Source organism: Ziziphus jujuba, chromosome 10 (genome assembly GCF_031755915.1).
Source record: "Ziziphus jujuba cultivar Dongzao chromosome 10, ASM3175591v1".
Classification (NCBI taxonomy): domain Eukaryota; kingdom Viridiplantae; phylum Streptophyta; class Magnoliopsida; order Rosales; family Rhamnaceae; genus Ziziphus; species Ziziphus jujuba.
Genome location: NC_083388.1, coordinates 2,124,632 through 2,195,707, shown reverse-complemented (window position 1 = coordinate 2,195,707; position 71,076 = coordinate 2,124,632). Strand labels below are relative to the sequence as shown.

Here is a 71,076-nt window from a genome sequence, read left to right as displayed (position 1 = left end):
TCTTCCCAAATCTTCCATAAGAGGATTTTTACCCCAAAAATAGGTAGTAATAATAATTCTCTATAAAAGGTAAAACAATAAAAATAAATAATTAAAATAAATGTGATATATATCTATATATAAATATATATTTGACTTCCAATGTGGAAAAAAATGACAAATTAGTTACAAGTCCATGAGAATTTTCTTTAATGGTGCAATTTCCATTGAGTACTCATTATGCATGCCACTCCCAGCCAAGAAGCACAGGTGAATGTCTAGAGGCATGTTTGCAAAACTACAATCTTGTGGACCATCCCGCATGGGTTTGGGCTTCAACTTTTCATTCTTGATTGGAGCTGAAATTGGGTTTTTCTTGTAATTTTTTATTTTGGAAGGTTTGATAAAATTTGGGCATCTCGTGAACTTGGTGACATAATGTTGTTGACATAAACATAAGAAAAATGTTACATAATCATTCAACTGTATAAGTGCTATATTGCCCCCCACCACCAAAATAATAATAATAATAATAATAATATGTATAAAACATATCTCCAATATTCAACCGAATTATTAAGGATAAAAAGCATATTTTTAATCAAATAATGAGCATTTTCAACAAAATATAAAAATAAAGAAAATTCTTTATTTGTATCATTTTCTATAAATCATTATGATTTTCTATATCATTTTTTTTTTTTTTTTACATAATTCCCACTTATTCTATTTGATTCTTCTCCCATTTGATTTGGACTTTGTATAATCGCATTGAAAGTTGTAAACGAATGAATGAAAATCTGCGCAATACTCTCTCTCTCTCTCTCTCTCATAAAAACAACAATTATCCAAACACAAAGTGAGTTTGGCTTGGTTCTTTATTTTAATACTTTAATTTACAGAGTTCAATTTAGTGGAAATGTTGTAAAGCAAAATGTAGTAAAAAAAAGTAATAAATAAAACCAACATAGATACCGATTTGATTTCTATTCAGAAAATGTTTAGGCTTTAAGCTTTAACATTTGATCCATAATATAAAATTGGAAGGAAAAAAAAAGAAAAAGAAAATTAGATATCTTGTAAAACATATCATGGGACTTTATATTTACACTATATTAAACTAGCTAGTTATAGCATCTCATTTTTTCACTAGTATCTTGAAACAAAAAGTTTTGTGGGTAAATTTGTGCTTAATTAGTCAGGGAAAATATATTCTGCAGATTTCTGTGGAAGCAAACAACCTAATATGGTAAAGTACGAATCATATATATAATTGTATGTAAACAAGTGCATAAATTAATTTCCAAAGGGGAAAAAAAAAGGAAAATCTTTTAGTAGACTTAAATATGCTTTTGTAATTGACTAATTATCAACACAGAAGCATTCAGCAGAGAGTAGAAATAGATATATAGAATATACCTTATAGCATCAAGCAATGAATTTCACTCTTGACCAGTTTTCCAACAATGAATTCTTTTTAGTTTTTTGAGCTGTGAAGATAAAGATTATAAAAAAATAAAAATTAAAAAAAAAAAAAAAAGATGAAGAGGAAATGGTAAACTTAATTTTGCACTTCTTGGTTATAAATGATTTAATCTATCACATATTTTAAATATTTGCTTTCATTGATCAAACTGAATTCTTTTTATGAATAGCATAAAGTTCGATGAAACTTTTCTATGCAATTAAGAATTTATCTTGGTATTTTTACGCTGTACCTTTTTCTCACATAATCTAGTAGCTGATGCATTTTCTAATAGCTGATGATGTACTACAATGCACGGTTCAGTTGAGAAGTTTCCTTTAACACAATTGGATCCAAACCGAGACGAACATCGGCCAGGTGGAAAAAATCCGATGTTGTAACCCCAAATTGCACACACATTAGGCTCATTTAAAGTAGTCCAATACTTAACTCTATCACCAAATTCTCTTAAGCATATATTTGCATAAGCAGTGAAATCTTTTCTGTATCCACAAATAAATTAATTGATCATATAGTTGTTGAAACCGTCTATTATTATGTAAACTCAATATTCATAGCTTGGTAAATTTTCTAAAAGCATAAATTATTGAGAACAATGGTGAACAAGTAATGTTCTCTATTTTTATTTCTCTTCATAGAGACTAGTTGCAGAAAATCAATTAAGATAAGCTAAGAATACGAAACATACACCATTTCTCAACTAACCCATCCTACATACTTGGTTCCAAGTACCTATGGGAAATCACAATGATGCAGTGTAATATGTGGTTGGATTCCTGCTTCTTTAGAAGTAGGAAATTACTAGCAGAACCAATAGAAAAGTATTATTCAATGGCAAAAAAAGGAAGTTATAATATATATATATATATATATATACATATATAATGAAGATATAGATATGGAAGAAAATGGTAGCACTACCCTTGAAGTGTGAAAGAGAAATAAGAAATAAGAATATACCAAGAAATTAGTAAATTTGTACAACATAGCTCACATCCGTGCAGATAATTAGAGGATGCTTTCGGTTCCACGGTTTTATTATATTTGTAGGAATTGGGTTAGTTTCACAAACCCACATACTCAGACAAAGGGTGATATTAATTTTGATATAAATTATAATATATATATAGAACGGAAAAGATAATTAGCAATATAAAATATGATTCAAATTAAGGTGTTGTGGATTGGATTATCAACTTTCTTTTATAAAGTTTGTAGTACGAATTTAAAATAAAAAAAGTGGAGCAAACATTTTTAGAAAGCAAAAAATAACATTTAATTAAATGAATACAAAGAAAAGTTATGATAAGCAAAATCCTTTTCATTGTTTGAAAAAAACAAAAAAAAAATTGTAATGTTTAATAAGTGTGTAAAATATCTTCGCATATGATAAAGGCTGGTCATGAGGGTGTGCAACATATGCAACGGCACAAAATTCCACAATTATAGAGGCACTATAGTCATAGCTATGTAATAGATATATACTTATGTATTTTTTTTTTCTTTTTTGGGAAAGAGTTTCTAGGAGGATTTTATTGTTGTTAAAATTAATAGCACAAATTTGGAGATAAAATGATCCAAAAATATATATAAAAATTAGTTGGATATGTATTTTTTAGATAAAAAGGGAACATATATTAACTAGCAAGATTTTTTTTTATTATTCTTGAAACTCATATCACAATTAAATATGATCAAATATAATTAAGACAACCTATATAATAATGCATAGTAAATGTCAAATATGCAAACGTAATTAATAAAAATATATTTATATCTTATTTCATGCAAAATTATTGGTTGAAAAAAGAAAAAAATATTTTTTCAGATTTAACTAGTTTAAAACCAAAATAAATAGCTCTTTGGAAATTTTTGTCTTGTTAAAAGAAATAGAAAAATATAAAACCCTTGTGTGACTTATATTTATTTTTATATGCTTTTTGTTTTTATCTATAAAGACACAACTATAAAATTTTTATCAATCTGCTTCTCTATATTTGTTTTACCATAAATCATATTCTATTTTTCCGATTTTCTATATTTACTTTTGTATTTATTTTATTTTGTTTTGTTTTCTTGTTATTTCTTTTATTTTTCTTTTTAGTCTTAAAAAAAATAAAATGAATCCTAAAAATGTGCTTTAATTGTACTTTTTACCTTTCATGTTATATGAAAAAAAAAATTGAAATGCTATATTTTTATTATGTAATAGTCTTTTATTCGATGATCATTATAATATCTTATTATTATTTATTTTATATTTGTGAGTGTAAATAAGTAGAATTTAGTTTTATATTTAAATCATTGCTTTGAAAAAAAAATGATAATTCAACTTAAATAAAATCATTGGTTTTAAGGTTAAAAACATGGACAAGTTATTTAATTTTGGGCTTGCATTTTATGTACGAAACCAAAATTTATAACTAATTAATTAGTCCGCATGTTAAAACGACTGGAATTTTGAAAACTTTTTATGATTACAATAACAAATTAGTAATTACCGCCAGTTTTTTTTTTTTTTTTTCTGGGCCCGTCAAAATTAAAATTACTAACAACTTGGACCGATGATTGCTACCTTTCGGCCTCATTACTTTTTCATTTTTTCGCTTTTGGTTTTTTGTTTTTGATTTTTCCTTGACGTGGATTAGGTGGCGTAACACGCATGTTCTATTTTGCATTTTTTTTACATGGGAATTTTAAAAGATATTTAATCTTTATTTGTTCTTAGTAAAGTTAAAAGATATTTATACTTTATTAAAGTTAAAAGACATTTATATTTTATTAAAGTTAAAAAACATTTATACTTTATTAAAGTTAAAAGATATTTAATCTTTATTTGTTCTTACTAAAGTTAAAAGATATGTATACTTTATTAAAGTTAAAAGATATTTATACTTTATTAAAGTTAAAAGACATTTATACTTCATAAAGTTAAAAGATATTTATTCTTTATTTGTTCTTGCAAAAGTTAAAAGATATTTATTCTTTATTTATAGGTTATATTTATTCTTTGTCGTTTACCTGCAACATAATTAGCAAGAGACACTCCATTACCTCCATAGCAAAATCCTTTTCTTGAAAACTTCGCACAATTTTTGGCTTTTTTCCGTTCTACCCCGTCCAACTGATTAACAAATTATGGAAGCAGTCGTCTCTAGCATTGCTGAAGGGACCGTTGGGAGATTGGGCTCTGAAGCTGTGCGAGAAATTGCATTGCTTTGGGGTGTAAATGAAGAGCTTGCAGGACTTGAAGAGACCATTTCAACCATCAAAGCTGTGCTTGCTGATGCAGAGAAGAAGCAGATCCATGACGATCAGGTCAAAACATGGCTTAGTAGACTTGAAGATGTTGTCTATGAAGCTGATGACTTGGTGGATGGAGTTTCAACTGAAGCTTTGCGACGCCAAGTGATGACCAGCAAGACTAACATACCCAAGCAGGTACGCACCTTCTTCTCGACCTCGAATCAACTTGTGGTTCGACACAAGATGAGTCACAAAATAGAGTCTCTTAAGAAGAAACTAGCTGGGATTAGAGATGATAGACAATTCCATTTGGAGGCCCACCAAGGAGAGGCTCAAGCAGTGTATAATAAAGCGGTGAGGGATACTCACTCGTTTGTCTCTCAAGGAGAAGTTGTTATTGGGAGGGATGGTGATAGAATGAATATCCTTCAACTTTTGTTGTATACGAAATCTGACCATGAGAATGTATCAGTTGTTAATATAGTGGGTCATGGTGGACTAGGAAAAACCACACTTGCTCGACTTGTGTTCAATGATGAAAAAGTCGAAAAACATTTTGATCTCAAAATGTGGGTGTGTGTCTCTGATGCGGATTTTGATGTTGGATTGCTTGTTCAGAAAATTATTAAATCTATATCTAATAATGACAACGTTGAAAATTGTGAGATGGAGTTATTGCAAAAGTCTCTTCGAGAAAAAATAAGTGGAAAACGATATCTCCTTGTTCTTGATGATTTATGGAATGAGAATCGCGAATTATGGTTGAAGTTGAAAGATTTATTGTTAAATGGCATAGATGGGAGCAGAATAATTGTAACTACTCGCAGTATGGTGGTTGCAAGGATTACAAAGACCACATTAGAACCATATCTCTTAGGAAATCTTGATGATGATGAGTCTTGGTCTTTGTTTAAGAAAATGGCATTTACGGAAGGACAAGAACCAAACAACTCCAACATCATCCAAATTGGAAAGGAGATTGTCAAAAAATGCAAAGGAATTCCTCTTGCCATAAGAACCATTGGAAGGATGCTGTACTCTAAAGATCGAGAAACCGAGTGGTTGTCCTTCCACAAAACTGAATTTTCGAAGATATCTCAAGATGATAGTGATATTTTACCCACATTAAAGCTTAGCTATGATTGTCTCACCTCCAATTTGAAACATTGTTTTTCCTATTGTAGCTTGTTTCCTAAAGATCATGTCATTGATGTAGACGATCTAATAAATCTTTGGATGGCTCAAGGATTTATTAAGTTATCTGATGCAACTCAATCTCTAGAGGATATGGGCCGTGAATATTTTATGGAATTATATTGGAGATCGTTTTTTCAAGATGTGGAAGAAGATAAGTTTGGTAATATATATTGTTGTAAAATGCACGATCTCATGCATGATTTGGCACTAAATGTAGCTGGAGCAAAGTGTGCTATGTTACCATCAGACAAAAAAGATATTGACAGAAGAGCTCGTCATTTGTCATTCAATTTTTCCTTAAAATCATCCCAACAGATTCCAACTTCTCTGTCTCAAACACCAAATAGGATCCGAACAGTTCTTTTGCCTGGCCAACAAAGGGAAGGTTATGCATTGAGAGAAAGTTTGCAGTTATGTGATGCATTTTTTTCAAATTTCAAGTCCTTACGTGCTTTGGATCTGCATGGCTCTGGATTAACGACATTATCAAATTCCATTGGAAAATTGAGGCATCTAAGATATCTCGATCTTTCTGGTACAAAAATCAAGGCATTGCCTAATTCCATTACCAAGTTACAGAACTTGCAGACTCTGAAGCTGTCCAGGTTGGGTGAATTCAAAGAATTTCCAAGAGATATGAAAAAATTAATAAGTCTCAGGCACCTTGAGTTTGATGGGGTTTGGGATTTGAGACATATGCCAAGTGGACTGGGACAGTTGACTAATCTTCAAACCTTATCATATTTTGTGTTGAGTAAAGGGACAAACTTGAGGCATGGTTGTGGTGATCATGTTGCTGAGCTAAAGGAACTAATGCCTTTAAATAGCTTAAGAAATCTCTGCATTATAAATTTGAGACACGGAAAAACAGATGGTAAGGCAGCAAATTTGAAGGCAAAACAATATCTTCAATCCTTAAGATTATATTGGTCTTCATCAAATGATAGAAAAGATCTTGGAGGCGCCATCGAAAGTACTAGCACTGACGAGTATGAAATGACATTGGAGAGCTTCCAGCCAGTCCCAAATCTGAAACGCTTGGAGTTACGTGGTTACGGGGGTGTGAGGTTGTCAAGTTGGGTTCCCTCTCTTAAACAGCTAGTAAGCTTTACTTTGTCAAACTGTATCAAATGCCAAACTCTGCCACCATTGGATCAGTTCCCTTCTCTCAAGGAACTTTGTTTGTCTAACATGCCTCTTATAGAATATATTTCAGATGACTTCTTCACTCCATCAAAAGCGGCATCATTGATGCCATCCTTGGAAATTCTGTTTCTTGAAGGTTTGTCTAATCTTAAAGGATGGTGGAGAGATACTGTGACAGATGGTACTTCTGAAAGTACAACAATGCCATCATCATCCATGTTCCTTTACTTTCCTCGTCTTTCTGATTCACATATTCAGGGTTGCCCCAAATTGAAGTTCTTGCCCTTCTCCCCATCTATCGCACACCTAACACTAGAAAGTTCAACTTGGATGCCATTCCATCGAACAATGATGAGCATTACAACAGAAGAAACATCATCATCATCATCGACTCCTTCATCTACACATCTTATGGCTTCCTCTTTCTCTCATTTGGTGTCCACTTTGAAAGATCTGTGGCTATGTAATATCAAAGATGATCTACACTCTCTTCCCAATTGGTTCAAAAGCCTTACATCTCTAGAGAGCCTGAGCTTTGATGGGTGCTCAAAGTTAAAGCATCTATCCCCCATCATTCAACATCTAGTCTCACTTCGAAATTTGGGTATTATGGGATGCAATGAGCTTGACATGTCCAGTGCTGAAGTGATTTCATGGAAAGCCTGTACAAGCCTTGTGTGTCTCTCATTCATGGATCTTCCACGACTGGAGACTCCTCCTGAAGGGCTTCAATACTTTACTACCTTACGGGGACTTGAATTTTTTAAGTGTAAGAATTTGAAGGCCATACCCGAGTGGTTTAGCAACCTCACATCACTTATAGAGTTTGTCCTAATCAGTTGCCCCAGTTTGACATCATTGCCTGAAGGATTACGCAGTATCACCTCTTTACAAACATTGAGGATTTTGGGATGTCCCATCTTATTGCGGAGATGTAAAAGGGAAAAAGGAGAGGATTGGCCTAAAATTGCTCACATTCCTCGTTTGAATTTGGGGGCCCCTGATGATTCGGAATCCCCTTCTTTCTCAGATACATTATACATAACTCAATTACTCGGTTGCCATATGCTGTAGGGTAATTTTGGGCCCACCAAAAGCCTACCACAGCAAATACAAATCCAACACACCAGTCCAAATCCATATTCACATTTCCCAAACCTATCACATGAGAGCAGCTAGGAAGAACCAGAAGCGTTTTGCATACAGAAGGGGAAGAAGTAAGTGGCAACCCTTCAAAACAAAGGACACAGGTGGGAACAAGCGGGGAAATCAAGGACTATGCGTACTGAAGAAGAAAAAGCGCGGGCAAGGTAAATCTTGTTTTTCCCCTCTCTCTCTCTCTCTCTCTCCTTCACCCTCTCACAGCAGTGTCTACAAAGAGGGAGAGCTCTTCTTCATCATCATCTTCAATTATTTCTGACATCATTGCTTGCTTTATAGTCTATAGGCACTCAGAAGGATTGGGATTGTTCCAAGTCACTGACCATCTGGTATTAGACAAAGGGGTGTGGGGCGGCTAGGAGAGAACATTTAGAAAAGCAATACGGCGTCGTTTTCCACCAGTTGGTTTTAGAAGCCAAATCTTGAAACGATGTCGTATGACTTTGCCATTTGTATTAAAAGCTAGTCCAGTTAATTGTTTTGTCTGATAGTTAGAATTGTTAAACGCTGCGTTTTAGTCTTTTAGCTTTTATCAAAGGAGCTTCTTGATCTTCTTGTTAATTTTCCATTTGTCTCAAACGGATGGCCATTGTTGTATTAATTTCTAAGCGTGAGAATATTATTGATCAACTAGCTCCAGAACCGTTTAGAGTATTCTCTCTGTTCCTTTTGAGAGCTTGGATTCATTCTATACAGACTATTGCGGCGTCATGAGATTAGAGTTACAATGATGCTGCAAAATCCTCAACCCTGTACGGTATTATTAATTTGCACAAATTGTACTACTTTGTTTTTGTGAATATGGAAAACTAGTTGATGAGTATATTTTGTCAATGAAACAAAGGGAACAAACTAATATTGTTCATTACCTATTTATTGAATGTTATTTATATATATATATACTAGGTGTGCACACATGCAATGCAGGAGACTTAATCTAAAATTAGGGTATCTAATAGTAGTTTGTTTAAGCTTTGAATAGTTCAAATTGAAATAATTTTTTAAATTACTATAATATAATAGTTTGATAAGTGTGTCAATGTATATTAACAATTAATAAATTTGTGAGATTTTGATTTAAAATATAAATTATCTACTTATTTTATATTAATTGTAAAGAGGAAATTTGAATAGAATTATCATATAAAATAATCTATGAATGCTGATTTTTTTTTTTTTTGATACAATATGAATGGTGATTTGTTTAGTAAAAATTGTCATATATTATTGCTGTTCTTTGTCATATAAATAACAAATTTACTCAACAAATTAATATTTTGATTTTATACATTCATATTTTGATTTTATATTTTTCTACAAATTGCATTCTTTTTAAGTTTGCTCTTAAGCCAAATAAACTTTCTCTTGCGGCTCTCATCAACTGTAGGAGAGGACTTTATAGTTCCTTTCAATGTGTTTTCGGTATCATTTGGTTGTGAAATGTCTAAATTGCTAGCCATATTTGCCTCACTTCTATGATTTCATCGTCATTGTTAACCCGATAAAATATTATTGATTCTAATTTTTTTTCATTTTCAGACATAGTAAATTCTGAAAGTTGTAATATAAATAACTAAACACACTAAATAAAAGTCTATCTAATTGTTTAAGGATTCCTAATTCAACAATATAGATCTTCATGTACTAAGTTGCTTTTATCAATTAAATATGGCACAAAAGTTAAATAATTACTTCTTAAAATGAGTTGAAACAAAATGATGTTAGATATAAATAGTATAATATTTTAAATATTAAATTCAATGTAATTCTATCCCCCAAAAAATTTAAATGTGTAAAAATATTAATAAATATTTCATCATTGTCAATTATATATAGAGTCATGCTTCTTATAAAAGGTCCTTTAACATTAGTAAATAATATAATTATAAAATAGAAAACCAAAAAGCCTACATAATGGTGCTCTTTCAAAGAAATGGTTTTTGAGGCTTATTTTGTATTTTTTTTTTTAATTTGAGGACGTATTTTTTAGACTTATTACCAAACAAGGCTAAAGTGACTCTTTTTCTTTGTTTTTTTGTTTTTTACTTTTTTCTTTTTCTTTGTTTTTTTCGTTTTTGTGTTGTTTTTTTTTTTTTGTTTTTTATTCTTTTCCATTTGAATATCAAACCTAGTAAAGCAAGAGACCAGACACTTTTTTCCTTTTTTGTTTTGTGTTTTGTTTTTTTGTTTTTTATACTTTTCCATTTGAATATCAGACCTAGTAAAGCAAAAGAGCAGACACTTCGACCGATACATTTTCATTTGAAAAAACTCTCATACCACTCATAACCCTGCTATAAATCTAATTCCAACTTTAGTAGTATATGAATTAAAAACCCATATACTTTTAATGTTAACAATGAAACAATTAAGCTCAGAGCAAAAAAAGAAAAAACAGAAAAGAAAAAAAACAATGAAACAATTGAGCGACGTAGATAGCAATCAAGATGGCAACAGCCATTCCTGCTAAATTCCCCACCACTGTCGAGGTTGGCAGTGGGCAGAAGGCAATAAATAAATAAATAATAATGAAACATTGAAGAAGTCAATTGTTTGACTCATTCCAAGAATCCAGTAACTACAAACTTCTTCCTTAGCAGATAAGGATGAATCTTAACATTGCATTCTATCCTATAATTGTAATCCATTGGAACAAACAAGAAAGAAAATACTCCCATTACCCAAAAAAAAAAAAAAAAAACAAAGGAAGAAAATACTCCATCCAATTTTCCTAATCACTCAAGAAAAGGATTTTAACTTCAAAATTTTCACTTTTTTCTCATCCTCCTAGTCCTCATACATGATTATATATATATATATATATATATATATATATATTGTTCTGGTTTTTAAATTTTTTCTTTCAAAAGCCGAGCATGAGAAGAATAGAAATTTGACAAACCACACAAAAATTTAGTAAATAGAAATTATAAAATAATATCACAATCATAAGCGAAAATTGACAGTTCCGCATCCCCTTTGTACTCCTCGCTAAATGAACATTAAAACTCAACATCATAATTTACACCCAAAATGCTAATTCCTTGACGAAGTAATGAGCCAACAGAAAAAAAAAAAAGAAAAAAAAAGAAAAAAAAAAAAAAGAGTAAATAAAAGCATATAGAACTGGGTTTCACTCACAGGCAAATATGAATACATCCACATGGGAAAATTCATAAAAGAAAAGAAAACAAACCAACTTGGACACATCAATTAGCAAGTTCCAGCAATGGTAGATTATCGGAAGTCCCATTAATGTCTTGATGCTGCTGCTGCTGGCAATGGCAACGTTTCTCCATCTACTTTATGAATCATACAAATATTTTTTGTAGATTTAAAAGATGTGCGAGCAATAGCAAAGAATTTTTGAGAGCAAGATGTTGTTGGTTTTCGATCTGTGAAGAAAAAGAAGAAAAACCTCAAATTTGATGTTAAAAGAAGGAAACCAATAGCGAAAAATCTTTTATGAAAAAAATTGCCTTAACCAGAGTCTCTAGTCTAGAGAAGAAAATGAAAAGTAATTTTTTTTTTTTTTTTGGGTTTAAGTGTGTGTGGAAAGAGCAGTTGGCACACAATCAATAACCATACTGCGCAATCCCGATGAAAAGATTTTTTTTTTATTTTCTTGTGTGTGTGTGTGCGCGTGTGTGACTACATGAAATTACCATATTTTATTGTTGGCATACCATCTTGGAAGGAAAATCACAAAAAGTGTAGAGCTGGGTACTTTTACTATAAATGGCATCATTTTAAAAGAAAATAAAATTTAAAAAAATCCAAAACAAAAGAAGATGCAAAACGCGGAAGGTGCAGTCATTTTTGAACCATTTGAACTGGAAAAAAAACCAAAATTCATCAGGACTTCTAGATAAAGGATATATATGTTTCTTCAATATTATCATAACTTTATTGTTTTATTTTATTTTGTTTATTTACCGTTTTTATCACCAATGAGGTTGATGAGGTAATGCATTTTGTTGTTAAAGTGATAAATAATTGTATCACATAAAGAAGGGAAATATTTGACACTCCATTCTAGAATAATATAATACTGAAAAGATACCAAAAATGGTACCCCCACAAAACACAAAGATGCAGTTGTATTTCTTTTCTATTTTTTGGTCATAATAAATCTCATTCACACTAAAAATTAAGATCGAAAACGAGAGGTAAAATATTAAACAAATAAGAACAATCCGCTAGTAAATATTTCTTAATTAGCAAATAAAGATTGCAAAGCTTTCCAATTTTGGATGCAAAAAATATTTCCTATCCTACAATTTTTGTTGCAGATGGAGAAATTTGAAAAAACTGATGCATCTGAGGAAATACAATATCTTTGTAGAATTCTATAAATATTCAAACAAAATAAAATTGTCTCTTTGATGTCTATTTTCACTACGACTATTGTTTCTTTCTTTTAACTAACTAGCTTGCTTTCTTCCCAAGAAACATCCTATATATATTTTTCTTGATAAACACTTTAGTTACTACTATTTTGCAGGCCTTAGACGTTTCCCGAATCAAGACTGGGGATGAACGCTGGCTATTAAACAAATTTTGCATTCACCTTGCTGTTTCGCCGAAGGAGAAAAATTTTATTCCCGAGCGTTCCAAACGAAGGAAAATAATATGTGAAATTAATTCCATCCATAATTTTTTGGAAAACCATAAGATTATAACAAACTTACAGACAAACAGCCATTGCACTAGAATTATCATCAAAAACTCTATGTTTTTCTTAAAGTCTATCGATGAAAGAAAAATAAACAAATAACTAAATATTTCAATGGAACTCTGCGTTTTATCAGTTGGAGATTTTTTTTCTTATATTCTCTTGCAAGCTTAAGTCAATTTATCTATTTTATTTAAAGGGTATAAATTGCAAACAGAAAGAAACTCAAATGGAAGTGCATGTGAAAAAGGAAAATACAAATAACTTCTAAAAATTTTACATTGTAAGGTAAAGTTTTTTGTAATAATCCCTTTGAATTTTTGATAATTTAACTAGTTTCTATTATTGATAAGGATACTTTAATTTACGATATAGCAGTAACATTAATTATATGGCAACCACTTCTCATTCCAATTTGAATAAAAATATTTTTTCACCGTCTGATATTAATTATATAGAAATTACATTGTGAAAAACCCGATACTACCTCGCTGACTTGAGACTTACATCTTACCTCAATCTTTACACTCTTAATTGCATTAAAAAAATTATAAAAAGCAACTACCCTTGAAATGGGACAAAGAAATAAATCATCATCTTAATTCTACAGCTTGTAATGAGAGGCTTGAAAATTATGAGATGCAGCCTTTCCAAAAATCTCTTGGACAAAAAAATAAGTGGAAAGCGTTATCTTCTTGTATTGGATGATGTGTGGAATGAAAACAACGAATTATGGTTGAGTTTAAAAAATTTATTGGTAAACGGCACAAATGGGAGTAAAATAATCATAATTACCCATAGTACGGTGGTTGCAAGAATTACAATGACCATAATGGAACCATATGTTTTAGGAAAGCTTGACGAAGATGAGGTCTTGGTCTGTATTCAAAAAAATGGCTTTCAGGGATGGACAAGAGCCAAACGGCGCCAACTTAACATTGTCGAGATTGGAAAGGAGATCGTGAAAAAATGTAGAGGAAATCCTCTTGTCATAAGGATCATAGGAAGGATGTTTTAATTCAAAGATCGAGAAACCGAGTGGTTGTTTTTCAACAAAACAGAATTTTCAAAACTATTAATTACATTTGAAAATGAAACATTAATACCTATCTCCTCTTCAAACAAAAGCTACTTTAACATGAACCCCTAACTTTTGGCCAATTAAATTTTTAGGATTGCAAGCTGCTATCAATTCAACCAGCACAATAAGTATTAGTTTTTATTATCAATATATTGATAAGTACGTAAATTATGATGCAGCAGTAACATTAATTATGTGGTAAGCACTTCTCATTTCAATTTGACTAAAAATATTTTTCAAACATCTTATATTGATTATATAAGATTTATATTATAAAAAACTAATAATGTCTTTTATTATCTTGAGACTTACACCTTTTCTCAATCTTTACACTTTAATTGCATTTTAAAACGCACAACATGATAAAAAGCTCCTACCCTAGGAATGGGAAAGAGAAAGAGGAATATGCAAAGAAAGAAATGAATCAATATGTACAATATAGTACACATCCATAAAGCACATAGTTAAAGGATGTTTTCAGTTCAAAATGGTTTTATGTGTGTAGGAATTGGATTAGCAATGGCTGCTTGCTATGAACAAATTTTGCATTCATTTTGCAAGAAGCACCATTTTTCTTGTGGTCAAATCAAGTGCGGCTGTTTTGGGCGAAAGAAAAGCTGTTTCCTAGCTTTTGAACGGAAAACTAGAACTTGTTATAAACGCTATTCTACCTGTTTAATTATTATTATTATTATTATTATTATTATTATTATTATTATTATTATTGGTGAAATGCCTGTTTAATTATTTGTGATATAAATATCTATAAACTTTTAGAATGCTTAGAGCATCTCCAAAGAGTTAAATATTTTTTAAGATCTTCTTAAAAAGACGTCCTTTTTATCATGGAAAGAAATGCTCTTACATCACTTTATGCTCTATAAGAAACGGCCGCACCCAAAAGGATTGTGCCATGTCACACGAAGGGGGTGTGTGTGAATTAGTCAGAGAAAAAAAATATTTATATATGTATATATATATTCAAGAACTCATTAAGAAAGTGGTTGGCAGCCTAGAGGTAGCTCGTGAGTCGGGATCATTGATCAAGAGCTCATTAAGTCAAGACAGCAAAGCAAGTCAGTTCATTACAACAATAGAGAAAATAGGGACAGATCATAGAATCGGGACCCACAAAATAAATGCAGACAGCGAAGCCAAGCGAAGGTATCAATGCTAAAAAGATGGCAACAAGAAGCTTTGCTTAAATAATAATGAAACATTGAAGAAGTCAATTGTTTGACTCATTCCAAGAATCCAGTAACTACAAACTTCTTCCTCAGCAGATAAGGATGAATCTTAACATTGCATTCTATCCTACAATTGTAATCTATTGGAACAAACAAGAAAGAAAATACTCCCATTACCCAAAAAAAAAAAAAAAAAACAAAAAAAAAAACAAAACAAAACAAAGGAAGAAAATACTCCATCCAATTTTCCCAATCACTCAAGAAAAGGATTTTAACTTCAAAATTTTCACTTTTTTCTCATCCTCCTAGTCCTCATACGTGATTATATATATATATATATTTTGTTCTGGTTTTTAATTTTTTTCTTTCAAAAGCCGGGCATGAGAAAAATAGAAATAGAAATTTGACAAACCACACAAAAATTTAGTAAATAGAAATTATAAAATAATATCACAATTGTAAGCGAAAATTGATAGTTCTGCATCCCCTTTGTACTCCTCCCTAAATGAACATTAAAACTCAACATCATAATTTACACCCAAAATGCTAATTCCTTGACGAAGTAATGAGGCAATAGAAGGAAAAAAAAAAAGAAAAAAAAAAGAAAAAAAAAAGAGAGAGAGAGTAAATAAAAGCAGATAGAACTGGGTTTCACTCACAGGCAAATATGAATACATCCACATGGGAAAATTCATAAAAGAAAAGAAAACAAACCAACTTGGACACATCAATTAGCAAGTTCCAGCAATGGCAGATTATCGGAAGTCCCATTAATGTCCTGATGTTACTGCTGCTGACAATGGCAACGTTTCTCCATCTACTTTATGAATCATATGAATTTTTTTGTAGATTTAAAATATGTGCAAGCATTAGCAAAGAATTTTTGAGGGCGAGATTTTGTTGGTTTTCGATCTGTAAAGAAAAAGAACAAAACCTCAAATTTGATGTTAAAAGAAGGAAACCAATAGCGAAAAATCTGTTATGAAAAAAATTGCCTTAGCCAGAGTCTCTAGTCTGGAGAAGAAAATGAAAAGTAATTTTTTATTTATTTATTTTTTTTGGTGTTTACGTGTGTGTGGAAAGAGCAGTTGGCGCACAATCAATAATCATACTGTGCAATCCCGATGAAAAGTTTTTTTTTTTTGTGTGTGTGTGTGTGTGTGTGTGAAAAGAGTTGTTGCCGCACAATCAGTAACCACACTATGCAATCCTGAAAATCTCGGACAAGGGATCCTTATCTGGTATACATGAAATTACTATTGTATTGTTGGCATACCATCGTGGAAGGAAAATCACAAAAAGGGTAGAGCTGGGTATTTTTACTATAAATGGCATCATTTTAAAAGAAAATAAAATTTTAAAAAAATCTAAAACAAAAGAAAATGCAAAACGCGGAAGGTGCAATCGTTTTTGAACCATTTGAACTGTAAAAAAAACCAAAATTCACCAGGACTTCTAGATAAAGGATATTTATGTTTCTTCAATATTATCATAACTTTATTGTTTTATTTTATTTTGTTTATTTACCGTTTTTATCACCAATGAGGTAATGCATTTTGTTGTTACAGTGATAAATAATTGGATCACATAAAGAAGGGAAAATTTGACACTCCATTCTAGAATAATATAATACTGAAAAGATACCAAAAATGGTACCCCCACAAAACACAAAGATGCAGTTGTATTTCTTTTCTATTTTTTGGTCATAATAAATCTCATTCACACTAAGAATTAAGATCGAAAACGAGAGGCAAAATATTAAACAAATAAGAACAATCCACTAGTAAATATTTCTTAATTAGCAAATAAAGATTGCAAAGCTTTCCAATTTTGGATGCGAAAAATATTTCCTATCCTACAATTTTTGTTGCAGATGGAGAAATTTGAAAAGACTGATGCATCTGAGGAAATACAATATCTTTGAAGAATTCTTTAAATATTCAAACAAAATAAAATTGTCTCTTTGATGCCTATTTTCACTACTACTATTGTTTCTTTCTTTTAACTAACTAGCTTGCTTTCTTCCCAAGAAACATCCTATATATATTTTCTTGATAAACACTTTAGTTACTACTATTTTGCAGGCCTTAGACGTTTCCCGAATCAAGAGTGGGGATGAACGCTAGCTATAAAACAAATTTTGCATTCACCTTGCTGTTTCGCCGAAGGAGAAAAATTTTATTCCCGAGCGTTCCAAACGAAGGAAAATAATATGTGAAATTAATTCCATCCATAATTTTTTGGAAAACCATAAGATTATAATAAACTTACAGACAAACAGCCATTGCACTAGAATTATCATTAAAAACTCTATGTTTTTCTTAAAGTCTATCGATGAAAGAAAAATAAACAAATAAATAAATCTTTCAATGGAACTCTGCGTTTTATCAGTTGGAGATTTTTTTTCTTATATTCTCTTGCAAGCTTAACTCAATTTGTCTATTTTATTTAAAGGGTATAAATTGCAAACAAAAAGAAACTCAAATGGAAGTGCATGTGAAAAAGGAAAACACAAATAACTTCTAAAAAGTTTACATTGTAAGGTAAAGTTTTTTGTAATAATCCCTTTGAATTTTTGATAATTTAACTAGTTTCTATTATTGATAAGGATACTTTAATTTACGATATAGCAGTAACATTAATTATATGGCAACCACTTCTCATTCCAACTTGAATAAAAATATTTTTTCACCGTCTGATATTAATTATATAGAAATTATATTGTGAAAAATCCGATACTACCTCGCTGACTTGAGACTTACATCTTACCTCAATCTTTACACTCTTAATTGCATTAAAAAATTATAAAAAGCAACTACCCTTGAAATGGGACAAAGAAATAAATCACCATCTTAATTCTACAGCTTGTAATGAGAGGCTTGAAAATTATGAGATGCAGCCTTTCCAAAAATCTCTTGGACAAAAAAATAAGTGGAAAGCGTTATCTTCTTGTATTGGATGATGTGTGGAATGAAAACCACGAATTATGGTTGAGTTTAAAAAATTTATTGGTAAAAGGCACAAATGGGAGTAAAATAATTACCCATAGTACGGTGGTTGCAAGAATTACAATGACCATAATGGAATCATATGTTTTAGGAAAGCTTGACGAAGATGAGGTCTTGGTCTTTATTCAAAAAAATGCTTTCAGGGATGGACAAGAGCCAAACGGCGCCAACTTAACATTGTCGAGATTGGAAAGGAGATCGTGAAAAAATGTAGAGGAAATCCTCTTGTCATAAGGACCATAGGAAGGATGTTTTAATTCAAAGATCGAGAAACCGAGTGGTTGTTTTTCAACAAAACAGAATTTTCAAAACTATTAATTACATTTGAAAATGAAACATTAATACCTATCTCCTCTTCAAACAAAAGCTGCTTTAACATGAACCCCTAACTTTTGGCCAATCAAATTTTTAGGATTGCAAGCTGCTATCAATTCAACCAGCACAATAAGTATTAGTTTTTATTATCAATATATTGTTAAGTACGTAGATTATGATGCAGCAGTAACATTAATTATGTGATAAGCACTTCTCATTTCAATTTGACTAAAAATATTTTTCAAACATCTTATATTGATTATATAAAATTTATATTATAAAAAACTAATAATGTCCTTTATTATCTTGAGACTTACACCATTCCTCAATCTTTACACTTTAATTGCATTTTAAAACGCACAACATGATAAAAAGCTACTACCCCAGGAATGGGAAAGAGAAAGAGGAATATACAAAGAAAGAAATGAATCAATATGTACAATATAGTACACATCCATAAAGCACAGAGTTAGAGGATGTTTTCAGTTCAACATGGTTTTATGTGTGTAGGAATTGGATTAGCAATGGCTGCTTGCTCTGAACAAATTTTGCATTCATTTTGCAAGAAGCACCATTTTTCTGTGATCAAATCAAGTGCGGCTGTTTTGGGCGAAAGAAAAGCTGTTTCCTAGCTTTTGAACGGAAAACTAGAACTTGTTATAAACGCTATTCTACCTGTTTAATTATTATTATTATTATTGGTGAAATGCCTGTTTAATTATTTGTGATATAAATATCTATAAACTTTTAGAATGCTTAGAGCATCTCCAAAGAGTTAAATATTTTTTAAGATCTTCTTAAAAAGACGTCCTTTTTATCATGGAAAGAAATGGTCTTACATCACTTTATGCTCTATAAGAAACGGCCGCACCCAAAAGGATTGTGCCATGTCACACGAAGGGGGTGTGAATTAGTCAAAGAAAAAACAAATATATATATATATATATATATTCAAGAGCTCATTAAGAAAGTGGTTGGCAGCCTAGAGGTAGCTCGTGCGTCGGGATCATTGATCAAGAGCTCATTAAAGTCAAGACAGCAAAGCAAGTCAGTTCATTACAACAACAGAGAAAATAGGGACAGATCATAGAATCGGGACCCACAAAATAAATGCAGACAGCGAAGCCAAGCGAAGGTATCAATGCTAAAAAGATGGCAACAAGAAGCTTTGCTTATTTCCAAAGCATAGTCTTGTTTTTTTTTCTCCTGCAAATTGATTTTGAAGAACAATTCCAAGAAACAATTATGGAAGCAATTATGGAAGCAGTCGTCTCTAGCATTGCTGAAGGGATCGTTCGGAGATTGGCCTCTGAAGCTGTGCAAGAAATTGCATTGCTTTGGGGTGTAAATGAAGAGCGTATAGGACTTCAAGAGACCATTTCAACAATCAAAGCTGTACTTACTGATGCAGAGAAGAAGCAGATCCATAGCGATCAAGTCAAAACATGGCTTAGTAGACTTGAAGATGTTGTCTGTGAAGCTGATGACTTGGTGGATGGGATTTCAACTGAAGCTTTGCGACGCCAAGTGATGACCAGTAACACCCCCATAGCCAAGCAGGTATGCACCTTCTTCTCGACCTCGAATCAACTTGTGTTTCGACACAAGATGAGTCACAAAATAGAGTCTCTTAAGAAGAAACTAGCTGTGATTAGAGATGATAGGCAATTCCGTTTGGAGGAACACCACGGAGAGGCTCAAGCAATGTATAATAGAGCGGTGAGGGATACTCACTCGTTTGTCTCTGAAGGAGAAGTGGTTGTTGGGAGGGAGGGTGACAGAATGAAAATCCTTCAACTTTTGTTGGATACAAAATCTCACCATGAGAATGTATCAGTTGTTAATATAGTGGGTCATGGTGGACTAGGAAAGACCACACTTGCTCGACTTGTGTTCAATGATGAAAAAGTCGAAAAACATTTTGATCTCAAAATGTGGGTGTGTGTCTCTGATGCAGATTTTGATGTTGGATTGCTTGTTCAGAAAATTATTAAATCTATATCTAATGAGAAAGTAGAAAATTGTGAGATGGAGTTATTGCAAAAGTCTCTTCGAAAAAAAATAAGTGGAAAACGATATCTCCTTGTTCTTGATGATTTATGGAATGAGAATCGCGAATTATGGTTGAAGTTGAAAGATTTATTGTTAAATGGCATAGATGGGAGCAGAATAATTGTAACTACTCGCAGTATGGTGGTTGCAAGGATTACAAAGACCACATTAGAACCATATCTCTTAGGAAATCTTGATGATGATGAGTCTTGGTCTTTGTTTAAGAAAATGGCATTTACGGAAGGACAAGAACCAAACAACTCCAACATCATCCAAATTGGAAATTAGATTGTCAAAAAATGCAAAGGAATTCCTCTTGCCATAAGAACCATTGGAAGGATGCTGTACTATAAAGATCCAGAAACCGAGTGGTTGTCCCTCCACAAAACTGAATTTTCGAAGATATCTCAAGATGATAGTGATATTTTACCCACATTAAAGCTTAGCTATGATTGTCTCACCTCCAATTTGAAACATTGTTTTTCCTATTGTAGCTTGTTTCCTAAAGATCATTATATTAATGTAGAAAACCTTATCAAGCTTTGGATGGCTCAAGGATTTATTAAGGCATCTGATGCAAATCAATCACTAGAGGATATGGGCCGTGAATATTTTATGGAATTATATTGGAGATCGTTTTTTCAAGAAGTGGAAGAAGATGAGTTTGGTAATATATATTATTGTAAAATGCACGATCTCATGCATGATCTTGCACTAAAAGTAGCTGGAGCAAAGTGTGCTATGTTACCATCAGACAAAAAAGATATTGACAGAAGAGCTCGTCACTTGTCATTCAATTTTTCCTTAAAATCATCCCAACAGATTCCAATTTCTGTGTCTCAAACAGCAAATAGGATCCGAACAGTTCTTTTGCCTAGCCAACAAAGGGAACGTTATGCATTGAGAGAAAGTTTGCAGTTATGTGATGCATTTTTTTCAAATTTCAAGTTCTTACGTGCTTTGGATCTGCATGACTCTGGATTAACGACATTATCAAATTCCATTGGAAAATTGAGGCATCTAAGATATCTCGATCTTTCTGGTACAAAAATCAAGGCATTGCCTAATTCCATTACCAAGTTATAGAACTTGCAGACTCTGAAGCTGTCCATGTTGGGTGAATTCAAAGAATTTCCAAGAGATATGAAAAAATTAATAAGCCTCAGGCACCTTGAGTTTCTTGGGGTGAGGGATTTGAGACATATGCCAAGTGGACTGGGACAGTTGACTAATCTTCAAACCTTATCATATTTTGTGTTGAGTAAAGGGACAAACTTGAGGCATGGTTGTGGTGATCATGTTGCTGAGCTAAAGGAACTAATGCCTTTAAATAGCTTAAGAAATCTCTGCATTATAAATTTGAGACACGGAAAAACAGATGGTAAGGCAGCAAATTTGAAGGCAAAACAATATCTTCAATCCTTAAGATTAGATTGGTCTTCATCAAATGATAGAAAAGATCTTGGAGGCGCCATCGAATGTACTAGCACTGACGAGTATGAAATGACATTGGAGAGCTTCCAGCCAGTCCCAAATCTGAAAAGCTTGTGGTTAGGTGGTTACGGGGGTGTGAGGTTGTCAAGTTGGGTTCCCTCTCTTAAACAGCTAGTAAGCTTTTCTTTGTCAAACTGTATCAAATGCCAAACTCTGCCACCATTGGATCAGTTCCCTTCTCTCAAGAAACTTGATTTGTATAACATGCCTCTTATAGAATATATTTCAGATGACTTCTTCACTCCATCAAAAGCGGCATCATTGATGCCATCCTTGGAAGTTCTGTATCTTCGATATTTGTCTAATCTTAAAGGATGGTGGAGAGATACTGTGACAGATGGTACTTCTGAAAGTACAACAATGCCATCATCATCCATGTTCCTTTACTTTCCTCGTCTTTCTGATTCACATATTCAGGGTTGCCCCAAATTGAAGTTCTTGCCCTTCTCCCCATCTATCGCACACCTAACACTAGAAAGTTCAACTTGGATGCCATTCCATCGAACAATGATGAGCATTACAACAGAAGAAACATCATCATCATCATCGACTCCTTCTTCATCTACACAACTTATGGCTTCCTCTTTCTCTCATTTGGTGTCCACTTTGAAAGATCTGTCGCTATGTAATATCGAAGATGATCTACATGTTGTGGTTCTCTGACCACTTTAGAGAAGAAATATGAGAAGAAAATAAAAGAATTCTATTAATCTCTTAAAAATAGAATACAAAAATAAAAACTTCTCTCATGGAGGATTCTCTCGTGGAACCTCTCTCTGCACTCTCCAATTCTCTCTGGAATTGCTCACTCTTCTCTCAAGTTCTCTCTGGAACTTAAACAACTCTCTCTCTTGGAGTTTTCTCTCAATTCTCCTCACTTGGGAGGATTGAGATTGCTCTCTTGGCTTGGTTTTCATGCAAAGGTAAGGAGCCTATTTATAGGCTTACAAGGCCACACTTTTCAACATCTTAGCCCACAATTGTTGATCGGTGCAGCAATGGTGTCAATAATGGTGGCTGTCAACAATGGTGGCTGTGGTTGGTGAGGTTGGTGCGGCTGTGGTTGGTGAGGTTGGTGCGGCTGGACTTCACAATTCTCCCCCTCCAGCCGCATTTAAAACTGATGGTCATCTGCCATCTATTCCAGCTATGTCTCTGCATAGCTTCAGCTTCTCTTGAGCAACAACTTTTGTTAGCATATCTGCTGGATTCTCTTTTGTGTGGATCTTTATCAGTTTCAGCAACTGTTGATCTATTACTTCGCGTATCCAATGATAGCGGATGTCAATGTGCTTTGTACGGGAATGATACATTGAGTTTTTGCTCAAATCCATGGCACTTTGGTTATCACAATGTATCTTGTAGTCTTCTTGCTTGATGCCCAATTCTGTGAGAAAACGCTTTAACCACAACATTTCCTTACCCGCTTCCGCTGCGGCAATGTACTCTGCTTCAGTAGTGGATAAAGCAACACACTTCTGCAATCTTGACTGCCATGACACAGCTCCCCCTGCAAAAGTGTAGAGATAACCTGATGTAGACTTTCTATTATCAGGGTCTCCGGCCATATCTGCATCTGTATAGCCTTCTAAGATTGGATCACCTCCCCCGTAGCACAAGCACAGCTTCGATGTACCTTTAAGATACCTGAGAATCCATTTGACTGCTTCCCAGTGTTTCTTTCCAGGATTTGAAAGAAATCTGCTCACAACACCTACTGCATGAGCAATGTCTGGTCTGGTACACACCATTGCATACATCAGACTTCCTACCGCTGAAGAATATGGTACTGAAGCCATCTCCTCTATCTCTTCTTTGGATGAGGGGCACAACTTCTTACTCAACTTGAAATGATTTGCAAGTGGAATGCTGACCGGTTTGGCTTTATCCATGTTGAATCTCTTTATCACCCGTTCAACATACTTCTCTTGAGATAGCCATAACCTTCTATTCTTCCTGTCTCGGATTATTTGCATTCCCAAAATTTGTTGAGCTGGTCCTAAGTCTTTCATATCAAAAGACTTAGACAATTCTTTCTTCAACTTACTAATCTTCATTGCATCTTGTCCAACGATCAACATGTCGTTCACATATAGCAAAAGTGCAATGAAGTTTCCACCTGAAAATTTTTTAATATAAACACACTGGTCTGCTGCAGTCCTTTTATAGCCTTGACTCACCATAAACGAGTCAAACTTCTTATACCATTGTCTTGGTGCTTGCTTGAGGCCATACAAGCTCTTCTTTAGCTTGCATACGAGGTTTTCTTTCCCTGAAACCTCAAATCCTTCTGGCTGCTCCATGTAGATTTCTTCATGTAAATCACCGTGAAGAAATGTTGTCTTCACATCCATCTGCTCAAGCTCTAGGTTTAGACTTGCTACTAAACCAAAAATGACTCGAATTGAAGTCATTTTTACCACTGGTGAAAAAATCTCATCAAAGTCAATTCCTTTCTTCTGAAGAAATCCTTTGACCACCAATCGGGCTTTGTGTTTCACCACCTTTCCGCTGCCATCTTTCTTGAGCTTGAACACCCATTTATTCTTTAGTGCCTTCTTTCCTGTTGGAAGCTCAACCAACTCATAAGTATGATTTTTCTGCAAGGATTCCATCTCATCTTGCATTGCTTGCAGCCACTTTTCCTTTTCTTGATGAGAAACAGCTTCCTGGAAACTCTCTGGCTCCCCCTCTTCAGTAAGCAGAATATACTCAGATTCTGGAAATCTCTTTGATGGAATTCGGCCTCGCTCAGATCTCCGAACTTGTAAACCACTGGTTTCAGGAGGTGTACCATCATCTGACCGCTGTGATGGCCCTGCAGCTGCTTGAGAGGATTGAGTCTCCCCCTGCTCAATATCCCCTTCTTCCTCCTGGTCTGCTTCTGGTATATCTTCATGCACCTCATTATCCTCTGTGGCTATTTGTGCTGGTGCTGGATTAGGACAAAAATTCTCGGCACTAGAACTACAATTAGGAGACATTCTGGGCTTTGCAATGTCTTCCATTTTCTGGTTTTCATGGAATACTACATCCCTGCTTCTAATAACCTTCTTGGTTTTCGGGTCCCATAACCTGTATCCGAATTCTTCATCTCCATATCCTATAAAGATGCATGGAGTAGATCTTACATCGAGCTTCTGTCTGAGCTCCTTGGATACATGTACATAAGCTAAACAACCAAACACTCTTAAATGAGAGTAGGAGGGAATCTTACCCGACCACACTTTCTCCGGAATTTCAAAATTCAACGGTACTGACGGTGATCTGTTGATTAAATAGCAGGCGGCACGAACAGCTTCTCCCCAGAATGGCTTTGGCAGCTTAGCCATACTGATCATACTTCTGACCTTTTTCCATAATGGTTCGGTTCATTCTTTCGGCTATTCCATTATGTTGTGGGGTGCGAGGGACCGTCTTCTCATGTCGAATGCCGTGTCTTCTGCAGTAGGCATCGAACTCCTTGGAAGTATACTCGCCTCCATTATCTGAACGGAGACATTTCAGCTTCTTTCCTGTTTCACGCTCTACCATGGTATGAAACAGTTTGAAGTAATCCAATACCTGGTCCTTTGTCTTCAAGAAATATACCCACACCTTCCGTGAAGCATCATCAATGAAGGTCAGGTAATACTTGTTGCCACCTAATGATTCCACCTCCATGGGACCACAAACATCAGAGTGCACCAGACTAAGCAACTCTGATCTTCTCGATGCAGAGGAACTGAAGGAGACTCTATGTTGCTTACCAAACAAGCAGTGATTACAAGGATCTAGCGCAGCATCCTTGCAAACAGTGATAAGCTTCTTCCTTGCCAAAGTGGACAATCCTTTTTCACTCATGTGACCGAGTCTCTGGTGCCACAGATTTTGAGACGCCTCTCCTTCTGCAATATTGAGGCTGTCTGCACATATCTTCACATGAGTCTTGTACAACGTTCCACAAATATGTCCTCGGGCGACAACTATGGCACCTTTCGTCATTTTCCATGTGCCTTTGCTGAAGTAGTTGTCATAGCCTTGCTTGTCTAAGGCTGCTCCCGAAAGTAGATTAAGCCGAAGGTCTGGAACATGACGGACATCCTTCAAAGTGATTGTACAACCAATATTCGTTTTTATCTGAATATCACCAGTTCCCATAATCTTTGCGAAACTGGAATTTCCCATCTTTACCGTACCAAAGTCTCCTGCTTTGTACGTTTTAAAGAAATCTCTGTGTGGAGTGACATGGTAGGATGCTGCAGTATCGACTACCCACTCAACATCTTGGGTTGATATATGAAGGCATGTCTCTTCTTCGGTGGAGCAGAGCGCCACTTCTCCTGTACAAGTGACTAGTGTCTCTCCATCCTTCTTCGGCTGATTACCTTGGAGTCTCTGCTCTCTCAACAACTTTCTGCAGTTCTTCTTCATGTGACCCTCCAGGCCACAATGATAGCACTTATACGATGATTTTCTGCCGTCTGTAGATCTGCCTCTGCTCTTGCTCCTGCCTCTCCCCCTATCTCGACCACCTCTTTGCTGTCTTCCTCTCTCTGTGACGAGAGCATGTGACTGATCCATGCCAATGTCCTTTCTCCTGGCCTCTTCATTAAATAGGGCATCCTTAACCATAGCCATAGTAAGTTTGCCATTCGGGGCCGAATTGCTGAGAGAGACTACCAATGTCTCCCAACTGTCTGGAAGAGAGCTTAGAAGTAGGAGGGCCTGATCCTCATCCCCTAGTTGGTAATCCACAGCAGATAGTTGATTTACCAAGCTCTGGAACTCACTGGTATGCTCGGCTACAGAAGTTCCACTCTGTAATGTTAGATGTACCAATCGCTTAAGCAACAGGGCTTTGTTCCGAGCAGTCTTGGCCTGGTACATGTCCTCCAATTTTGTCCAGAGGGCATATGCATCCGTTTCCTTCGCTACATGATGGAAGACACTGTGGTCGATCCATTGCCTGATCTGACCGATCGTTTTCTTGTTTAATTTCTTCCATTCTGCTACTTTGCTGGGATCGGGGTTTTCACCTTTAGCTTCTATAGGATCAAACAGATCCTTACAATTGAGGAGATCTTCCATCCGAGGTCTCCAAAGTGTATAATTTGTGGCAGTGAGCTTAACCATAGCTCCCGAAGATGATTCTTCCATTGACATTATGGCTTGACCAAAATTGGAGCTGAATTTGGCAAAACGGAGTTAACCGTTGCGTCCGGAACGGCCGAAAATGGTGGACTTGACTCTTCCGGGGTCAAAATATAATTACCAGAAATTTTGGGGCAAAAAATGTAATTTCACAAAATTTCTGGGTCAACCTGCAAATACAGAAACTATAGGGGTCAATCTGTAATTTCCAATAGTTTAGGGGCTGCACCGTAATTTCAGAAAACTACAGGGGTCAATCTGTAATTTCCAATAATTCAGGGGCTGTTCCGTAATTTCCAAAACTTCAGGGGCCGTTCCGTAATTTTAGAAAATATTGCTGACGTGGCAGATGGTGCTGACGTGGTACCACATGGCAGATGACGTGGCAGATGACGTGGCTGACGACGTGTCACTGGCGTGGCAGGGGTTCGCTGACGTGGCTGCTGACGTGGTCGTCTTCAACCTCCAGACGGCGCGTGCGGCGCGTGGGCGCGTGAACAGTTGCAGAAAAATTTCAGTCGGCGCGTGCGGGCGCGTGGAACGTCCGTTGTCTCTCCGGCGAACTTCGTTGTTCTCCTCTCGTCGGGTACTTTCACCTGGGAGTGTCAAATTAATTATTTGAGCAACTTTCCGAAACACCAACTTGAAGAACAGTAGCTTTGTTTCTTCAAATTTTGGACCCAAGCTCTCGACCTGGAGCTCTGATACCACTTGTTGTGGTTCTCTGACCACTTTAGAGAAGAAATATGAGAAGAAAATAAAAGAATTCTATTAATCTCTTAAAAATAGAATACAAAAATAAAAACTTCTCTTATGGAGGATTCTCTCGTGGAACCTCTCTCTGCACTCTCCAATTCTCTCTGGAATTGCTCACTCTTCTCTCAAGTTCTCTCTGGAACTTAAACAACTCTCTCTCTTGGAGTTTTCTCTCAATTCTCCTCACTTGGGAGGATTGAGATTGCTCTCTTGGCTTGGTTTTCATGCAAAGGTAAGGAGCTTATTTATAGGCTTACAAGGCCACACTTTTCAACATCTTAGCCCACAATTGTTGATCGGTGCAGCAATGGTGTCAACAATGGTGGCTGTCAACAATGGTGGCTGTGGTTGGTGAGGTTGGTGCGGCTGTGGTTGGTGAGGTTGGTGCGGCTGGACTTCACACTACACTCTCTTCCCAATTGGTTCAAAAGCCTTACATCTCTAGAGATCCTGAGCTTTGATGGGTGCTCAAAGTTAAAGCATCTATCCCCCATCATTCAACATCTAGTCTCACTTCGACATTTGGGTATTATTGGATGCAATGAGCTTGACATGTCCAGGGCTGAAGTGATTTCATGGAAAGCCTGTACAAGCCTTGTGTCTCTCTCATTCAGGGATCTTCCACGACTGGAGACTCCTCCTGAAGGGCTTCAATACTTTACTACCTTACGGGGACTTGAATTTTTTGAGTGTAAGAATTTGAAGGCCATACCCGAGTGGTTTAGCAACCTCACATCACTTATAGAGTTTATCCTAATCAGTTGCCCCAATTTGACATCATTGCCTAAAGGATTACGCAGTATCACCTCTTTACAAACATTGAGGATTTGGGGATGTCCCATCTTATTGCGGAGATGTAAAAGGGAAAAAGGAGAGGATTGGCCTAAAATTGCTCACATTCCTCGTTTGGATTTGGGGTCCCCTGATGATGCGGAATCCCCTTCTGTCTCAGGTACATTATACATAACTCAATTACAAAAGCATCGCTACTTTTCATTGTAGTCTTTTTTTATACATATATGAATTTTCTGATTAAGCAGGGTCGTCCAAGTGGAAAATCTTTAACAACTTTCGAGTACCCCAACTCTGCAACAAATAATGAAATAAATATATCACAAGCCAGGTAATTATTTTATACATATAATATATATATATATGCTGCATCAATCTTACTATTTATTCCTAATTAGTATCCGCGCCAATTTGGAGGATTTTTTTTTTTCTCGCTTAATATTGCAATACCAATTGAAGCATTTTTTTTTTAATTATTTCTGGTAATAATTACCACTTGAAGCTTGAGAGGAAGTTGAGCTAGAAAAACAATACGAGTTTGGCCGTTTTCGCTTTTCCTAACTCTCAAAACTGAAACTCAGTCGGCATATGCTGTAGGGTAATTTTGGGCCCACCAAAAGCCTACCACAGCAAATACAAATCCAACACACCAGTCCAAATCCATATTCACATTTCCCAAACCTATCACATGAGAGCAGCTAGGAAGAACCAGAAGCGTTTTGCATACAGAAGGGGAAGAAGTAAGTGGCAACCCTTCAAAACAAAGGACACAGGTGGGAACAAGCGGGGAAATCAAGGACTATGCGTACTGAAGAAGAAAAAGCGCGGGCAAGGTAAATCTTGTTTTTCCTCTCTCTCTCTCTCTCTCTCTCTTTCTCTCCTTCTCTCTCTCACAGCAGTGTCTCCAAAGAGGGAGAGCTCTTCTTCATCTCTCTCTCTCTTTCTCTCTCTCTCTCTCTCTCTCTCTCTCTCTCTCTCTCTCTCTCTCTTTCTCTCCTTCTCTCTCTCACAGCAGTGTCTCCAAAGAGGGAGAGCTCTTCTTCATCATCATCTTCAATTATTTCTGACATCATTGCTTGCTTTATAGTCTATAGGCACTCAGAAGCATTGGGATTGTTCCATGTCACTGTAGACAAAGGGGTGTGGGGCGGCTAGGAGAGAATATTTAGAAAAGCAATACGGCGTCGTTTTCCGCCAGTTGGTTTTAGAAGCCAAATCTTGAAACGATGTCGTATGACTTTGCCATTTGTGTTAAAAGCTAGTCCAGTTAATTGTTTTGTTTGATTGTTAGAATTGTTAAACGATGCGTTTTAGTCTTTTAGCTTTTATCAAAGGAGCTTCTTGATCTTCTTGTTAATTTTCCATTTGTCTCAAACGGATGGCCATTGTTGTATTAATTTCTAAGCGTGAGAATATATTATTGATCAACTAGCTCCAGAACCGTTTAGAGTATTCTCTCTGTTCCTTTTGAGAGCTTGGATTCATTCTATACAGACTATTGCGGCATCATGAGATTAGAGTTACAATGATGCTGCAAAATGCTCAACCCTGTACGGTATTATTAATGTGCACAAATTGTACTACTTTGTTTTTGTGAATATGGAAAACTAGTTGATCAGTATATTTTGTCAATGAAACAAAGGGAACAAACTAATATTGTTCATTACCTATTTATTGAATGTTATGTATATATATATATATATACTAGGTGTGCACACATGCGATGCAGGTGACTTAATCTAAAATTAGGGTATCTAATTGTAGTTTGTTTTAGTTTTGAATAGTTCAAATTAAAATAATTTTTTAAATTACTATAATATAATAATTTGATAAATGTGTCAATGTATATTAACAATTAATAAATTTGTAAGATTTTGATTTAAAATATAAATTATCTATTTATTTTATATTAATTGTAAAGATGAAATTTGAATAGAATTATCATATAAAATATTCTATGAATAATGATTTTTTTTTTTGTTTTTTTTGGGATACAATATGAATGGTGATTTGTTTAGTAAAAATTGTCATATTTGATTGCTGTTCTTTGTCATATAAATAACAAATTTACTCAACAAATTCATATTTTCATTTTATATCTTTCTACAAATTGCATTCTTTTTAAGTTTGTTCTTAAGCCAAATAAACTTTCTCTTGCTGCCCTCATCAACTATAGGAGAGGACTTTGTAGTTCCTTTCAATATGTTTTCGGTATCATTTGGTTGTGAAAGGTCTAAATTGCTAGCCATATTTGCCTCACTTCTAAGATTTCATCGTCATTGTTAATCCGATAAAATATTATTGATTTTAATTCTTTCTCATTTTCAAACATAGTAAATTCTGAAAGTTGTAATATAAATAACTAAGCACACTAAATAAAAGTCTATCTAATTATTTAAGGATTCATAGTTCAACAATATAGATCTTCATGTACTAAGTTGCTTTTATCAATTAAATATGGCACAAAAGTGAAATAATTACTTCTTAAAATGAGTTGAAATAAAATGATGTTAGATATAAATAGTATAATATTTTAAATATTAAATTCAATGTAATTCTATCCCCAAAAAAATTTAAATGTGTAAAAATATTAATAAATATTTCATCACTGTCAATTATGTATGTATAGTCATGCTTCTTATAAAAGGTCCTTTAACATTAGTAAATAATATAATTGTAAAATAGAAAACAAAAAAACTACAGAATGGTGCTCTTTCAAAGAAATGGTTTTTGAGACTTATTTTGTTTTTTTTTTTTAAAAAAAATATGAGGACGTATTTTTGAGACTTATTACCAAACAAGGCTAAAGTGACTCTTTTTCTTTGTTTTTTTGTTTTTTTTTTTCCTTCTTTTTTTTTCTTTTTCTCTGTTTTTTGGTTTTTGTGTTGTTTTTTTTGTTTTTTATTCTTTTCCATTTGAATATCAAACCTAGTAAAGCAAGAGAGCAGACACTTTTTTCGTTTTTGTTTTGTGTTTTGTTTTTATGTTTTTTATACTTTTCTATTTGAATATCAGACCTAGTAAAGCAAGAGAGCGGACACTTTGACCGATACATTTCTATTTAAAAAATATTAATCTCTCATACTACTCATAACCCTGCTATAAATCTAATTCCAACTTTAGTAGTATATGAATTAAAAACCCATATACTTTTAATGTTAACAATGAAACAATTCAGCTTAGGGCCAAAAAAAAAAAAAGAAAAAAAAACAATGAAACAATTGAGTGACATAGGTAGCAATCAAGATGGCAACAGCCATTCCTGCTAAATTCCCCACCACTGTCGAGGTTGGCAGTGGGCAGAAGGCAATAAATAAATAAATAATAATGAAACATTGAAGAAGTCAATTGGTTGACTCATTCCAATAATCTAGTAACTACAAACTTCTTCCTCAGAGGATAAGGATGAATCTCAACATTGCGTTCTATCCGATAATTGTAATCCATTCGAACAAACAAGAAAGAAAATACTCCCATTACCCCAAAAAAAAAAAAAAAAAACAAAAAACAAAGGAAGAAAATACTCCATCCAATTTTCCTGATCGCCCAAGAAAAGGATTTTAACTTCAAAATTTTCACTTTTTTCTCATCCTTCTAGTCCTCATACGTGATTATATACATATATATATATATATATATATACATATATATTTCTTCTGTTGATTTTGTCTTTATGCTTCCAGTATGTTGTTGATATTGTGATTTTCTTCATTATCATACTGGTAGTCATCATCTTCATCTGGATCGATGTCGATGTCTTCATCTGATTCTTGATTTGTGATTCTTGCAATATCTCTGTTGATTATTTTGTGTTTTTTAAACATTTTGTGGTAAATAGCAGCAAGGTCTAGATACATTGTTTTGTAGTGAAAAGATGTAAATACATCATTCCATACATATCTGAATCCTTTGTGAATATATAATTTTGTATATTGATTTTCTTTAGCTAAAAAATATTTTTGATTAATGTGTTGGAGATTGAAATTGTCTCCATACACAGCAGCTCTCCAGTGGCGTAATTGCCTGGTGATTGGGCTGGAACACCACATGTCCATGGTTGCTAATAGTTATTTTACTAATCAAAACCTTCCCCAACCTGAAATTGTTGAATTATTAGTCACAGGTTTTACCGGTACGTTACACTACTGGTGGGAAAAACATTTAACAGATCAATCTAAATCAGAAATCATTCATGCAGTCAAATTAGATGAAGAAGGATTCCCCATATTTGACGAATCAATAGGTCAAGGCGTCCCTGATGGTGTCAATACCTTGTTAGCCACAATCATTAAACATTTTATAGGAACCCCTACCGCCGTCACAGAAAGAATTCATAGTCAATTAACTAATTTACACTGTCCCACTCTTAGTGATTTTGAATGGTATGTCCAAACATTTACCACTGGAATCATGATGCGAGATGATAGTAATCAACCTTTTTGGAAAGAAAAATTTATTAATGGTCTACCCCAATTATTTGCTAGAAAAATCAGAAATGTCTTAAGTAATGATAGTGGTCACATAGACTACGATTCATTAACTTATGGCGATATAGTCTCAATAATCAAAAAAGAAGGATTAAAAATGTACACTGATATGAAAATAGCTAATCAACTAAATAATGATAAAAAGAAAACTAAATACGAATTAGGAAACTTTTGTCAACAATATGGTCTCTCTACTATAGCACCCTCTAGGCAAAACAAAATCAAAAACAAATCATATAAGAACACTCTTAGACATAATAAATATTCACATTCTATATATATATATATATATTGTTCTGATTTTTAATTTTTTCTTTCAAAAGCCGGGCATGAGAAGAATAGAAATTTGACAAACCACACAAAAATTTAGTAAATAGAAATTATAAAATAATATCACAATCGTAAGCGAAAATTGACAGTTCCGCATCCCCTTTGTACTCCTCGCTAAATGAACATTAAAACTCAACATCATAATTTACACCCAAAATGCTAATTCCTTGACAAAGTAATGAGGCAACAGGGAAAAAAAAAAAAAAAAAAAAGATAGAACTGGGTTTCACTCACAGGAAAATATGAATCCATCCACATGGGAAAATTCATAAAAGAAAAGAAAACAAACCAACTTGGACACATCAATTAGCAAGTTCCAGCAATGGCAGATTATCGAAAGTCCCATTAATGTCCTGATGCTACTGCTGCTGGCAATGACAACGTTTCTCCATCTACTTTATTAATCATACAAATTTTTTTGTAGATTTAAAAGATGTGCAAGCATTAGCAAAGAATTGTTGAGGGTGAGATGTTGTTGGTTTTCGATCTATGAAGAAAAAGAAGAAAAACCTCAAATTTGATGTTAAAAGAAGGAAACCAATAGTAAAAAATCTATTATGAAAAAAATTGCCTTAACCAGAGTCTCTAGTCCAGAGAAGAAAATGAAAAGTAATTTTTTATTTATTTATTTTTTTTTTTGAGTTTACGATTGTGTGCGTGGAAAGAGCAGTTGGCGCACAATCAATAACCATACTGCGCAATCCCAATGAAAAGTTTTTTTTTTTTTTTTTGTGTGTGTGTGTGTGTGTGAAAAGAGTTGTTGCCGCACAATCGGTAACCATACTGTGCAATCTCGAAAATCTCGAACAAGGGATCCGTATCTGGTATACATGAAATTACCATCGTATTGTTGGCATACCATCTTGGAAGGAAAATCACAAAAAGGGTAGAGCTGGGTATTTTTACTATAAATGGCATCATTTTAAAAGAAAATAAAATTAAAAAAAAATCCAAAACAAAAAGAAAATGCAAAACGCGGAAGGTGCAGTCGTTTTTGAACTATTTGAACTGTAAAAAAAAACTAAAATTCATCAGGACTTCTAGATAAAGGATGTATATGTTTCTTCAATACTATCATAACTTTATTGTTTTATTTTATTTTGTTTATTTACTGTTTTCATCACTAATGAGGTTAATGAGGTAATGCATTTTGTTGTTACAGTGATAAATAATTGGATCACGTAAAGAAGCGAAATATTTGACACTCCATTCTAGAATAATATAATACTGAAAAGATACCAAATATGGTACCCCCACAAAACACAAAGATGCAGTTGTATTTCTTTTCTATTTTTTGGTCATAATAAATCTCATTCATACTAAGAATTAAGATTGGAAACGAGAGGCAAAATATTAAACAAATAAGAACAATCCGCTAGTAAATATTGCTTAATTAGCAAACAAAGATTGCAAAGCTTTCCAATTTTGGATGCAAAAAACATTTCCTATCCTACAATTTTTGTTACAGATGAAGAAATTTGAAAAAACTGATGCATCTGAGGAAATACAATATCTTCGAAGAATTCTTTAAATATTCAAACAAAATAAAATTGTCTCTTTGATGTCTATTTTCACTATTACTATTGTTTCTTTCTTTTAACTAACTAGCTTGCTTTCTTCCCAAGAAACATCCTATATATATTTTTCTTGATAAACACTTTAGTTACTACTACTTTGCAGGCCTTAGACGTTTCCCGAATCAAGACTGGGGATGAACGCTAGCTATTAAACAAATTTTGCATTCACCTTGCTGTTTCGCCGAAGGAGAAAAATTTTATTCCCGAGCGTTCCAAACGAAGGAAAATAATATGTAAAATTAATTCCATCCATAATTTTTTGGAAAACCATAAGATTATAACAAACTTACAGACAAACAGCCATTGCACTAGAATTATCATTAAAAACTCTATGTTTTTCTTAAAGTCTATCGATGAAAGAAAAATAAACAAATAAATAAATCTTCCAATGGAACTCTGCGTTTTATCAGTTGGAGATTTTTTTTCTTATATTCTCTTGCAAGCTTAACTCCATTTGTCTATTTTGTTTAAAGGGTATAAATTGCAAACAAAAAGAAACTCAAATGGAAGTGCATGTGAAAAAGGAAAATACAAATAACTTCTAAAAAGTTTATTGTAAGGTAAAGTGTTTTGTAATAATCCCTTTGAATTTTTGATAATTTAACTAGTTTCTATTATTGATAAGGATACTTTAATTTATGATATAGCAGTAACATTAATTATATGGCAACCACTTCTCATTCCATTTTGAATAAAAATATTTTTTTCACTGTCTGATATTAATTAACTAGAAATTATATTGTGAAAAACCCGATACTACCTCGTTGACTTGAGACTTACATCTTACCTCAATCTTTACACTCTTAATTGCATTAAAAAATTATAAAAAGCAACTACCCTAGAAATGGGACAAAGAAATAAATCATCATCTTAATTCTACAGCTTGTAATGAGAGGCTTGAAAATTATGAGATGGAGCCTTTCCAAAAATCTCTTGGACAAAAAAATAAGTGGAAAGCGTTATCTTCTTGTATTGGATGGTGTATGGAATGAAAACCACAAATTATGGTTGAGTTTAAAAAATTTATTGGTAAATGGCACAAATGGGAGTAAAATAATCATAATTACCCATAGTATGGTGGTTGCAAGAATTACAATGACCATAATGGAACCATATGTTTTAGGAAAGCTTGACGAAGATGAGGTCTTGGTCTTTATTAAAAAAAATGGCTTTTAGGGATGGACAAGAGCCAAACGGCGCCAACTTAACACTGTCGAGATTGGAAAGGAGATCGTGAAAAAATGTAGAGGAAATCCTCTTGTCATAAGCACCATAGGAAGGATGTTTTAATTCAAAGATCGAGAAACCGAGTGGTTGTTTTCAACAAAACAGAATTTTCAAAAATAATAATTACATTTGAAAATGAAACATTAATACGTATCTCCTCTTCAAACAAAAGCTACTTTAACATGAACCCTTAACTTTTGGCCAATCAAATTTTTAGGATTGCAAGCTGCTATCAATTCAACCAGCACAATAAGTATTAGTTTTCATTATCAATATATTGATAAGTACATAAATTATGATGCAGCAGTAACATTAATTATGTGGTAAGCAATTCTCATTTCAATTTGACTAAAAATTTTTTTCAAACATCTTATATTGATTATATAAAATTTATATTATAAAAAACTAATAATGTGTTTTATTATCTTGAGACTTACACCTTTCCTCACTCTTTACACTTTAATTGCATTTTAAAACGCACAACATCATAAAAAGCTACTACCCTAGGAATGGGAAAGACAAAGAGGAATATACAAAGAAAGAAATGAATCAATATGTACAATATAGTACACATCCATAAAGCACATAGTTAGAGGATGTTTTCAGTTTAACATGGTTTTATGTGTGTAGGAATTGGATTAGCAATGGCTGCTTGCTATGAACAAATTTTGCATTCATTTTGCAAGAAGCACCATTTTTCTTGTGACCAAATCAAGTACGGCTGTTTTGGGCGAAAGAAAAGCTGTTTCCTAGCTTTTGAACGGAAAACTAGAATTTGTTATAAACGCTATTCTACCTGTTTAATTATTATTATTCTTATTATTGTTATTATTATTGGTGAAATGCCTATTTAATTATTTGTGATATAAATATCTATAAACTTTTAGAATGCATAGAGCATCTCCAAAGAGTTTTAAATATTTTTTAAGATGTTCTTAAAAAGACGTTCTCTTTATCATGGAAAGAAATGCTCTTACATCACTTTATGCTCTATAAGAAACGGCCGCACCCAAAAGGATTGTGCCATGTCACATGAAGGCGGTGTGAATTAGTCAATGAAAATATATATATATATATATACAGTCCGTCTATGGTGCGGACGGTCCTCATGCGGATCACAGTATTGGTGAAGTATTGGTGATGATTTTCTAAGAAACCGTCGTTAATATTATGAAAAACCGTCACTAATATTGCGGTCCTCATGCGGACTGTCCTCACCATAAAATTTCCGTATATATATATATGTATGTATATATATACATTCAAGAGCTCATTAAGAAAGTGGTTGGCAGCGTAGAGGTAGCTCGTGAGTCGGGATCATTGATCAAGAGCTCATTAAGTCAAGACAGCAAAGCAAGTCAGTTCATTACAACAATAGAGAAAATAGGGACTGATCATAGAATCGGGACCCACAAAATAAACGAAGACAGCGAAGCCAAGCGAAGGTAGCAGTGCTAAAAAGATAGCAACAAGAAGCTTTGCTTATTTCCAAAGCATAGTTTTGTTTTTTTTTCTCCTGCAAATTGATTTTGAAGAACAATTCCAAGAAACCAATAATGGAAGCAGTTGTCTCTAACATTACTGAAGGGATCGTTGGGAGATTGGGCTTTGAAGCTGTGCGAGAAATTGCATTGTTTTGGGGTGTAAATGAAGAGCTTATAGGACTTGAAGAGACCATTTTAACAATCAAAGCTGTACTTGCTAATGCAGAGAAGAAGCAGATCCATAGCGATCAAGTCAAAACATGGCTTAGTAGACTTGAAGATGTTGTCTGTGAAGCTGATGACTTGGTGGATGGGATTTCAACTGAAGCTTTGCGATGCCAAGTGATGACCAGTAACACCCACATAGCCAAGCAGGTATGCACCTTTTTCTCGACCTCGAATCAACTTGTGTTTCGACACAAGATGAGTCACAAAATAGAGTCTCTTCAGAAGAAACTAGCTGTGATTAGAGATGATAGGCAATTCCATTTGGAGGAACACCACGGAGAGGCTCAAGCAATGTATAATAGAGTGGTGAGGGATACTCACTCGTTTGTCTCTGAAGGAGAAGTGGTTATTGGGAGGGAGGGTGATAGAATGAAAATCCTTCAACTTTTGTTGGATACGAAATCTGACAATGAGAATGTATCAGTTGTTAATATAGTGGGTCATGGTGGACTAGGAAAGACCACACTTGCTCGACTTGTGTTCAATGATGAAAAAGTCGAAAAAGATTTTGATCTCAAAATGTGGGTGTGTGTCTCTGATGCAGATTTTGATGTTGGATTGCTTGTTCAGAAAATTATTAAATCTATATCTAATAATCAGAAAGTTGAAAATTGTGAGATGGAGTTATTGCAAAAGTCTCTTCGAGAAAAAATAAATGGAAAACGATATCTCCTTGTTCTTGATGATTTATCGAATGAGAAACGCAAATTATGGTTGAAGTTGAAAGATTTATTGTCAAATGGCTTAGATGGGAGTAGAGTAATTGTAACTACTCGCAGTATGGTGGTTGCAAGGATTGCAAAGACCACATTAGAACCATATCTCTTAGGAAATCTTGATGATGATGAGTCTTGGTCTTTGTTTAAGAAAATGGCATTTGTGGAAGGACAAGAACCAAACAACTCCAGCATCGTCCAAATTGGAAAGGAGATTGTCAAAAAATGCAAAGGAATTCCTCTTGCCATAAGAACCATTGGAAGGATGCTGTACTCTAAAGATCGACAAACCGAGTGGTTGTCCTTCCACAAAACAGAATTTTCGAAGATATCTCAAGATGATGGTGATATTTTACCCACATTAAAGCTTAGCTATGATTGTCTCACCTCCAATTTGAAACATTGTTTTTCCTATTGTAGCTTGTTTCCTAAAGATCATTATATTAATGTAGAAAACCTTATCAAGCTTTGGATGGCTCAAGGATTTATTAAGGCATCTGATGCAAATCAATCACTAGAGGATATGGGCCGTGAATATTTTATGGAATTATATTGGAGATCATTTTTTCAAGAAGTGGAAGAAGATGAGTTTGGTAATATAGATTATTGTAAGATGCACGATCTCATGCATGATCTTGCAGTAAAAGTAGTTGGAGCAAAGTGTGCTATGTTACCATCAGACAAAAAAGATATTGACAGAAGAGCTCATCATTTGTCATTCAATTTTTCCTTAAAATGATCCCAACAGATTCCAATTTCTCTGTCTCAAACAGCAAATAGTATCCGAACAGTTCTTTTGCCTAGCCGACAAAGGGAAGGTTATGCATTAAGAGAAAGTTTGCAGTTATGTGATGCAACTTTTTCAAATTTCAAGCTCTTACATGCTTTGGATCTGCATGACTCTGGATTAACGACATTATCAAATTCCATTGGAAAGTTGAGGCATCTAAGATATCTCGATCTTTCTAGTACAAAAATCAAGGCATTGCCTAATTCCATTACCAAGTTACAGAACTTGGAGACTCTGAAGCTGTCTGGGTTGGGTGAATTCAAAGAATTTCCAAGAGATATGAAAAAATTAATAAGCCTCAGGCACCTTGAGTTTGTTGGGATGAGGGATTTGAGACATATGCTAAGTGGACTGGGACAGTTGACTAATCTTCAAACCTTATCATATTTTGTGTTAAGTAAAGGGACAAACTTAAGGCATGGTTGTGGTGATCATGTTGCTGAGCTAAAGGAACTAATGCCTTTAAATAGCTTAAGAGATCTCTGCATTTTAAATCTGAGACACGGAATAACAGATGGTACGGCAACAAATTTGAAGGAAAAACAGTATCTTCATTCCTTAGAGTTAGATTGGTCTTCATCAAATGATAGAAAATATCTTGAAGTCACTATGGGAAGTACTAGCAGTGACGAGTATGAAATAACATTGGAGAGCTTCCAGCCAGTCCTAAATATGAAAAGCTTGCAGTTAAAAGGTTACGGGGGTGTGAGGTTGTCACGTTGGGTTTTCTCTCTTAAAAAGCTTGTAAGGTTTTCTTTGTCAAACTATATCAAATGCCAAACTCTGCCACCATTGGATCAGTTCCCTTCTCTCAATAAACTTGATTTGTATAACATGCCTCTTATAGAATATATTTCAGATGACTTCTTCACTCCATCAAAAGCGGCATCATTGATGCCATCCTTGGAAGTTCTGTATCTTGGAGATTTGTCTAATCTTAAAGGATGGTGGAGAGATACTGTGACAAATGGTACTTCTGAAAGTACAACAATGCCATCATCATCCATGTTCCTTTATTTTCCTCGTCTTTCTGGTTCACGAATTGAGGGTTGCCCCAAACTGAAGTTCTTGCCCTTCTCCCCATCTATCACACGCCTAACACTGGAAAGTTCAACTTGGATGCCATTCCATCGAACAATGATGAGCATTACAACAGAAGAAACGTCATCATCATCATCATCATCATCATTGACTCCTTCTTCATCTACACAACTTATCGCTTCCTCTTTCTCTCATTTGGTGTCCACTTTGAAATATCTGTGGCTATGTCATATCGATGATGATCTACACTTTCTTCCCAATTGGTTCAAAAGCCTTACATCTCTAGGGAGCCTGGGCTTTGATGGGTGCTCAAAGTTAAAGCATCTGTCCCCCATTATTCAACATCTAGTCTCACTTCGAGAGTTGTATATTATTCGATGCAATGAGCTTGACATGTCCAATGCTAAAGTGATTTCATGGAAAGCCTGTAAAAGCCTAGTGTCTCTCTCATTCATCAGTCTTCCATGACTGGAGACTCCTCCTGAGGGGCTTCAGTACGTTACTACCTTACAGGAACTTCTATTTTTTTATTGTAAGAATTTGAAGGCCATACCAGAGTGGTTTAGTAACCTTACATCACTTACAAATATTGATCTAGAGGAATGCCCCAATTTGACGTCATTGCCTGAGGGAATACGCAGTATCACCTCTTTACAAACATTGAGGATTTGGGATGTCCCATTGTTGTAGAATTCTTGAACTCACTTCAATAAAGAAAATACTAAACAAGAACACACAAAATTACCGAGGTTCGGTCAAAATCGACCTACGTCCTCGTTGCTCAAGTGTTTAGCTTCTGCACTATAGAAAAATGGTGTTTACAAGCTTAATAACAGACCATCAATGGTGGATTCACACAAGAATACCCAAACCAATCTCCAAGCTCCCAATACACCCATTCACTCTTCAATCTCCACAGAGATCTCTCTCAAACCCACGTTGAGAACACAAAGAAAAACAAGAAAGAATGGCTCTCAAAACTCACAGGACTCTCTTCGCACACAGCTACACACGTTCTGCAATTTTTTTCCTTTTTTGCTCTTTGTTTTTCTATCTGCACCAGCAAGAAGAAGACTAAATATACATATATATCCAAAACAAGAAACGGTGCGTTCAACTAACTCCAGCAGCTCCAACGTGGCAAGTAACTTATGAAATATCCTTTTTGCCCTTCATTATTGCTGTAGTAAAATGATGCCTTTTTGGACCTGCAAAATTCCCTTCTTTCTTCTCTTTTTAATAGCTTGTAAACACATATATATTGGTGACCAGATTTGAGGATTATTTTTCTCACATATCTCCACCTAATCCTCAAATCATTCGCCAAATGCAGAAACTAACAACACCATCCCAGCAATCATCAACTCTCACCAAATTCAGCCTGCTCCTACTTTGAGCAAGCTTTTGCAGGCATTGAACTTGCTCAAGGGCAGGACCTTAGTTCCCATATCAGAGGGATTAAATTCAGTTGGTATCTTCTCCAACTTAAAAACTTGCTGAGTTACCATGTCACGAATGAAGTGATACTTGACTTGAATATGTTTAGACCTCTCATGGAAGACAGGATTCTTGCATAAGTGAATTGCACTCTGACTGTCAGAGTATAAAACAACCTCCCCATCAAGCACCTTCAACTCCATTAGCAATCCTTTAAGCCAAATTGCTTCCTTGGTAGCTTCAGTAGCTGCTATATACTCAGCCTCTGTTATGGACAAAGCCACAACTGGTTGTAATTGTGATTTCCAACTTATGCAATTTCCACACAAAGTAAATGCATAAGCTGAAATTGACCTTCTCTTATCTCTATCTCCTGCATAATTTGAATCTAAATAACCATTGAGCTCAACACTCTCTTGATTACCTTTGTAAATCAATCCCTCATTCAAAGTCTGCTTCACATATCTAAGCAACTATTTGATAGCCTCCCAATGAGCTTTACCCGGATTTGCCATATATCGGCTAAGGACACTAACAGCATATGCTAGATCTGGCCTTGTACAAATCATTGTGTACATAACTGAACCAACAGCATTGGAGTATGGAATTCTTACCATATCTTCTTTCTCTTGCTCTGTAGTAGGACATTGATCAGCTAAAAGTTTGAAGTGTCCTCCAAGTGGAACATTTACCACCTTGGCATTATCCATAGCAAATCTTGAAACCATTTCTGCAAGTAAGAAGTTTGCAGCAGCTTCATCTATGATTTTCTCCTATCTCTGGCAATCGAAATTCCCAAAATCTTCCTTACTTCTCCTAGATCCTTCATATCAAATTCAGATTTAAGCAACTCCTTGACTGATTGTATCACCTTCAAATTTGGACCAGCCACCAACATATCATCCACATAAAGGAGAAGATAGACAGCTCTATCACTCATAGTATCTTTAAAATATAGGCAACTATCAAAACCACTTCTTGTAAATCCAGCTTCTACCACAAAAGAATCAAATCTCTTGTACCACTGCCTTGGAGATTGTTTGAGACCATATAATGACTTCTTAAGTAAGCACACAAGCTCTCCACCTTTTTTCTTAACTTTGAAGCCTTCAAGTTGTCTCATATAGATAGTTTCTTCCAAACTTCCATGTAAAAAGGCTGTCTTTACGTCAAGCTGCTCCAATTCCCAATTGAATTGAGTTACTAAGGCCAAAATTATTCTTATTGTGGTATACTTCACAACTGAAGAGAAGATCTCATTATAATCTATGCCCTTCACTTGTGTAAAACCCTTAGCCACAAGTCTGGCTTTAAACCTCACTGGTTCAGCACTTGTAATCCCTTCCTTGACCTTAAAAATCCACTTGCAATCCACTATTTTCTAATTTGTAGGAGCTGAAACTAAATCCCACGTTTTGTTCTCATGAAGTGAATTCATCTCCTCTTTCATGGCTTCCATCCACTTAGTGCTTGCTTAGACTTCATAGCCTCCATATAAGACCTTGGTTCATTATCTACCAAGTCTTGATATGCAACCAAGGCATATGCTATATAATTTGCATAGCTGTACCTCTTGTTGGGTTTGATTTGCCTCTTTGCTCTATCTCTAGTTAACAAATATCCCGGAGAAGCTAATAATTTCTGATTTGACCTTGGGGACTGCTGTACCATTTGTTCTTCAACTGTATCTTCATCAGAAAATGATGAGGTTGGTGTCCTTGACTCAATTAATCCACTCTCTTCATCAACTGGCTGCCCCTCTAACTCATCAGCACCTTGACCATTCTCATCACCATCTTGGTTCTCCACCTGATTTGGTAAGACAAGCTGCTTCTTGTCCAATTCATGCTCAGATTGTGTACCTGCAGGGTTAGTAACTCTGCAAGGCATAGTATTTTCATCAAATATCACATCCCTGCTTATTATGACTTTAAAACCTGAATTTTCTCTAACCCACAGCCTAAATCCCTTGACACCTTGAGCATAACCTAGGACAACACACTTCACACTTCTAGGTTCAAGCTTTCCTTCAGATTGGTGTGCATAAGCAGCACATCCAAACACTCTAAGATTATTATAATCTGGTTGCTTTCCAGACCAAACATGTTCAGGTGATTTAAACTCTAAAACAGTAGATGGAGACAAATTAATTAAGTGCATGGTAGTCATAACAGCTTCATCCCAAAATAAATTTGGCAATCCAGAAGACACAAGCATACATCTCACTTTATTAAGCAATGTCCTATTCATCCTTTCAGCTACACCATTTTGTTGTGGTATGTGCTTTACTCTCCTATGCCTTAAAATACCATGGTTTTTACAAAAAATATCAAACTCATTATTACAAAACTCCAAACCATTATCAGTCCTTAAAGCTTTTACAAGTTTATTAGTTTGATTTTCAACAAGTAACTTCCATTCCTTAAACTTTGTAAAAGCTTCATCCCTGGATTTCAACACATAAATCCATACTTTCCTAGAATGATCATCAATAATGGATAAAAAATATCTATTTCCACTTTGAGTTCGTACTTTGGCAGGACCCCATAAATCAGCATGCACATAATCTAACATAAATTTAGCTTTACTTGTGCTTAAGTTAAAGCTCAACCTGTGTTATTTTCCTAAAACAAAATTTTCACAAAAATCAAGCTTGCTGATCATATCCTTGCCAAATACACCTTGCTTATTCAAATAATACAAACCCTTTTCACTAATATGACCCAACCTATTATGACATAGGTTTGTTTTATCCACAAAAGACCCAACAGATGCATTACTAGAATTATTAACAGTTTTACCAAGTAAAACATACAAACCGTTTTTCTTAACACCTTTCATGGCAACATATGCACCTTTAGTAATTTTCATTACACCATTTTTAGTTTTGCATGAATAACCAAAATCATCAAGCATTCAAAGAGAAATCAGATTTCTTTTTAAACTAGGAACATGTCTCATAGAAGAAAGTGTTTTCACAGTGCCATCATACATTTGTAACTGAATATCACCAATACCAACAACTTGGCATGACAGATTATTACCTAGAAGCACCTGACCACCATCACACTTAGTGTAGGATTGAAAACAACCTAAACTTAGGCACATATGGAATGAGCAACCAGAGTCTAGCACCCATTCAGAGCCATTTTGTTCAGAGGTGACAGCAAGAACCTCTGCTGGGTCTGATTCAGTGGAGGCTATGGCCAAGTCTCCACTTTCTTGGCTCTTTTGTTTTTCATCTCTCTTTTTCTTAAAGCAACTCTTAATGAAATGGCCTTCTTTCTTACAATAGAAACACTTTTCACCTCTAGGCCTAGACTTAGACCTGTAATTGTCTCTAGATTTACTTCTATGGTCATTTTGACCCCAACTTCTATTGACAGTTCTACCTCTTACATTGAGACCTTCACCTTTGTTTTCAGATTTTAACTCTAAGTCTCTAGATTTCAAGGCACTCACCACTATGTCTAAAGACAACTCATCCTTACCATACTTTATATGTCAGGATCCGTCCAGAATTCCTCCCCGGAACCCTAAACAAGCCCTGATCCCAAGAAAATACCACCGAACCTTCCAACGGAAAATCCGGCAGCACCTCCCCTAAGGGTAGGACTTACCACAAATTTCCTGCACTGAAAACACACTTCTATATTCATCCCCTTATTCCTCCCACGATACTACAAATTGATTCCACAAATTTCAGCACTTCAAAAATAATAACAGCGACCCAGTGCATAAATAACAATTAAATGTCCAATACAGTATACAGAGCATTATACAATAAATGTGGAATTTATACAATGACAGATAAAGAAGTAATACAAGATGGAGAGGAAAAAGGGGGGAAATACTTTTTGGACTTTCGGCAATGAACTGAGGCGTTGGGTTCGCCCCTGACAATCAACGTCTCCTAACCTGGATCTAGGGGAACGAAATTTAAAAACGTGAAATGCTAATCATCTCAGTGAGTGACCTTATCTACTGAACACCTTTAATATTAATAATATACCAAATAAAGGGATTTAATTAATCAATACCGAACAATTAAATAGATAAATAAATAATAAACAATTGAAATAATATTTTCTCTCAAAACCCTCACTATTCATCCGTTGGAAATGTTCCCCTTTTAAAATATTTTCACAAAACCCGATATTCGTACTTCCCGAAAACCAAGGGATCAAATAATTTAATAAATAACAAATAGATAAATAAATACCCCAAATATAAATAAAATGTAATAAATTATAATAAATAATTTTTGTACTCTTTGGGGTTTGAAATTCTATCTGGAAAATTTGTACTTGACGCACCACACCATATACCAGTGATGCCCTCCGATACCCAGCGTCCCGAGCACCGACTGGCGGGGAGATTAAAGAGAGAAACTTGCAAACGGCACTTCGGCGTCCCGATAGTACCGCTGCTGAATTTGTCATCTCAGCCAAGGAGGGGGGCGGCTGATGCGCAATATATAAGACTTACCTGCCCTCGGTCCAATGGCAACTCATGGGAGACATAATACTTGCGCGCTAAACCACATATACATACACCAGAACACCGATACTGTATGAATGCGTCTAAAATAATTATTAAATCAACCGTACCATTTTCCAAAATTACCCTGGGAAATATACGGATTTCAAATTTACCATCCCACATTTCCTTTTAACAACCCGGTACGAAAACATCGATAACAGTAAAACAACAATTTTTCTCATAATACGAGGTTCGACAAATAAAATACCAAGGGCATAATTATAAAAATTAAACCACCACTTTAAACAAATATTTTCACAAAATATTCAAACCAATTATGCCCAAAAATAATATAAAATCCAGACACAATTAATTGCTAAAAATACTTGCTCATGTGTAATAAATACCATTTAATCACAATAAAATAATAATCGGAAATTTCTTAATGACCCCAAAATTTTATTTAGCACCAATGGGTAAATATATATAAAAAAATATTTTTTCCGATTATATTTAAAGTACATCACATGAGCATAACTGCAGATATCAAATTAACATGACATAAATATAATTAATTACCCCAAAAATATTTTCAAAGGTGGGTCACTCACCTGGAGCACACAATTAACCATGATCCACCATGTGATCAATTCCACGACTCACCGGTGCTCTTAGAACACAATTCACACACAGTCAAATAAATTAATATTTTATTCGGATAAATAATACCCGGTACCCAGGGGGTTAAACACAAACGTTATCCAAAATTGTCGAATAATATACCAAATCGAAGCTTGTGGAACGAGGATCGCATTACCGGTCTCCATTGACCCCAATTCCGCCGGTGGTGGCCGGAATTTGGCCGGAACGCTTCGGCCGGTTTTGATCTCCTCGTATCTCGCAAACCGCTTCGAATTTTGGAAATTGGAGGCTATATTTGAACTCAGAGGACCCAAAATAGGGGAAGAGGGGTGGTAATTTGGATTGGGCTGGCCGAAAACGGCAAGAATCACCGGAAAAAAGTCAACCCGCCGCCGCGACTTCACCGGCCCGATCTGGGTGCGTCGCCGGCCGGCCGGTCGCCAAATTTGGCTGGTGAGCTCGCCGGCGTGTGGTCTTGGACGATGGCCGGCGCGTGTGGCAAGGTGATGGCCGGAAATGGTGAACATGGGAGAGAGAGAGAGACGGCCGGTGGGAGAAAAATGAAGGAGAAGGAAGAAGAAAGAGGAAGAAGAAGAAGAAAGAAAGAAAAAGAATTCCTCCAGTGTCCCTGCCCCTTTTTCCCCATGTGGGGAGAAGAAAAGAAAAAGAAAAAGAAAAAGAAAAAGGAAAATAAAATAAAATAAAAATAATTAAATAATACTAAAAATAATATTATTATATAAAACAATAATAATAAAATAATATGGTATAAAGCATGGTTGACATGTGGCATCTCACCATGGTGACACATGATCACATTTATTAAGTCACACGTGGCACATCGTTACACGTTTTAAAAATAATCTTAAAATAATACAGTATTTGAAAAACTCTACAGGTCCATAACTTTCAAACCACATGTCCAAATCGGACGTGCCACTAGTCTACGGACTCGTATCGATGAGTACTTCACAACCATGCATGAGTCAAAGCTCAACTTTGCATGAATAAAAAGTCAACTCCGACACCCCTTGGACAGTTTGGACCTCAACTTGTTTTGCTCATATCTTTCAAACCGTAGCTCCGTTTTCAACGTGCTACTAGTCTACGAACTTGTACCAACGTGTACTTCATAACGGTACCTCAGTCAACCTAGAATTCCAACCGGAACAAAAAGTCAACTTTTGACCCATTTTGGTCAACAGTAAAAGTCAAAGTCAACGGTCAACGGACAACCTCGGTCAAAGTTGGAAAATTTCCGTTGTACTTTAAGACGGGGTGTTACATTATAGCATTCTTGACCTCTCTATATGTTTCTGGCAATGAATTAAGCAATATCACAGCATTATGTTCATCACTAAAGACAACCTTACAATTAGAAAGATCCAATATCAATCTGTTAAAAGCATCAAGATTGGTATCCAAGTCTTTGGCTACATCCATTTTGAAACCAAAAAATTGTTCCAATAATAAGATTCGGTTAGGGAGAGATTTTACCAAATAGAGTTGTTCCAACCTGGTCCACATTTCAACAGTGGTTTTGACGTCATCCACCTTCCTCAAGACATTGTCTGAAAGATGCAAAATGATGGTGCTCATCGCAATTTCATCCATCTCCATCTTCTTTTCTTTAGTAACAGACTCAGAGAAGGAATTGTCAATTGCTTTGGCCACCTTCATCTGTACCAAGACTGCTCTCATTTTCTTACGCCATAAGAGGAAGTCACCCTTCCCATTGAAGACCTCCAATTCCAGCTGGGCCGACATTGTTGAGGATTGAAGAAGAAAACACCAATTTCAGAATTAATTTGACCAAGAATTGACGTTGAACCCAAAGTGCAGAAAGACACGAATCAGAGAAATTTTCTTCAAGATTAGAATATGAAGGCTCTGATACCACTGTTGTAGAATTCTTGAACTCACTTCAATAAAGAAAATACTAAACAAGAACACACAAAATTACTGAGGTTCGGTCAAAATCGACCTACGTCCTCGTTGCTCAAGTGTTGAGCTTCTGCACTATAGAAAAATGGTGTTTACAAGCTTAATAACAGACCATCAATGGTGGATTCACACAAGAATACCCAAACCAATACCCAAGATCCCAATATACCCATTCACTCTTCAATCTCCATAGAGATCTCTCTCAAACCCACGTTGAGAACACAAAGAAAAACAAGAAAGAATGGCTCTCAAAACTCACGGGACTCTCTTCGCACACAGCTACACACGGTCTGCAATTTTTTTCCTTTTTTGCTCTCTGTTTTTCTATCTGCACCAACAATAAGAAGACTAAATATACATATATATCCAAAACAAGAAACGATGCGCTCAGCTAACTCCAGCAGCTCCAACGTGGCAAGTAACTTATGAAATATCCTTTCTGCCCTTCATTATTGCTGCAGTAAAATGATGTCGTTTTAGACCTGGAAAATTCCCTTCTTTCTTCTCTTTTTAACAGCTTGTAAACACATATATATTGGTGATCAGATTTGAGGATTATTTTTCTCACACCCATCTTATTGCGGAGATGTAAAAGGGAAAAAGAGAGGATTGGCCTAAAATTGCTCACATCCCTCGTTTGGATTTTGGGCCCCTCGATGATTCAGAATCCTCTTCTGTCTCAGGTACATTATACATAATTACAAAAGCATCGCTACTTTTCATTGTAGTCCTTTTGTTTATACTAATATGAAATTTCTGATTAAGCAGGGTCGTCCAAGTGGAAAATCTTTGACAACTTTCGAGTACCCCAACTCTGTAACAAATAATGAAATAAATATATCACAAGCCAGGTAATTATTTTATACACATAATATATATATATATATATATGCTGCATCAATCTTAATATTTATTCCTAATTAGTATCCGCGCCAATTTGGAGGAATTTTTTTTTTTTCTCGCTTAATATTTCAATACCAATTGAAGCTTCTTCTTTTTTTTCCTGGTTATAACTACTACCACTTGAAGCTTGAGAGGAAGTTGAGCTAGAAAAACAATACGAGTTCGGCTGTTTTAGCTTTTCCTAACTTTCAAAACTGAAACTCGGCATATGCTGTAGGGTAAATTTGGGCCCCCCAAAAGCCCACCACAGCAAATACAAACCCAACACACCAGTCCAAATTCATGTTCACATTTCCCAAACCTATCACATGAGAGCAGCTAGGAAGAACCAGAAGCGTTTTGCATACAGAAGGGGAAGTAAGTGGCAGCCATTCAAAACAAGGGACACAGGTGGGAACAAGCGGGGAAATCAAGGAATATGCGTGCTGAAGAAGAAAAAGCGTGGGCAAGGTAAATCTTGTTTTTCCTCTCTCTTTCTCTCTCTCTCTCTCTCTCTCTCTTTCTCTCTCTCTCACAGCGGTATTTGCAAAGCGGGAGAGCTCTTCTTCATCATCATCATCATCATCTTCAATTATCTCTGACATCATTGCTTGCTCTATAGTCTATAGGCACTCAGAAGGATTGGGATTGTTCCATGTCACTTACTGTCTGGCTCTGGTATAAGACAAAGGGGTGTGGGCCGGATGTGAGAGAATACTTAGAAAAGCAATACGGCGTCGTTTTCAGCAAGTTGGTATTAGATGCTAAATGTTGAAACGATGTCGTATGACTTTACTATTTGCATTAAAAGCTTTATTAGATAGTCCAGTTAATTTGTTTTGTCTGATTGTAGAATTGTTTCAACGTTGCGTTTTAGTCTTTTAGCTTTTAGCAAAGGAGCTTCTTGATCTTCGTGTGAATTTTCATTTCTCTCAAACGGATAGCCATTGTTGATAAGGATACTTAAATTACGATATAGCAGTAACATTTATTGATAAGGATGCTTAAATTACGATATACCAGTAACATTAATTATATGGTAACCGCTTCTCATTTCAATTTGAATAAAAATATTGTTTCAACATCTAATATAAATTATATAGTAATTAATTATATTATGAAAACTTAGCTGACTTGGGACTTACATCTTACCTCAATCTTTACACCTTTAATTGCATTTTAAAACACATTACATGATAAAAAGCAGCTTCGTAGAAATGGGAAAAAGAAAGAAGAATATACAAAGAAAGCAATGATGAATCAATTTGTACAATATGGTTCACATCCATATAGCACATAATTAAAGGAGTTTTGAGTTCCACATGATTTTATATGTATATATGTCACTCGAAGTGTTGTGAATTGGTCAAAAAAAATATCTTCACCAGGACAAATTAAGAAAGTGGATGACAGCCTACTTAGCTCGTCAGGTCATTACGATAATGGAGGAAGTAGGGACAGATAACAAAAAGTGGACCAAAAAAATAGCGCAGAGCCGTACAAAAAAGATAGAAGCAAGAACTTTCGCTTATTTCCAAAGCATAGCCTTATCTCTTTGCAAACTTTGAAGTACAATTCCAAGAAACCAATTATGGAAGCAGTCCTCTCTGGCGTTGCTGAAGGGATCGTTGGGTGATTAGGCTCCGAAGCTGTCCGAGAAATCGCGTTGCTTTGGGGTGTAAATGAAGAGCTTGTAGGAGTCGAAGAGACCATTTCAATCAAAAAGAACAAGTGAATATCTAGAGCATGCTTACTAAACTACAAATCTTGTGGACCATCCCTCATGGGTTTGGGCTTCAACTTTTCATTCTTGATTGGAGCTGAATTTTTAGCCCAATTATTGTTGTTGAATAGACTCCATTTAAAGACAGTGGTTGGTAGTACTAAGTCTATTTTATGGGGCCACAGGCCCAAATTAGCAACATTCTATCAACGAACGAAAGAAAAACTGTATGCACCCAAACTCATGCCAAACCATTCTTCCAAATAATAATATTACAACAATTAATAAATTACCCCTCCATTCCATCAAAAAAGAAAAAGAAAAAAAAAAAAACAAACCTGCAGTTTATGTCAACATTAAAAAGACATTAGATGATTATAAAATCCATCCTTGTCTCAACTATATATATAACTATAATATGGAATTGGCTTTTCTTGTAGATTTTTATTTTGGGACGTTTGATGAAATTTGGGCATCTCGTGAACTCGGTGACATCATGTTGTTGACATAAACATAAGAAAAACGATACATAATCGTTCACCTGTATAATCGCTATATTGCGCCCTAAGAAATATCTCAAATATTCAACCGAGTTATCAAAGATAAAAAGCATTTTTTTTTTAATCAAATAATAAGCATTTTCAACAAAATATAAAAATAAAGAAAGTTCTTTATTTTTGTCATTTTCTATATATCAATTATGATTTTCTATGTCATAATTTTCTTTTATATAATTCCCATTTATTGTATTGCTTTTTCTCCCATTCAGTTTGTATAATCCCATTGAAAGTTGCAAATCATTGAATGAAATTTTTTTTCCCCCTTTTTTATTGAAGAAATCATTGAATGAAAATTATAAAAACTACTCTCTCTCTCTCTCTTCCCCCATAAAAACAACCATATTCAAATACAAAGTGAGTTGTCCTTGGTTCTTTATTTTAATATTTTAATTTAAAGAGTTCAATTTAGTGGAAATGATGCAAAGCAAAATCTAATAAAAAAAGATAATAAAAAAACCAACATATACACCGAATTTGATTTCTATTCAGAAAATGTTTAGGGTTTAAATTCTTATATTTAATCCATTCCTATAATTTAAAATTTGAAGAAAAAAGAAAAGAAAATTATATATATAGTAAAACATGCAATGGAAACTTTATATTTACATTATATTAAACTAGCCAATCTCTTTTTTTTTTTTTTTTTTTTTTCCCTGATAACTAGTTATAGCATCTCTTAAGGAAAAAAAAAAAAAAAAAGAAGGTATATATGCATATATATTTATATATATTGGTTATACAGTTGTTACAAATTTTTTTTTTTCTCATTCTACAACAATATCTTGAAACAAAAAGTTTTGTGGGTAAATTTGTGTTTAATTAGTCAAGGAAAATATATTCTGGGAGATTTCTTGGGAAGCAAACAACCGAATATGGTAAAGTACCAATCATATATAATTGTATGTAAACAACTGCATAGGTTAATTTCCAAAGGGGGAAAAGAAAGAATTTAGTGGACGTAAATATGCTTTTGTAATTGACTAATTATCAACACAAAAGCATTCAGTGGAGAGTAGAGATGGATATATAGAATATACCTTATAGCTTCAAGCAACTCCCGATATATGCATTCATGAATTTCACCCTTGATGTGTCTTCCAAAGATGAATTCTTTTTAGTTTTTTGAGCTGTGAAGATAAGGATTATAAAAAATAATAATAATAATTTAAGAAAAAAATGTGAAGAGGAAATGGTAAACTTGATTTTGCATTTCTTGGTTATAAATGATTTAATCTATCACATATTTTAAACATTTGCTTTCAATGATCAAACTGGATTCTCTTTAGGAATAGCATGAAGTTTGACGAAACTTTTCTACGTAATTAAGCATTTATCTTGGTATTTTTACATTTGTACCTTTTTCACGTACAATCTAGCAGCTGATGCATTTGCTAACAGCTGATGATGTACTACAATGTATGGTTCAGTCGAGGAGTTTCGTTTATCACAATTGGTTCCAAACCGAGGCGAACATCGGCCTGGTGGCATAAATCCAATGTTGTAACCCCCAAATTTCACACACAGTAGGCTCATTTAAAGCAGTCCAATACTTAACCCTATCACCAAATTCTCTGAAGCATACATTTGCATATGTAGTGAAATCGTTCCTGTATCAACAAATAAATTATTTGATCATATAGTTGTTAAAACCGTCTACTAGTACGTAGACTCAATATTCATGTGCTTGGCAAGTTTTCTAAAAACTTAAAACTTTTGAAAACAATGATGAACAAATAGTGTTCTCTGTTTTCATTTCTCTTGATAGTTAGTTGCAGAAAATCAATTAAGAAAAGTTAAGAATAAAAAATATACACTATTTCACGAGTAACCCATCCTTCATGGTACTCAGATGGACAAATATATTCTTTTCCGTCGATTTCAAGTACCTGTGGGAAATCACAATGATGTAGTGTGACATGTGGATGGATTCCTGCTTCATTTGGAAATAGGAAATTACTAGCAGGAGCTATAAAAAAAGTATTATTCAATGGCAAAAAAGAAATTAATATATATATATATATATATATATATATATATAATATGTAGATATAGATATGAAAGATAATGGTAGCACTACCCTTTGAAGTGGGAAAGGAAAATAAGAAATAAGAATATACCAAGAAATTAGTAAATTTGTACAATATAGTTCACATCCGTAAAACCAATAATGAGAGGATGTTTTTGGTTCCACAGTTTTATTTATGTTTGTGGGAGTTGTGTTAGTTTCACAATCCCATATATACTCACAAAGGCTGATATTAATTTTGATGTAAATTATAATAAGTATATAGAATAGAAAAAATAATTAGCAATATAATATACGATTCAAATTGAGTGTACGTGGATTGGATTATCAACTTTCTCTTACAAAATTTATGGTACGAATTTAAAATGACAAATGTGGAGGAAACACTTTTAGAAAGCAAAATTTAACATTTAATTAAATGAAGACCCAAAAAAAATGTATAAAAGGCAAAATCCGTTGTCATTATTTGAAAAAAAAAATGTATGGAATGTTTAATAGTGTTAAAATACCTTCGAATATGATCAGGGCCAGGTGTGTAACATATGCAATTACATAAAGCTTCATAATTATAGGGGCAACATATGCAACCATAAAAAGCTTCATAATTATATAATTATAGGCACTATAATCATAGATATATAATAAATTATATATGTTTTTTATTTAAAATGTTTCTATAAGGATTTTATTGTTGTTAAAATTAATAGGCACAAAAGTTGGAAATAAAATGATTCAAAAAAAAAAAATATATATATATATATATTAAATGAATATATATTTTTTAGGGGAGAAAAAAAGAAACACATATTACTTAATGAGTTTTTTTATTATTTTTAAAACTCATATCACAATTAAATATGATCAAATATAATTCAGACAACTTATATAATAATGCATAATAAATATCAAAATCAGCAAACTTAATTAATAAAAATATATTTACATCTTATTTTATGAAAAATTATTGGCTAAAAAAGAAAAAATATATATTTTTATTCAAATTTAACTAGTCTAAGATAAAAATTAATAGCTCTTTGAAAAAGTTTCTCTTATTAAAAGAAATAGAAAAAATAGAATACTTCATCTTTTTCCATGGCTGGGTAATTTACATTTATTTTTATATGCTTCTTGCTTTTCTTTATAAACAACACAGCTATTAAAAACTTTTGTCACTGTGCTTCATTGTCTTTGCTTCACCATAGGTCAGGTTTATTTTTCCAACCTTCTCAATTTACTTTTCTCTTTGTTTTCTTTTGTATTGTTTTCTTGTTATTTCTTATATTTTTCTTTTTAGCCATAAAAAAATAAAATGCATCCCAAAAATGTGCTTTCGTACTTTTCCCTTTCATGGTATATGAAAAAAAAAAAAAAAAAAACAACAACGACAACAAATTGAAATGCTATATTTTTATAATGTAATAGTTTTATATTTGATGATTATTATAATAGTTTTATTATTATTGTTTTATATTTGTGAATCTAAATAAACGGAAAATGCTTTTATAATACATATATGAAAAAAAAAAAAAACTCATTAAATTTTGTACTAGGTATTTCAAATTTCAGGATCCGCCTGACTGCTTTACAAATTCCACTGGCAATACAACAGAGTGAATTTAATAAGTCATCAACTTGCATTTTAAGCTAGCTGTTAAAAAAAATTATTAAATGAAAATGATAATTTCTTGCATCAATTTAAGTTTTTAAAAGAAATGATAAATTGATAATTCAACTTAAATAAAATCATTGGTTTTAAGGTAAAAAACATGGACAAGTTATTTAAATTTTGGGCTTGCATTTTATATACAAAACCAAAATTTATAACTAATTAAGTAGTCTACATGTTACAACGACAGGAATTATGAAAACTTTTTATGATTACAATTACAAATTAGTAATTACAACCAGTTTTTTTTTTTTTTTTTTTTCTGGGCCCGTCAAAATTACTAACAACTTGGACCAATAATTGCTACTTTTCGGCCCTATTACTCCTTTTTTTTTTTTTTTTTTTTTTTTTTGGCTCTTTGTTTTTTGTTTTTTAATTTTCCTTCACGTGGATTAGGTAGCGTAACACGCATGTTCTGTTTTTAATATGTTTTTTTGACTTGGAAATTTTAAATGACCTTAATAGATTATTGGCCACCAACCGATGAAGTTAAAAAAGATTATATTTTTGCCGTTTACCTGCAACTTGAAATTTAATACAAAAAAATAGTAATGAAATGCAGGAATATACATCAATTTCTTACATATTTTATTGCAATTGGCTTAACACTATTTTTACAATAATTAAAACAAAATATTGATTATAGAATATAATTAGCAAGAGACTCTCCATTGTCTCCACAGCATAATCCTGCTCTTGAAAACTTCGAACAATTTCTGGCTTTTGTGGTTCTACCTTGTCCAACTGTTTAACAAATTATGGAAGCAGTCGTCTCTAGCATTGCTGAAGGGATCGTTGGGAGATTGGGCTCTGAAGCTGTGCGAGAAATTGCATTGCTTTGGGGTGTAAATGAAGAGCTTATACGACTTGAAGAGACCATTTCAACCATCAAAGCTGTACTTGCTGATGCAGAGAAGAAGCAGATCCATAACGATCAAGTCAAAACATGGCTTAGTAGACTTGAAGATGTTGTCTGTGAAGTTGATGACTTGGTGGATGGGATTTCAACTGAAGCTTTGCGACGCCAAGTGATGACCAGTAACACCCATATAGCCAAGCAGGTATGCACCTTCTTCTCGACCTCGAATCAACTTGTGTTTCGACACAAGATGAGTCACAAAATAGAGTCTCTTAAAAAGAAACTAGCTGTGATTAGAGATGATAGACAATTCCATTTGGAGGAACACCACGGAGAGGCTCAACCAGTGTATAATAGAGCGGTGAGGGATACTCACTCGTTTGTCTCTAAAGGAGAAGTAGTTATGGGGAGGGATGGTGATAGAATGAAAATCCTTCAACTTTTGTTGGATACGAAATCTGACCATGAGAATGTATCAGTTGTTAATATAGTGGGTCAGGGAGGACTAGGAAAGACCACACTTGCTCGACTTGTGTTCAATGATGAAAAAATCGAAAAACATTTTGATCTCAAAATGTGGGTGTGTGTCTCTGATGCAGATTTTGATGTTAGATTGCTTGTTCAGAAAATTATTAAATCTATATCTAATAATGAGAAAGTTGAAAATTGTGAGATGGAATTATTGCAAAAGTCTCTTCGAAAAAAAATAAGTGGAAAGCGATATCTCCTTGTTCTTGATGATTTATGGAATGACAATCGCGAATTATGGTTGAAGTTGAAAGATTTATTGTTAAATGGCATAGATGGGAGCAGAATAATTGTAACTACTCGCAGTATGGTGGTTGCAAGGATTACAAAGACCACATTAGAACCATATCTCTTAGGAAATCTTGATGATGATGAGTCTTGGTCTTTGTTTAAGAAAATGGCATTTACGGAAGGACAAGAACCAAACAACTCCAACATCATCCAAATTGGAAAGGAGATTGTCAAAAAATGCAAAGGAATTCCTCTTGCCATAAGAACCATTGGAAGGATGCTGTACTCTAAAGATCGAGAAACCGAGTGGTTGTCCTTCCACAAAACTGAATTTTCGAAGATATCTCAAGATGATAGTGATATTTTACCCACATTAAAGCTTAGCTATGATTGTCTCACCTCCAATTTGAAACATTGTTTTTCCTATTGTAGCTTGTTTCCTAAAGATCATTATATTAATGTAGAAAACCTTATCAAGCTTTGGATGGCTCAAGGATTTATTAAGGCATCTGATGCAAATCAATCACTAGAGGACATGGGCCGTGAATATTTTATGGAATTATATTGGAGATCGTTTTTTCAAGAGGTGGAAGAAGATGAGTTTGGTAATATAGATTATTGTAAAATGCACGATCTCATGCATGATCTTGCACTAAAAGTAGCTGGAGCAAAGTGTGCTATGTTACCATCAGACAAAAAAGATATTGACAGAAGAGCTCGTCATTTGTCATTCGATTTTCCCTTAAAATCATCCCAACAGATTCCAATTTCTCTGTCTCAAACAGCAAATAGGATCCGAACAGTTCTTTTGCCTAGCCAACAAAGGGAAGGTTATGCATTGAGAGAAAGTTTGCAGTTATGTGATGCAACTTTTTCAAATTTCAAGCTCTTACGTTCTTTGGATCTGCATGACTCTGGATTAACGACATTATCAAATTCCATTGGAAAATTGAGGCATCTAAGATATCTCGATCTTTCTGGTACAAAAATCAAGGCATTGCCTAATTCCATTACCAAGTTACAGAACTTGCAGACTCTGAAGCTGTCCAGGTTGGGTGAATTCAAAGAATTTCCAAGAGATATGAAAAAATTAATAAGCCTCAGGCACCTTGAGTTTCTTGGGGTGAGGGATTTGAGACATATGCCAAGTGGACTGGGACAGTTGACTAATCTTCAAACCTTATCATATTTTGTGTTGAGTAAAGGGACAAACTTGAGGCATGGTTGTGGTGATCATGTTGCTGAGCTAAAGGAACTAATGCCTTTAAATAGCTTGAGAAATCTTTGCATTACAAATTTGAGACACGGAAAAACAGATGGTAAGGCAGCAAATTTGAAGGCCAAACAATATCTTCAATCCTTAGAATTAGATTGGTCTTCATCAAATGATAGAAAAGATCTTGAAGGCGCCATGGAAAGTACTAGCACTGACGAGTATGAAATGACATTGGAGAGCTTCGAGCCAGTCCCAAATCTGAAAAAGTTGGTGTTAGAAGGTTACGGGGGTGTGAGGTTGTCAAGTTGGGTTTTCTCTCTTAAACAGCTTGTAAGCTTTTCTTTGTCAAACTGTATAAAATGCCAAACTCTGCCACCATTGGATCAGTTCCCTTCTCTCAAGGAACTTAGTTTGTCTAACATGCCTCTTGTAGAATATATTTCAGATGACTTCTTCACTCCATCAAATGTGGCATCATTGATGCCATCCTTGGAAGTTCTGAATCTTGCAGATTTGTCTAATCTTAAAGGATGGTGGAGAGATACTGTGACAGATGGTACTTCTGAAAGTACAACAATGCCATCATCATCCATGTTCCTTTATCTTCCTCGTCTTTCTGGTTCACGAATTGAGGGTTGCCCCAAAGTGAAGTTCTTGCCCTTCTCCCCATCTATCGCACACCTAACACTGGAAAGTTCAACTTGGATGCCATTCCATCGAACAATGATGAGCATTAGAACAGAAGAAACGTCATTGTCATCATCATCATCATCGACTCCTTCATCTACGCAACTTATCGCTTCCTCTTTCTCTCATTTGGTGTCCACTTTGAAATATCTGTGGCTATGCAATATCGATGATGATCTACACTCTCTTCCCAATTGGTTCAAAAGCCTTACATCTCTAAGGGGCCTGAGCTTTGATGGGTGCTCAAAGTTAAAGCATCTGTCCCCCATTATTCAACATCTAGTCTCACTTCGAGAGTTGTATATTATTCGATGCAATGAGCTTGACATGTCCAATGCTGAAGTGATTTCATGGAAAGCCTGTAAAAGCCTTGTGTCTCTCTCATTCATCAGTCTTCCACGACTGGAGACTCCTCCTGAAGGGCTTCAATACTTTACTACCTTACAGGAACTTCTATTTTTTGATTGTAAGAATTTGAAGGCCATACCCGAGTGGTTTAGTAACCTCACATCACTTACAAATATTGATCTAAAGGAATGCCCCAATTTGACATCATTGCCTGAAGGAATACGCAGTATCACCTCTTTACAAACATTGAGGATATGGGGATGTCCCATCTTATTGCGGAGATGTAAAAGGGAAAAAGGAGAGGATTGGCCTAAAATTGCTCATATCCCTGGTTTGGATTTTGGGCCCCTTGATGATTCGGAATCCTCTTCTGTCTCAGGTACATTATACATATTACCAAAGCATCGCTACTTTTCATTGTCGTCCTTTTGTTTATACTAATATGAATTTTCTGATTAAGCAGGGTCGTCCAAGTGGAAAATCTTTAACAACTTTAGAGTACCCCAACTCTGTAACAAATAATGAAATAAATATATCACAAGCCAGGTAATTATTCTATACATATAATATATATATATATATATATATATGCTGCATCAATCTTAATATTTATTCCTAATTAGTATCCGCGCCAATTTGGAGGATTTTTTTTTTTTTTCTCGCTCAGTATTTCAATACCAATTGAAGCTTCTTCTTTTTTTCCTGGTTATAATTACTACCACTTGAAGCTTGAGAGGAAGTTGAGCTAGAAAAACAATACGAGTTCGGCTGTTTTCGCTTTTCCTAACTTTCAAAACTGAAACTCGGCATATGCTGTAGGGTAAATTTGGGCCCACCAAAAGCCCACCACAGCAAATACAAAGCCAACACACCAGTCCAAATTCATGTTCACATTTCCCAAACCTATCACATGAGAGCAGCTAGGAGGAACCAGAAGCGTTTTGCATACAGAAGGGGAAGAAGTAAGTGGCAACCCTTCAAAACAAAGGACACAGGTGGGAACAAGCGGGGAAATCAAGGACTATGCGTACTGAAGAAGAAAAAGCGCGGGCAAGGTAAATCTTGTTTTTCCCCTCTCTCTCTCTCTCTCCTTCTCTCTCTCACAGCAGTGTCTCCAAAGAGGGAGAGCTCTTCTTCATCATCATCTTCAATTATTTCTGACATCATTGCTTGCTTTATAGTCTAGGCACTCAGAAGCATTGGGATTGTTCCATGTCACTGACCATCTGGTATCAGACAAAGGGCTGTGGGGCGGCTAGGAGAGAATATTTAGAAAAGCAATACGGCGTCGTTTTCCGCCAGTTGGTTTTAGAAGCCAAATCTTGAAACGATGTCGTATGACTTTGTCATTTGTGTTAAAAGCTAGTCCAGTTAGTTAATTGTTTTGTCTGATTGTTAGAATTGTTAAACGCTGCGTTTTAGTCTTTTAACTTTTATCAAAGAAGCTTCTTGATCTTCTTGTTAATTTTCCATTTGTCTCAAACGGATGGCCATTGTTGTATTAATTTCTAAGCGTGAGAATATTATTGATCAACTAGCTCCAGAACCTTTTAGAGTATTCTCTCTGTTCCTTTTGAGAGCTTGGATTCATTCTATACAGACTATTGCGGCGTCATGAGATTAGAGTTACAATGATGCTGCAAAATCCTCAACCCTGTACGGTATTATTAATTTGCACAAATTGTACTACTTTGTTTTTGTGAATATGGAAAACTAGTTGATGAGTATATTTTGTCAATGAAACAAAGGGAACAAACTAATATTGTTCATTACCTATTTATTGAATGTTATTTATATATATATATACTTGGTGTGCACACATGCGATGCAGGTGACTTAATCTAAAATTAGGATATCTAATAGTAGTTTGTTTTAGTTTTGAATAGTTCAAATTAAAATAATTTTTTAAATTACCATAATATAATAATTTGATAAGTGTGTCTATATACATTAACAATTAATAAATTTATGAGATTTTGATTTAAAATATAAATTATCTACTTATTTTATATTAATTGTAAAGAGGAAATTTGAATAGAATGATCATATAAAATATTTTATGAATGGTGATTTTTTTTTTTTTTGATACAATATGAATGGTGATTTGTTTAGTAAAAAATTGTTATATGTTATTGCTGTTCTTTGTCATATAAATAACAAATTTACTCAACACATTCATATTTTGATTTTATATTTTTCTACAAATTGCATTCTTTTTAAGTTTGTTCTTAAGCCAAACAAACTTTCTCTTGCTGCCCTCATCAACTGTAGGAGAGGACTTTGTAGTTCCTTTCAATATGTTCTCGGCATCATTTGGTTGTGAAAGGTCTAAATTGCTAGCCATTTTTGCCTCACTTCTAAGACTTCATCGTCATTATTAACCCGATTAAATATTATTGATTCTAATTCTTTCTCATTTTCAAACATAGTAAATTCTAAAAGTTGTAATATAAATGACTAAGCACACTAAATAAAAGTCTATCTAATTGTTTAAGGATTCCTAGTTCAAAAATATAGATCTTCAAGTACTAAGTTGCTTTTATCAATTAAATATAGCATAAAAGTGAAATAATTCCTTCTTAAAATAAGTTGAAACAAAATGATGTTAGATATAAATAGTATAATATTTTAAATATTAAATTCAATGTAATTCTATACCAAAAAAATTTAAATGTGTAAAAATATTAACAAATATTTCATCACTATCAATTATATATAGAGTCATGCTTTTTATAAAAGGTCCCTTAACATTAGTAAATAATATAATTGTAAAATAGAAAACCAAAAAACTACATAATGATGCTCTTTCAAAGAAATGGTTTTTGAGACTTATTTTGTTTTTTTTTTTAAAAAAAATATGAGGACGTATTTTTGAGACTTATTACCAAACAAGGCTAAAGTGACTCTTTTTCTTTGTTTTTTTGTCTTTTGCTTTTTGTTTTTTCCTTTTTTTTTTCTTTTTTTTTTTTGTTTTTGTGTTGTTTATTCTTTTCCATTTGAATATCAAACCTAGTAAAGCAAGACAGCAGACACTTTTGTCGTTTTTGTTTTGTGTTTTGTTTTTTTATTTTTTATACTTTTCCATTTGAATATCAGACCTAGTAAAGCAAAAGAGCAGACACTTTGACCGATACATTTCCATTTAAAAAATATTAATCTCTCATACTGCTCATAACCGTAAATCTAATTCCAACTTTAGTAGTATATGAATTAAAAACCCATATACTTTTAATGTTAACAATGAAACAATTAAGCTTAGGGCCAAAAAAAAAAAAAAAAAAGAAAAAAAAACAATGAAACAATTGAGTGACATAGGTAGCAATCAAGATGGCAACAGCCATTCCTGCTAAATTCCCCACCACTATCGAGGTTGGCAGTGGGCAGAAGGCAATAAATAAATAAATAATAATGAAACATTGAAGAAGTCAATTGGTTGACTCATTCCAATAATCCAGTAACTACAAACTTCTTCCTCAGCAGATAAGGATGAATCTCAACATTGCGTTCTATCCGATAATTGTAATCCATTCGAACAAACAAGAACGAAAATACTCCCATTACCCCCCCAAAAAAAAAAAACAAAAAACAAAGGAAGAAAATACTCCATCCAATTTTCCTGATCGCCCAAGAAAAGGATTTTCACTTCAAAATTTTCACTTTTTTCTCATCCTCCTAGTCCTCATACGTGATTATATATATATATATATTTTTTTTTTTTTTTTGGGTTCTGATTTTTAATTTTTTTCTTGCAAAAGCTGGGCATGAGAAGAATAGAAATTTGACAAACCACACAAAAATTTAGTAAATAGAAATTATAAAATAATATCACAATCGTAAGCGAAAATTGACAGTTCCGCATCCCCTTTGTACTCCTCGCTAGATGAACATTAAAACTCAACGTCATAATTTACACCCAAAATGCTAATTCCCTGACGAAGTAATGAGGCAACAGAAGAAAAAAAAAAGAGAGAGAGAGAGAGAGAGAGAGTAAATAAAAGCAGATAGAACTGGGTTTCACTCACAGGCAAATATGAATACATCCACATGGGAAAATTAATAAAAGAAAAGAAAACAAACTAACTTGGACACATCAATTAGCAAGTTCCAGCAATGGCAGATTATCGGAAGTCACATTAATGTCCTGATGCTACTGCTGCTGGCAATGGCAATGTTTCTCCATCTACTTTATGAATCATATGAATTTTTTTGTAGATTTAAAAGATGTGCAAGCATTAGCAAAGAATTTTTGAGGGTGAGTTGTTGTTGGTTTTCAATCTGTGAAGAAAAAGAAGAAAAACCTCAAATTTGATGTTAAAAGAAGGAAACCAATAGCGAAAAATCTGTTATGAAAAAAATTGACTTAACCAGAGTCTCTAGTCCAGAGAAGAAAATGAAAAGTAATTATTTATTTATTTATTTATTTTTTGGTTTTACGTGTGTGTGGAAAGAGCAGTTGGCGCACAATCAATAACTATACTACGCAATCCCGATGAAATTTTTTTTTTTTTGTGTGTGTGTGCGCGCGCGCGTGTGTGTGTGTGTGTGTGTGTAACTATACTATGCAATCCGGATGAAAACTTTTTTTTTGTGTGTGTGTGTGTGTGTGTGTGTGTGTGGGTGGCATCATTTTAAAAGAAAATAAAATTAAAGTGTGTGTGTGTTTGTGTGTGTGTGGCATCATTTTAAAAGAAAATAAAATTAAAAAAAATCGAAAACAAAAGAAAATGCAAAACATGGAAGATGCAGTCGTTTTTTAACCATTTGAACTTTAAAAAAAACCAAAATTCATCAGGACTTTTTGATAAAGGATATATATGTTTCTTCAATGCTGTCATAACTTTATTGTTTTATTTTATTTCGTTTATTTACTGTTTTTACGACGAATGAGGTTGATGAGGTATGCATTTTGTTGTTACAGTGATAAATAATTGGATCACATAAAGAAGCGAAATATTTGACACTCCATTCTAGAATAATATAATACTGAAAAGATACCAAATATGGTACCCTCACAAAACACAAAGATGCAGTTGTATTTCTTTAACATTTTTTGGTCATAATGAATCTCATTCACACTAAGACTTAAGATTGGAAACGAGAGGCAAAATATTAAACAAATAAGAACAATCCGCTAGTAAATATTGCTTAATTAGCAAATAAAGATTGCAAAGCTTTCCAATTTTGGATGCAAAAAATATTTCCTATCCTAAAATTTTTGTTGCAGATGGAGAAATTTGAAAAAACTGATGCATCTGAGGAAAAACAATATCTTTGAAGAATTCTTTAAATATTCAAACAAAATAAAATTGTCTCTTTGATGTCTATTTTCACTACTACTATTGTTTCTTTCTTTTAACTAACTAGCTTGCTTTCTTCCCAAGAAACATCCTATATATATTTTTCTTGATAAACACTTTAGTTACTACTATTTTGCAGGCCTTAGACGTTTCCCGAATCAAGACTGGGGCTGAACGCTAGCTATTAAACAAATTTTGCATTCACCTTGCTATTTCACCGGAGGAGAAAAATTTTATTCCCGAGCGTTCCAAACGAAGGAAAATAATATGTGAAATTAATTCCATCCATAATTTTTTGGAAAACCATAAGATTATAACAAACTTACAGACAAACAGCCATTGCACTAGAATTATCATTAAAAACTCTATGTTTTTCTTAAATTCTATCGATGAAAGAAAAATAAACAAATAAATAAATCTTTCAATGGAACTCTGCGTTTTATCAGTTGGAGATTTTTTTTCTTATATTCTCTTGCAAGCTTAACTCAATTTGTCTATTTTGTTTAAAGGGTATAAATTGCAAACAAAAAGAAACTCAAATGGAAGTGCATGTGAAAAAGGAAAATACAAATAACTTCTAAAAAGTTTACATTGTAAGGTAAAGTGTTTTGTAATAATCCCTTTGAATTTTTGATAATTTAACTAGTTTCTATTATTGATAAGGATACTTTAATTTACGATATAGCAGTAACATTAATTATATGGCAACCACTTCTCATTCCAATTTGAATGAAAATATTTTTTCACCGTCTGATATTAATTATATAGAAATTATATTGTGAAAAACCCGATACTACCTCGCTGACTTGAGACTTACATCTTACCTCAATCTTTGCACTCTTAATTGCATTTAAAAATTATAAAAAGCAACTACCCTAGAAATGGGACAAAGAAATGAATCATCATCTTAATTCTACAGCTTGTAATGAGAGGCTTGAAAATTATGAGATGGAGCCTTTCCAAAAATCTCTTGGACAAAAAAATAAGTGGAAAGCGTTATCTTCTTGTATTGGATGATGTGTGGAATGAAAACCACGAATTATGGTTGAGTTTCAAAAATTTATTGGTAAACGGCACAAATGGGAGTAAAATAATCATAATTACCCATAGTACGCTGGTTGCAAGAATTACAATGACCATAATGGAACCATATGTTTTAGGAAAGCTTGATGAAGATGAGGTCTTGGTCTTTATTCAAAAAAATGGCTTTCAGGGATGGACAAGAGCCAAACGGCGCCAACTTAACATTGTCGAGATTGGAAAGGAGATCGTGAAAAAAGGTACAGGAAATCCTCTTGTCATAAGGACCATACGAAGGATGTTTTAATTCAAAGATCGGGAAATCGAGTGGTTGTTTTTCAACAAAACAGAATTTTCAAAAATATTAATTACATTTGAAAATGAAACATTAATACGTATCTCCTCTTCAAACAAAAGCTACTTTAACATGAACCCCTAACTTTTGGCCAATCAAATTTTTAGGATTGCAAGCTGCTATCAATTCAACCAGCACAATAAGTATTAGTTTTTATTATCAATATATTGATAAGTACGTAAATTATGATGCAGCAGTAACATTAATTATGTGGTAAGCACTTCTCATTTCAATTTGACTAAAAATATTTTTCAAACATCTTATATTGATTATATAAAATTTATATTATAAAAAACTAATAATGTCTTTTATTATCTTGAGACTTACACCTTTCCTCAATCTTTACACTTTAATTGCATTTTAAAACGCACAACATGATAAAAAGCTACTACCCTAGGAATGGGAAAGAGAAAGAGGAATATACAAAGAAAGAAATGAATCAATATGTACAATATAGTACACATCCATAAAGCACACAGTTAGAGGATGTTTTCAGTTCAACATGGTTTTATGTGTGTAGGAATTGGATTAGCAATGGCTGCTTGCTATGAACAAATTTTGCATTCATTTTGCAAGAAGCACCATTTTTCTTGTGATCAAATCAAGTACGGCTGTTTTGGGCGAAAGAAAAGCTGTTTCCTAGCTTTTGAACTGAAAACTAGAACTTGTTATAAACGCTATTCTACCTGTTTAATTATTATTATTATTATTATCATTATTGGTGAAATGCCTGTTTAATTATTTGTGATATAAATATCTATAAACTTTTAGAATGCTTAGAGCATCTCCAAAGAGTATTAAATATTTTTTAAGATGTTCTTAAAAAGACGTTCTTTTTATCATGGAAAAAAAATGCTCTTACATCACTTTATGCTCTATAAGAAACCACCGCACCCAAAGGGATTGTGCCATGTCACACGAAGGGGGTGTGAATTAGTCAAAGAAAAAAAAATATATATATATATATATATATATGTTCAAGAGCTCATTAAGAAAGTGGTTGGCAGCCTAGAGGTAGCTCGTGAGTCGGGATCATTGATCAAGAGCTCATTAAGTCAAGACAGCAAAGCAAGTCAGTTCATTACAACAATAGAGAAAATAGGGACAGATCATAGAATCGGGACCCACAAAATAAACGAAGACAGCGAAGCCAAGCGAAGGTAGCAGTGCTAAAAAGATAGCAACAAGAAGCTTTGCTTATTTCCAAAGCATAGTTTTGTTTTTTTTTCTCCTGCAAATTGATTTTGAAGAACAATTCCAAGAAACCAATTGTGGAAGCAGTCGTCTCTAACATTGCTGAAGGGATCATTAGGAGATTGGGCTCTGAAGCTATGCGAGAAATTGCATTGCTTTGGGGTGTAAATGAAGAGCTTATAGGACTTGAAGAGACCATTTCAACAATCAAAGCTGTACTTGCTGATGCAGAGAAGAAGCAGATCCATAGCGATCAAGTCAAAACATGGCTTAGTAGACTTGAAGATGTTGTCTGTGACGCTGATGACTTGGTGGATGGGATTTCAACTGAAGCTTTGTGATGCCAAGGGATGACCAGTAACACCCCCATAGCCAAGCAGGTATGCACCTTCTTCTCGACCTCGAATCAACTTGTTTTTCGACACAAGATGAGTCACAAAATCGAGTCTCTTAAGAAGAAACTAGTTGTGATTAGAGATGATAGGCAATTCCATTTGGAGGAACACCACGGAGAGGCTCAAGCAGTTATAATGGAGCGGTGATGGATACTCACTCATTTGTCTATGAAGGAGAAGTGGTTATTGGGAGGGAGGGTGATAGAATGAAAATCCTTCAACTTTTGTTGGATACGAAATCTGACCATGAGAATGTATCAGTTGTTAATATAGTGGGTCATGGTGGACTAGGAAAGACCACACTTGCTCAACTTGTGTTCAATGATGAAAAAGTTGAAAAACATTTTGATCTCAAGGTATGGGTGTGTGTCTCCGATGCAAATTTTGATGTGAGATTGCTTGTTCAGAAAATTATTAAATCTATATCTGTTAGTGTAATGTCACTTTTGTTACTGTCATAAGTCGCTTTGTAATGATTAGTTACTGTACTTTCAGTTTTTAATAAAAACACTGTTGTATTAGGTAGCCAAAGTATGGCTTGTCTTTTGGCAATATGATTACCGCAGTAGTAGGTGAAAATTAGGTGGTTTACTGTTTCTGAAAACTTGTGGTTATATGCTATGTCCATAATGAACGAGGGTGCTGAGACCACACCAGTTTAAGCTTCTTTCTCTTTCACTTTGTTGTGTTTTTTGTTCTAAAAAAAATCCAACAAATGGTATCAGAGCTCTAATGATCTTAGAGGGGCTGTAAGTGAAATAGCAAAAAATATAAGAAACCTTCCTTCTACCTTTCCTTCCTTTTTAAATGGCTTCAACTCATTTTTCTACTCCATCACTTCCTATATTTTCTGGAGAAAATTATGCCATATGGTCTATAAAAATGAAAGCTTACCTTCAAGCCTTTGACTTGTGGAAAATTGTAGAGACCAATAGAAATCCTCCCCCTTTGACAGCAAATCCCACTATCGCTCAAATAAAGCAACATAGTGAGGAGGTTGCAAAAAAGTTTAAGGCTTTATCTGCTTTACATGCTGGTGTTTCAGAAGTGATGTTCACCAGAATTATGGCTTGCACTACAGCTAAAGAGGTCTAGGACAAGCTGAAAGAAGAGTTCCAGGGAAGTGCAAGAGCAAGACAGATGCAAGTATTGAACTTAAAGAGGGAGTTCGAAACTTTAAGAATGAAGGATTCTGAGTTAGTAAAAGACTTCATTGACAAACTAATGAAGGTAGTAAACCAAATCAGAATTCTTGGAGAGGAGCTAGGAGATAGAAGAGTGGTGGAGAAAGTGGTGGTCAGCTTACCAGAAAAGTTCGAAGCAAAGATCTCATCCCTGGAGGAGTCAAGAGACCTGAATCAGATTTCTTTGTCAGAGCTTGTTAATGCTTTACAAGCAACTGAATAAAGAAGATCTATAAGACAAGAAGAAACTTCAGAAAGTGTCTTTTTAGCATTACAAAAAGGTAAGACTCCAGCAAACAATAATCAAAGGAAGCAGCAAGGTGGAGGAAGTAATGTCAAAGGAAAACATGGTGCCAGTACAAGCAGAGAAGGTGAAAGAAAGAAGTTTATGAAATGCTCATATTGCAAAAAGGACAACCATCCTGAAAAATATTGTTGGTTTAGGCCAAATGTTCAATGTAGAGTGTCAGGACCCGTCCAGAATTCCTCCCCCGAAACCTTAGACAAGCCCTGATCCTAGGGAAACCCTACCGGACCCTCCAACGGAAAATCCGGCAGAACCTCCCCTAAGGGATGGACTTACCACAAATTACCTGCACTGAAAACACACTTCTATACTCATCCCCTTATTCCTCCCGCAAACTACAAATTGTTCCACAAATTTCAGCACTTCGCAACAATAACAACAGTCCAGTGCATAAATAAAACATAAGTGTCTCAATAGTATACAGAGCTTTAAGAAGTGCTAATCAACAGAAGTACAACAAGGATGAAAGAAATAATACACTGAAATGAAAGAGTACAAAAGTACTTCTCGAAACACAACAGCAGCGGAAAAATTGGTTCGCTCCGGAAGAACGCCTACCACCACTTGCACCTAAGGGAACGGAACTTAAAAATGTGAGATGCTAATCATCTCAATGAGTGACCCTAACTACTGAACACTTTTAATGATAATAAAAATAATAATAATAACAATTAAGGGAATTGAATAAATACCAACAATAAATAAATACATAATAATAACTGTTGGAAATAATAATTTCCCTCAAAACTCTCACCAATCGCTCCGTTTGAAATGTTCCCTTTTTAAAACAATTTCACAAAACCCGATGTACGTACTTCCCGAAAACCAAGGGATTAAACCATTTGATAAACAATAAATAAGTAAATACATACCCCAATATATAATTAAAATGTAATAAATTATAATAAATAATTTTTGAACACCTTTGGGGTTTGAAACATTTTTTTGAAAATTACACCTGACGCACCACACCATATACCGGTGATGCCCTCCGATACCCAGCGTCCCGAGCACTGACTGGCGGGGGGATTAAAGAGAGAAACTTGCAAACGGCACTTCGGCATCCCGACAGTACCGCTGCTGAAACCATCATCCTGGCCAAGGAGGGGGGCGGCTGTGGCCAATAACAAACTTGCCTGCCCACGGTCCAATGGCAACAACGGGAGAAATAATACCTGCACGCTAAACCACATAATACTTGCGCGCTACCACGTGTCCATACACTAGAACACCAAGACTGTATGAGTGCGTCTAAAATAATCATTATTAACCAACCGTACCGTTTTCCAAAATTACCGTGGGAAATATATTAAATTCTCACACTTACCATCCCACATATTTTTATTTAACACATCGGTACGAACCATCGATAACAAACAAACCACAATTTTCTCGAAGTACGAGATGCAACCATAGATATACCGCGGGCATAATTTATAAAATTTAAACAAATATTTTCGTAAAATATTTAACCCAATTATGCCTGAAAAGTAATACTTAAAACC

At 34.3% G+C, this 71,076-nt stretch overlaps 8 protein-coding genes across 14 annotated transcripts; all 8 read left to right on the top strand.

Annotated features, from left to right (window-relative positions):
• Window positions 1-4,500: 4,500 nt before the first annotated feature.
• Window positions 4,501-9,038, top strand: LOC132799786 (putative disease resistance protein RGA4). Its single transcript, XM_060812448.1, has 2 exons — window positions 4,501-8,364; window positions 8,495-9,038. Exon 1 carries the CDS (start codon window positions 4,604-4,606, stop codon window positions 8,126-8,128), a length of 3,525 nt encoding a protein of 1,174 aa, XP_060668431.1. The 5' UTR covers window positions 4,501-4,603; the 3' UTR covers window positions 8,129-8,364; window positions 8,495-9,038.
• A 10,522-nt stretch (window positions 9,039-19,560) lies between these two features.
• LOC132799574 (disease resistance protein RGA2-like) lies at window positions 19,561-20,821 on the top strand. Its single transcript, XM_060811790.1, has one exon. The coding sequence runs from the start codon at window positions 19,592-19,594 to the stop codon at window positions 20,819-20,821; it is 1,230 nt and encodes a 409-aa protein (XP_060667773.1). The 5' UTR covers window positions 19,561-19,591.
• Window positions 20,822-20,872: 51 nt separating this feature from the next.
• LOC132799603 (putative disease resistance protein RGA3) lies at window positions 20,873-21,619 on the top strand. Its single transcript, XM_060811894.1, has one exon. It carries the CDS (start codon window positions 20,873-20,875, stop codon window positions 21,617-21,619), a length of 747 nt encoding a protein of 248 aa, XP_060667877.1.
• Window positions 21,620-27,643: 6,024 nt separating this feature from the next.
• Window positions 27,644-30,282, top strand: LOC107410434 (uncharacterized). 3 transcript variants are annotated; one of them, XR_009634548.1, is made up of 4 exons: window positions 27,644-28,868; window positions 28,957-29,039; window positions 29,211-29,541; window positions 29,796-30,282. XR_009634548.1 is itself a non-coding variant. In XM_048467921.2 (4 exons), exons 1-4 carry the CDS (start codon window positions 28,842-28,844, stop codon window positions 29,861-29,863), a joined length of 414 nt encoding a protein of 137 aa, XP_048323878.2. In that variant the 5' UTR covers window positions 27,648-28,841; the 3' UTR covers window positions 29,864-30,280. The 3 variants fall into 3 exon arrangements, 2 of the variants coding, with proteins under 2 accessions (XP_048323878.2, XP_060668255.1); XM_048467921.2 differs by having other exon boundaries at window positions 27,648-28,868; window positions 29,306-29,541; window positions 29,796-30,280; XM_060812272.1 differs by having other exon boundaries at window positions 27,699-28,868; window positions 29,306-29,541; window positions 29,803-30,281.
• Window positions 30,283-37,885: 7,603 nt separating this feature from the next.
• Window positions 37,886-41,056, top strand: LOC132799602 (disease resistance protein RGA2-like). The gene is made up of 2 exons (XM_060811893.1): window positions 37,886-39,403; window positions 39,506-41,056. The coding sequence occupies exons 1-2, from the start codon at window positions 37,886-37,888 to the stop codon at window positions 41,054-41,056; spliced, it is 3,069 nt and encodes a 1,022-aa protein (XP_060667876.1).
• An 8,590-nt stretch (window positions 41,057-49,646) lies between these two features.
• Window positions 49,647-51,862, top strand: LOC132799572 (uncharacterized). Of its 3 annotated transcripts, none has more exons than XM_060811786.1 (4): window positions 49,647-49,776; window positions 49,862-49,944; window positions 50,214-50,446; window positions 51,364-51,862. In XM_060811786.1, the coding sequence occupies exons 1-4, from the start codon at window positions 49,750-49,752 to the stop codon at window positions 51,438-51,440; spliced, it is 420 nt and encodes a 139-aa protein (XP_060667769.1). In that variant the 5' UTR covers window positions 49,647-49,749; the 3' UTR covers window positions 51,441-51,862. The 3 variants fall into 3 exon arrangements, with proteins under 3 accessions (XP_060667769.1, XP_060667768.1, XP_060667770.1); XM_060811785.1 differs by lacking the exon at window positions 51,364-51,862 and adding an exon at window positions 50,605-50,879; XM_060811787.1 differs by lacking the exon at window positions 51,364-51,862 and adding an exon at window positions 50,598-50,879.
• Window positions 51,863-56,586: 4,724 nt separating this feature from the next.
• LOC132799577 (putative disease resistance protein RGA1) lies at window positions 56,587-61,567 on the top strand. Of its 3 annotated transcripts, none has more exons than XM_060811798.1 (4): window positions 56,587-60,198; window positions 60,283-60,365; window positions 60,639-60,874; window positions 61,006-61,567. In XM_060811798.1, the coding sequence occupies exons 1-2, from the start codon at window positions 56,709-56,711 to the stop codon at window positions 60,339-60,341; spliced, it is 3,549 nt and encodes a 1,182-aa protein (XP_060667781.1). In that variant the 5' UTR covers window positions 56,587-56,708; the 3' UTR covers window positions 60,342-60,365; window positions 60,639-60,874; window positions 61,006-61,567. The 3 variants fall into 3 exon arrangements, with proteins under 3 accessions (XP_060667781.1, XP_060667779.1, XP_060667780.1); XM_060811796.1 differs by having other exon boundaries at window positions 61,001-61,567; XM_060811797.1 differs by having other exon boundaries at window positions 60,548-60,874; window positions 61,001-61,567.
• Window positions 61,568-68,226: 6,659 nt separating this feature from the next.
• LOC132799601 (probable disease resistance protein At1g58390) lies at window positions 68,227-69,487 on the top strand. Its single transcript, XM_060811892.1, has 2 exons — window positions 68,227-68,436; window positions 69,176-69,487. Exons 1-2 carry the CDS (start codon window positions 68,227-68,229, stop codon window positions 69,485-69,487), a joined length of 522 nt encoding a protein of 173 aa, XP_060667875.1.
• The last annotated feature ends 1,589 nt before the right edge of the window (window positions 69,488-71,076 follow it).

Excerpts from the sequence above, each read along its gene's own strand:
- LOC132799602 (XM_060811893.1), top strand. The coding sequence starts at position 37,886 with ATGGAAGCAGTTGTCTCTAACATTACTGAAGGGATCGTTGGGAGATTG. Across the intron at positions 39,404-39,505 it reads TGCATGATCTTGCAGTAAAA|ATTCCAATTTCTCTGTCTCA; the intron begins GTAGTTGGAGCA and ends TGATCCCAACAG.
- LOC132799603 (XM_060811894.1), top strand. The coding sequence starts at position 20,873 with ATGCTGTACTATAAAGATCCAGAAACCGAGTGGTTGTCCCTCCACAAA.
- LOC132799574 (XM_060811790.1), top strand. The coding sequence starts at position 19,592 with ATGCAGACAGCGAAGCCAAGCGAAGGTATCAATGCTAAAAAGATGGCA.
- LOC132799577 (XM_060811798.1), top strand. The coding sequence starts at position 56,709 with ATGGAAGCAGTCGTCTCTAGCATTGCTGAAGGGATCGTTGGGAGATTG. Across the intron at positions 60,199-60,282 it reads GGAATCCTCTTCTGTCTCAG|GGTCGTCCAAGTGGAAAATC; the intron begins GTACATTATACA and ends CTGATTAAGCAG.
- LOC132799601 (XM_060811892.1), top strand. The coding sequence starts at position 68,227 with ATGGATACTCACTCATTTGTCTATGAAGGAGAAGTGGTTATTGGGAGG. Across the intron at positions 68,437-69,175 it reads AAAAACATTTTGATCTCAAG|GACAAGCTGAAAGAAGAGTT; the intron begins GTATGGGTGTGT and ends AAAGAGGTCTAG.
- LOC107410434 (XM_048467921.2), top strand. The coding sequence starts at position 28,842 with ATGATGCGGAATCCCCTTCTGTCTCAG. Across the intron at positions 28,869-28,956 it reads GGAATCCCCTTCTGTCTCAG|GGTCGTCCAAGTGGAAAATC; the intron begins GTACATTATACA and ends CTGATTAAGCAG. Across the intron at positions 29,542-29,795 it reads GAAGAAAAAGCGCGGGCAAG|TCTATAGGCACTCAGAAGCA; the intron begins GTAAATCTTGTT and ends CTTGCTTTATAG.
- LOC132799786 (XM_060812448.1), top strand. The coding sequence starts at position 4,604 with ATGGAAGCAGTCGTCTCTAGCATTGCTGAAGGGACCGTTGGGAGATTG.
- LOC132799572 (XM_060811785.1), top strand. The coding sequence starts at position 49,750 with ATGATTCAGAATCCTCTTCTGTCTCAG. Across the intron at positions 49,777-49,861 it reads AGAATCCTCTTCTGTCTCAG|GGTCGTCCAAGTGGAAAATC; the intron begins GTACATTATACA and ends CTGATTAAGCAG. Across the intron at positions 50,447-50,604 it reads GAAGAAAAAGCGTGGGCAAG|GCACTCAGAAGGATTGGGAT; the intron begins GTAAATCTTGTT and ends TATAGTCTATAG.